General features: G+C 35.5%; 1 protein-coding gene across 4 annotated transcripts; it reads right to left on the reverse strand.

Annotated features, from left to right (window-relative positions):
- Positions 1-14,540: 14,540 nt before the first annotated feature.
- Positions 14,541-46,931, reverse strand: VSTM2A (V-set and transmembrane domain containing 2A). Of its 4 annotated transcripts, none has more exons than XM_021546884.3 (5): positions 46,390-46,931; positions 43,882-44,048; positions 42,584-42,634; positions 38,873-39,209; positions 14,541-22,974 (listed from the first exon to the last, which is right to left on the reverse strand). In XM_021546884.3, the coding sequence occupies exons 1-5, from the start codon at positions 46,466-46,468 to the stop codon at positions 22,886-22,888; spliced, it is 723 nt and encodes a 240-aa protein (XP_021402559.1). In that variant the 5' UTR covers positions 46,469-46,931; the 3' UTR covers positions 14,541-22,885. The 4 variants fall into 4 exon arrangements, with proteins under 4 accessions (XP_021402559.1, XP_021402561.1, XP_031359843.1 ...); XM_021546886.3 differs by having other exon boundaries at positions 14,541-23,096; XM_021546887.3 differs by lacking the exon at positions 14,541-22,974 and adding an exon at positions 23,133-23,234.
- Between the last annotated feature and the right edge of the window lie 25,158 nt (positions 46,932-72,089).

Consider the following 72,089-nt stretch of genomic DNA (forward strand, 5'->3'; position numbering starts at 1 on the left):
CTGTGTTGAACTCTCAAGAAAAATGCAGTTAATTAATTAAAATTAAATTAAATTAAATACACGAGGCAGTTGTTACTTTTACCAGTTTGAACATCAGCTTCTGGAATTAGACAACTACTATAAATTTATGGGCTCTTTCCACCTTGCATGTATGTAATGACCATTGGTTTTTGCAGAATTTCTGAATGGGAAAACACACTATCATGAGAGGCCCTGAGACATTGCAGGTGCTCAGTGATTTTTCCTGTATTTGTGCAGAAACACAAATCTTTAAAACCTGGTTCTCCTAAACATTACACAGTGTTTTTCATCTTGTTAGTGTTTGTGGTTCATATTCAGGAAGCTGTTACCAGCAAATTATGCTGGTATTCTAAAAGGGAGGTCTGTAAGAACAGTAATAAAAACCTGAAAAAAGTACTATGTTTTAGTAAAAATTTTCATCTCATACCACAGTTGTTAATAGTACATCAGCATGGAGTTTGCTGTCTAGAAAAACAGGCAAAATTTTCAACCACAAAAGACTTTTTCCTCCTGTTCTACAGACTTAAGTGTACCAGTTGAATATATTGATGATCACAAGGGAAAGGCAAGATCTAAGTAGATATTCATTTATCTACTTACCCATAATAGAATGCTGACGACAACCATGAATGCCGTTAGTGGACTCTGGGTATGATGGTGCTTCCTGCACACCAGTATATCCATTCAGACTGGGGGTGTCTTCTATAAAAGAGTAGAAATTCTTCCAAGAGAAGAGAATTGCCAGAATAAGAATCAGAGTTTGGGGAACGTAACTCTTGAGGGGTAGATTCTTTGAGAGTTCTTTCTCCAATTCAAAGAGTTAATTTTTCTTCACAGTAAAAATGTAGAAATATGTAAAAGAACCTCATATGAATAGATCATCAGAAGACTGCCAGAGCTTCTTGTGTCTAGAATTAAGAATGTTGTCACAGTGAATAGAATGTGTCAGAGCTGTAATTCATAGTCAAATCATTTACAACAAAGAAAGAGGAAATGTTGTCTATGGATGCAACTGATTAGCAGAAGAGCAGTTCTAGGCAAATATATAAATTACATGCAAAGCTTTTTGAAAAAAAAAAGTTATGACAACACTTTGTGCCTCTGTGTCTAAACTTTTTCTTTGTCTGAAGTGTTAAATGTAATTTAAGATCATGAAGAACTAGAGGAAGAGAAAAAGCAATCTAGTGAATTGTTCTATAGCCTATGTTTTGAATAAAGCTGGTTATACATTGGATATTCACTGTATTGCTCATACTAGGTACTGGCATACTGGTCAAATAGTGGGATAAATTGTTTTATGTCCACTCACGTATTCTTTTTTATTTTTTTAAAGGTTATCTGCTCAGCCTAGGGTCTCCTACAACCACTATTCAAGAGTGACTGCAATGGATTTACATGTGATGTCAACAGAAAATTCATCATGTCAGTTGACCAAGAAAAATTAAATTTAATTTTCTGTATTTCATATTTCTCATTGCTCTGCTAGAATGAGTAGAATAGATATAGTAAAATTATAAAATAGTGCAGAATTTTTAAAGATTGTGTACAAACTGATGTCTTTTTCCATTTGCAAATTTGGATAATTTACTATGCAAATTCCATGCCAATATCAAATAACTAAATTATCTCTTTCAAGAAATTTAATCCTTTTTTCACCATCCACTATCCATAAGTGAAAATATTTCACATAGACTCATATGAGATAGTCAATTATTGCAACTAGATTGAATTTCTTTAGCTAAGCTTACATCCAGGTTTCTGTAGGTCCAATAGCCTGGGTCTGTCTCCCAAGCCCTCCTCCAAAATAACACTGGCAGGTGCCATAACTTATGGAAGGTGCCTCTTTTTTTGACATATAATCTGGTCCAGCATTTATTTGGAGGGTGATTTCCATATCAAAGTATAGAAATCAATTGAATATTTTGCTTTCTCTATTGCAATAGAACAGAAACTGTTTTAAGTTAAATGTATCTATAATTAAGTCTTTATTACTAGTTAAAATAATAAATTTAGAGTTCAGCTAACAGCTAAGAAAATCTCTTACTTTTTCCATTTATGCTTCTGTTCAGGAAATATCACACTCACTTTCATAACCCATTCCCATTCAATTTCCATAGAAATTACAAGGCAATAAAAGAAGCTGTGATATCCTTCTACTATAGTATCCATAGGCAGTTGCTTAAAATAAATAATTATTTTATTTTACCTGTGGTTCCTGGTGCTTCCTTTTTTTCATAAAGCAGCACAGAAGAGGTCTTCACGGTATCAGAAGAAAGGCAGAAAGCTTTTGTGAAAATGAGGTGGACTTTTTTCTAAGAGTCTGTTAGTTGAGTGAAACTCCTGGAATGCTAGCACATTATTAAAAGGCAGCAAGAGAAGCATACAAGCTAATTGTTGCAGTAGGACTTGTTGAAGTTCAAGAACACCAGGAAAAAATGAATATTGTTCCTGATGTGTTTGGTTGTAATTGTACAGATTTAGCAGCAATGTACCAATTCAATGAATCAAGTTAAAATATGTAAATTCAAGGGAGTAAAACAACACCAAAACTTTGGGCACTATGTAAATGAGCGATAAAAATCAGATATAAAAAGGAATAATTAGAGAAATTATGTTATAGATCTGGTGGCAGTATATGCAAGATATATACTTCCAAGATTTGGGATGCATAGCCTATGATGAATAATATAACTTCAGTAGCATAAAATCAAATAGCTGTATTTGTACTGTGACAGAAGAGACATAAATTTAATTCTTATAAAATAAGGATCTGGTAGGTTATGTGGAAGGTTGTAAATGCCTGCAACTCAACAGAACCTTGCCCATGGTAACAGCTTCATTATGTACAGTCATAGGCTTAAAAACTGGCTCAGCATATGCAGTCAATGTAATTAAAACCTTAAGTGTCTGCAAAATCCAAACTATAAAATCAAATTAGAAGAGGCTTTGCTTACACTGATGTTATCAATTAAGCATCTAGGTAAACAAAAAAAAAAAAAAAACAAACAAAAAAACAGAGATGATAGAAGCAAATCAGAACTTGAAATCAACCTGGGCCTTTCAGGAGGCAGTCTCACTCTAAAGTCTAAATGATGAAGAGAGGATGACTCTTAACTACAACCCTAAGTTTGTAATTTGATATTGATCAAATGGATTCAGAGTTGCCCCTGCTTATAGCTGAGAACTAGGCTTGGAGCTCACATACCATAATATCAATTTAACAACCTGCTTTTTTGTAAACCATAGGAAAAGAAAAACCCTAAAAGTACTACAGCCATATTAGAGGATAAGATGTAGGATATTTTTATAGTTAAAAATAATTCCATCCATTGCTGCCACATATAGAAGCTACAAATCTATTATAAAAAAATCTCTTTTCTTTGAACAAGGGACTGTTGAAGTCCCTTTAATTACAGTTGGAGACTTAGGTGAGCAAATTTTGCATATTGGTAGAAGTCTGAGTTCTTTAAATGGAATTATAGTTTTAATATGAAACTTTCTTAAACATCAGAAGAACCATACCGGTCTATGAATGTTAGCCAAGGTAAAATAGACTGTTCTTTTCATTAATTAATATTCTTATTCAATGAATAGCACTGGTGGTGGAATTAGAGAGTTCACCATAAAAAACCATAACATCGAAACAGCAAGTGAATGATGGTCCTTCTATCCTTCTCCCTTTCTTGTCAGTATAATGCCTATGAAAGGCTAATGTGATTTCAGTATAGAATCTATCAATATTATTCAGTATAGAATCACAGGAGTGTTGGGAGTATACCTAAGACAGAAAAGAAATATTTGAAGAGAACAGGGATTCTCCCCTAAATTAAAATCTATTTCTCATGAGTACAGTCATCTGAATATGATATGACTTCTCAAATAGAATTCTCTGTATATTGTTTTTAGCTGTTTCATTTCCTGTAAGGTGATATACAGTAGAAATATGGGAAAAGTTAATGCTGGCTAATAAAATACATATTGTACTAGTATTTCAAATGTTACTAGGACTGCTCATAGTCAGTAAAAGTCAGTAAATAACTCATTTAGAGGGTAGGAAATAATGGCATGCCTCTAAGAAATGTTTTTATTAAAGATAATGTAAAAGCCCTGTAAAATTTTGCTGACATATGCTTTCAGGAATTAACTTTATTTTATTTAACTGCTGTCTTGGCAGAAGGAAGAAAATTTTTAAGTCTGTTGAGCCAAATGACCCATGTGCTTATTTGATGCTCCTTTCTTACCAACCTCTCTGAAGTTGCTCCACTTTTCTCTAAAAGCCCTAATTATTATAAATTGTTCCATTAAGTGTTGGAATTTATGGCCAACAGTATTCAAAGATGAGATGCAGCAGACAGATACACTGTGTGGACAGACAGGTTTTTCTGGGGGTCCTTGGCAGGATGGTACCAGCGTAAGGAGCAAGGGGGGGGCAGTCACACACAGAGAAATGTTCCTAGGCAAATAATGTAAGTTCATTTTGCCTGGGGAAGGAGGAGGGGAAAACCACACTTTCACTAGATGAGATTGTGTGAAGCAGACATCTGTAGAAGCTCTCTTTATTTGTGTGTTGAGTAGCAGAGGTCACACAGACTTCAAGAGTTCAATTATTGAATTTGGATGGAATTCCCAAAGTCAGACTTGCTACTTTACTTTCAGATCCTAAAGTGAATGATATGGCACTTCAAATGTCATCAAGTTTTTAAACATGAGAAAAAAAACCCACAGAATTAGAAAGAATGAAAAAATAATCCTTTTATTTTCACATGGAAAAGTAGTGGCGTGTAACTGAGCATCCAGTAAAATAAATTACAATTGGCTTTTGTACTTCAACAGCCTTTGTACTTCGGTGTTCAATAATATGGAATAAATTGGAAGGGATTTTGAAAAGGACTAATGAGTAAGTGATTGATTAGGTGGAACTTTATGAATACTACAGAGAAGATGAAATATACTCTATGTACGTCAGGTGATTAAAAGTTTGTTGCTTTTTTTCTGCCTTTTTTTTTGCCTTTTTAAAATAAAAATCCAGGAGGCAAGCATACACTGAAATGAGGCAGTAATTTTCTGAAGTCTCTGTAAGAAACAAAAAGGTCATTGTTTTCTGTATTTTTGCCCTGACATTATTGGAAGGTTCACAGAAAATTAAGCATATTTTCAACAGCTTTGTAACCTTGCTTGAAACAATGCCAAATAAGTAGTAATAAAATATTTTTGTATAACTACTTCCCTTAATATTTTAAGATTCTGTTTTTTTCCAAGTCCCTTTTTGTTGTCACTGGTTGTGACAGCAAGAGATCCATAGCATTGAATGAATATTACATAAGGTCCTTGCAAAACAGATGCCTCTAGAAATTATTTTCCATCCTCTCATTATCATGGAAAGCAGTCTTTCAACCATCTTTGAAACCCCTCCCAAAAATGTGCTCTAAGCTCATCTACTCATGTCTGTGAGCCACCTGCATGTACATCTGTACAGGAAATGCTGGTCATACTGGCCATCATTACCAATTGTTCTTCTGTTTTCCATTTCCAAGGACTGAATATTGCACTATTTTCTTTTTCTGTTTACATTGCATGCAAATATTTTGCTTGGTAATGCTAAAGTGAACAGTGAATACCATTCCATATGATTAGTGTTGTTCCACATGATAGCAGGAATCTATTCAATTCAATGACCTTAACTGGTTTTTCAAGTGGGATTTTTTTTAGTCAGGCTGCCTAATTAGATTTCTGGATTAACGTTAGAAATGCCCTTCAGGGTGATAGCTGAGGGATTTTTAGTACTGCATTTTGTCTCTGACCTTGGCCACTACCAAAGTGTTTGCATTTTAAACTACTGTGCCTGAATATGGGTGGGTTAACAGAAGGTCTTGAGCAGCTTTAAGCAGTACTGCAGTATATTGAGTTACCCTATATAATAGGTACACTGTGTAATATAGTATTACACTATATCACTCTATACACTGTTTTGTACCATGCTGTTCTGTACCATGGCTAGATTTGGCATTGCCTGTAAATATTTAGGCAGCTTGTGGGTCTAAGTCTGATAGCTGTTAAGATTCTCAGGATAGAAAGAGATTAAATGGATTTTGCTGCATCTAAATTAAAGAGAAGGAAGTGATGACATGGCTGTGAAAACACTGTTAGAAATCTGTTATCAGCAAGACTTTTGATTCCTTTGCTGCCTTTCAGGTTTTGAATGTCTTTTGTGGTGGTCTAGGACTTTTTTTCTGTTCTGTTTAAGGAATAGGTACTTGGGAGGAAAAATTCCTATTGTTACCTGAAGTATTTTACCTTTTACAGTGGATTCAGGTCTTTCTTCATTTTGTCTCACAGTCCTTTGTGTACAGAGCAATAGAGAGGGGAACCAAAATCAAACAATATGCTAAAGGTTGAAATATCCTTGATAGGATTATAGAATGTGTTGCACACTGTGTCTGAACAAAACAGGATCACAGAAAAAAAGACAGATCAACTTGTTGCTTGCTGCAGAAAATTTAGAGGCAATGGAAAAATCTCTATGCATGTAAGAGAAAGCAAGGGACTCAGATTAAGAAGCTGACAGAATCAGCAGTGAAAGAAGCCAAGAAAAACAGATGCCAGATCTAAATACCAATTCTGTAAGGACTGAATCACTTATTCAGCAGCCATACATTGACTGCCTACAATAATTGAGATAGGCACAATGCTGTTATCTGCTTGGGGAAGAGTTTTTGCATAGTCAGATTGAAATTATTCACAGAGGTCAAAAATGGCTGTGAAATCATCTCTCTATTTTTTGTTCATACAGATACTATAATGATCCAGATGTCTGCCCTTCTCCAAATCATTGAGCAACTCTCTGGGCTATAAACATAGTGTTCAAAACATATTTCACAATTTAGATTACACACTACTGTCTGATACTTTTAATGTATGTGTGTGTCCAAATACTTTCAAGTGTATTTTCAATATCTATTAAAATAATACTTTTGTCAGATTATGGTCTAATAATGAAAGATATTACAGACTGTAAAAACATGAATTAGAATGATTAATATTGTGTTTCTTAATCCTGTATTGTTTGGAAGTTATTGAAAAGCTATTGTTGATACGACAAGGCGATTGTTCATGCTCAAAAATATTTCAGTTTTGAGTTTGTAGCTAAATTTTGTAAAAGCCTATCACTTAATATGTAGGGACCTTGAGAATCACTAATTTAATTTCACTGTTCCCATACAGGACAAATTGTACAACAAAATTTCTGATCACTGTTTGTCTAATCTCTTTCTAAAAGTCTCTAATGAAAGAGAGTGTCTGGTCACATCCAATAAATCAGTGATATACAAAAGAACCCTGTGGGAAATGGGCTTTGAACTATCCAAGTTCTGCAGGTAAAAAATTACTTAGAGAAGACTTCACTGTATAGTGTACACTCTTTTCATTGAACAATTTCTACTTTGGCTATATATGTACACAGATACGGTAAAAATACAAAAAAAAATACATTTAGAGTAGTCAATGGCTACATGCTATTAAGCCATAGTATAGCACAAATTAGGAAGTAGAAATAAATTGTGATTGTAATATTTCTAGATTATGGTTTTTGAAACAAGTTTTTTTTTTCTTTTTTTTATGTCTATAAAGTTAAACATACTGAATATTTTAAATAAATACTCCAGTGGTTTAGGTTTATTTTATGTAAAAGCTTGTCTATTTTTTAAGATGGAAGAGCAAATTGTTATAGTTGGTTTTCCATGTGGTGAACTTCATTGATTTTTATCAACTGTATGCTGGTATAACAACTTGATTTGGATTTTTCAGCATTTAGACATAAGCAAGGAAGCAGGCAACTCTGAGTTTCCATGATATATATGGTTGGTTGCTGTCAGTGAAGAGGATGTTGTTTCATACTGAATAAAGCAAGCACTGTATAAAGCAAGGCTATAGGTTATTTACTAATTTAATATTAAAGAAATATCCTCTCCTTTTGATCTTAGAATCTGGGAGACACAAATGGAAACAAGTCTTGCCGGCCACTTCAATGCTTAATGCTGAAAGCTGTGTTTGTTTTGAAACTGGTGCAGTAGCACTGTTACAAGAATGAGTAAGTATTTTCAGAGTTACCATAAGGCAGCATCTTAATACCATCATAATTCTCTAACATTGAAGAAAGCAATAAGCATGACATCCTATAAATGAGTGGTAAATGTTTGCTTTTAAAAAATGGCTTGATTACTGAATGTTAAGTGATAAAAGTAAAATGTCAAATAATATTAAGACTTCTGCCTATTATAGATTAATAATTTTTTCTTGGTACTCTCCTTAAGTGTAAAGATAGTATACTGATCATTACACTAATTTAGCTACTTAATTTGTGTATATTTGAAAACTTATCCTTGCATTTTCACCTTAATTTGTTGATCTCTTTTGCTGTGAAGGTGTTTCAGAATGTTTCTAGACAGTTATGCTTCAGCTGAGATGTGAATAAAATTCAGTGTTGGATAAAGTGATTCTGATGTAGAATTTATAAAGTACATTAGGGCTGCACAAGAAAAAGAACTGGCAAGACAGCTTGATGTGTATGCCCAGCAAGAGATAAATGCTTAACCAAGGATGTATTGTCTGAACAAGCCAGGTATAGCAGACTGTTTCCTGTTGGGAGATAAAACTATGTAAATAAAACTTTTGTTTTAAAAGTGAGAAATTTGTTTTTAAAATTTTACCGGCAGAATTTTTCAGGGGCCATCAAATCTTTAAAATATTTATCTAATATTTGTAGATATGGACAAGAGTCTCCTTTTAGTTACCTATCTAAAATTTATTCTACATAATGAGGGGACAGGATTAAAGGAGAATTTAAATCCAAGAATAAGTGTTCACAAATTAAAGCTGATACCTGACAGGAAAAGTGCTGCCAATTTTCAGCTCACATGTAGAAGAAAAAAAAACAGAACAGAGTGTTATTTCAGCTCAATTGTAAAACTCAATGCTCTTAGAAACTGAGAGTGGTAGAAATAATAGGAAGGTAAAACTTTGTCAGAAGAAACGGGAGGAAATATGGTCACAATAGAGGTTGTGGAAAATACACACAAAATGCAATAAATAAATAAATAAATATCCAGTAGGAATATAAGTAAAGCTTGCAGGTTATTAAAAGTGTTTTAAGAATTCATAGATTAGTTACTTAGGCTATATTACATTCACGGACTCAAATAAATTTGAAGACACATTTATGGTTTCACTTGGAGACATCAATGAGAGGCAGCAGTTATAGAACCTATTGCACTTTAAAACAGCTGTAGTGGCTCAAGCCAAAGGCCGACTTGTGTTCTGTATCCCTCAACATCCACAAGTGAATGGCTTGAAAAAGGAAGAGCAGGACAAGGTTATAAAATGACACTTCTGTGTAATGCTAATTTCACGCTCCAGCTATTTTCACATTGAAAATCTCCTGAGTCTATGTGGTCCTATTAATTTGCAACCCACCACAAATTTCTTTTCCATAAACCTTTTCCGTCTCCCAATCAACCAACCTACATGAACTTTTTGGATCTGCATTAGTTTTACAAGGTCTTTTGCACATTTTTCTGTCCTGAAAAGTATTCCTACTGTCTCAATTTGACACCTCTTCTTTCCTGCACTGGAAAAGAAAATTAACAATTTCTGTCCATCTTACTTTATGCCACTTGTAGTTTTATTATCCTCTATAATTTCTCCTTTCATTTTTTTTTTTCTTTTCCATAAGGAAAAGTGACAAGTCACTTCATAGGTCGGTATACAGAAATCACAGAGATATTTTCTAATGAAATAAAAACATATCTATAAAGTGTCGAAGTTTTCTAACGTGTTGGAAAACTTAAAGTATAATCAATTGGTGTAATTACCAATTTAGCAGTCACCAAATAGAATAGAGAGATGTGACATATTCACAGAGATTTAGCTGGATCTACTTCTGTTGATTTTCTTGGTTGTATGTAGAGTTTTATGTGATAATTTCTGTTCCTTTATCATGCAGAATTGAGCAAGTGATGAAGAGTGCTTTCTCTTTATCTCTCTTTTCTTTTGGTGTTACATAGTAACCAGTGCCACAGAACAGAGGCAGTTGATTGTTGAGCTATTCAAATTTCTCATCAGATAAACTGGAATATTTTGTGTTTAATATTTGTGCTCTTCTAAATAATTTCTAATAGGTTTGTTGCTATCAGAGCTTTCCCTAGTTTCTTCTTTTTGTCTCTTCACTGCAGACCAGTCTTTTTTCCTGTTTTACACAGTCTCAACTCCTTCTTTTCATACATTTTCACCCTTGTTTGTCTGAGGCTGTTTTAGTGATTTCCCTCTATGCTATTTAAGACCATCATTATCACTGTTCAGAATGACTCTGAAGAAAAGTTGAACCTCTTGTTAAAGCAGTATGGGAGGCAATTTACAAAACCTGTCACGTACTACAAAATCAGCTTTAGAACAAATTATAAGAGAAGAATTTGACACTGAAAAACCTCCTACCAGCTAGAAACTTTTATCACTATTAAAGTCCCTTAGCTAGCTGAGGGAAAACTGTACCACAAATAGTCATTCAAAGACATGAGAATATGTGTTTCAAGACCAAATTTTAAAATAGACTCAGTTTCCTATTTCTTCTGAATGCCTTTTCTTGACTAGTGATATTTTTGGGTTTTAGAAACTATTAATTTAAAGACTAGAAACAAAATTCTTCTTTCTCATATCTTTCCTCTTCTCATGAAATCTAATTCAGGTATTTATTCAGCGTCTATCTGGCTTTGGTGGTCCCTGCTCACCAAATCTTAGTCCTTGAGAGGTTTCTTTGACACTGATACTCTCTTATTTTTAAAAGACAATGTTCTAAAGAAAAATAGTCTTAATTTGTCTCTCTGGCCTGGCGCTGACTGTTTGCTAACCCCAGCTGCCCATGAGAAGAACCTTACTCATTTCCATCTGGGGACAAAAATTGCTAGCCAAGAGACACATCAAATCTTCTTCTTCCCTTTTCTTTTTCTTCCTTCCTACAAGAGACATAAAGAACTGCAATGAAAAATAAATGCATGACTAAATAAGCATTCAGAGGATCCAGCAACAAATCACTCAAAAGAAAAGCAATGCAGAGAAGGAAGCTGAAAGAGTCATCATGTTTACCAGCAGGCAGTGATCAGGGAAAAAAAATAGAAGCTTGTTTGAGGTAGCCACCCATATCAAGTACATGGCAAGGACATCTGGATAGACATTGTTAGTTTGCTTCTGTGATGATTCCTTAAAAAAGAAGAGTTTCACAGATGATCAATTTGTTAACTAACTGTCATTCTACAACTTCTGATATTTAATCTTGTATATTTTGACACCAACAAGTCTCTTGAGAAATTACAGAGATTTTGTAACAAAATGAAGAAAGCTTTGCCCCCCCACCCCACCCCACCCCACCCCCAAGCTGCTGTAACTGAATGTAAGGAAGAACCCAGAACATGAGAGATTGTTTCTTTGTGTGGTTTAGAGCTGAGTGCTCTAAACCTCTGACCCTGACAAAGGAGGAGGTTGCCTCTTTTGTTGCTGACAGAATGAAAATTAGCTCAATCTGAGATTGCATTTGAATACAAATTCCAGAACTGCTTAAAAAATTCCAACATTTTCCTGGAATCAATCAGGCAGGGAGACATAGCTTATGAAGTGTCATATGTATCCCTTTGAGTCAGTTGCCTCTGAGATCTAACAATTCACTCCAGATTAGAAACAACCAGTAAGGATTTGTTGAAATTAAAGAAAAGTCAGAGATATTATCCCATAAAATCTGCAGCTAACAATATGTGAGAAGATTTTAATTTTTTTCTTTTTCCACTCTTCCTTTCCAGAAAAACGAAAGGTATGATATATTGGTCCCATCTGGTAGGCAATCTCACACTCAGCTACTCCCTCACTCCCCCTTCCTCAGCAGGACAGAGGAAGACAAGGAAAAAAAGGAATGAGAAACATTCTGAATTAGTATGGAGTCAGGAAGATCACTTACTAATTATCATTGTCAGCAAAACAGACTTTATTTGAGATGAATAAATTTGTCAATGAAAATAAATATGGAATTACTTATTTGCATATTGGAAGGAAAAGGACCAAACATTTACATACTTAGAGAAAACATCTCTCTTCCCCGTTTTTCCACACTTATCTTCACTCCAAATTCCTGTTTCCTCCTTATTATTGCTGTAGATTACACTCATTCCCTACAGTGAGGCAATGCACCATGCAAGGCTGAAGGAGTGAGTGTATGTATGTGAGAGTTACGGTCAGTACATAGCAGTTTCTTCTGGCCACTCCTTACTTTTCATTTTCTCTGCTTCTGTTACATTCTTTCTACTACTGCAGCAGAAAAAAGTACCTGAGTTTGGATTCAGTTAACTTGACTCATTCAATTTTTTTTCTTTTTTAAGCAAATATGTCTTACAGAATATGAATACTTAGAATTACAGCCTGGTACTTCTGCGATAAAAATCAACAGGATGTGGCTCATATAGGAACCAGCTATTTTTAGTAAGATTCCTGAAGTGGGATATAATTTTAAGTCTTCTCTGCATTTTTATTTCTGAAGCTGCTTGCGAGGCTTGAATGATACATGATTAATAATTGAGCACATCATATTTATACATTCCTTTACAATAGATGCATGAGAAGAAACCAGAAAATTAAGCGGGTAGGGGAGGAAAAGGCAAAACTTTGTTTCTATGATATATCCTGCCAGAAAGACATGAGTCAGTAGTGATCATAAATTTTATGCCAATCTACATGTGTTTAACTTTTATGTATTACTTTCTACACTACTTCATTTTTATTCATGTCCCATTCACTCTTGCTCAAATGAATCAGTAGAAAGACTGTTGTAACTGCATTAGGATTAAGGCTAGACTCTCCCAAAATGCACACTGTTTAATGGGGATAGAAGTCAGTTTAAAAATTAATACAAGGCATGTTTCTCCTAAATAGGATTCTATGTAGTCAGCAGAATGACCCAATATCTTAGGCTAAGTTGATACTTTTTCTTGGAATGTGACAATTATCTGCCTGTACCTCCAACCAGAGTAAAATAATATTGTCAATCAACTTCATTACAAAATCTTATGAATTTTAAAATAAAATTGTCAGTTACTCTGCCTTGTAAAGGTAAGGACTAATGCTCCACTTGTGATACATTGACGTAACTACCACATCTACCTCTCTTCCCACTAAGAATTGCTGGCAGTAAACTGATCATAAACCACTAGTGTCTTCCTTTTGAAGACTAAAAACTCTACAGAGAAAGATATGAAGAAGTGTATTGTTTTCACAGTTCTCCTCAAAAGAAAATAGGAGCTACAGTGTGAAAAAACCCTGAAAATTTAAAACAATACTTCATTGGTAATTTAAAAAGGCATAGTACAGCATTACAGTCTTAGTAATTACCATGGTCCTTCCTCTGTTCCCAGTCAGAAAAATTTCTGAAGTCTCTGCACTCTCCATTTTTGTAGAATGTAATGAGGCCACCTTATTCAGTATCTAGTGTTCAGTGGTAGCCATATCTATATGCTTCACAGAAATAAGCAGAACTATTCTCCTGGAATAATTTGTACATGGAATGTCTAAGGGTAATTTCATTCCTCGCCAGCAGTAGGTGTTTGTTATATTTAGTTTTTAAACATGAAGATTTATATACACAGAGTCATAAAATAATTTAGTTTGGAAAGGATCTGTAAGACCATTGAGTCCAACCATTAACCTAACAAGTCAAATCTCCTTCTAAATATATCCTTAAAAGATAAATCTAAATGTCTTTTAAATACCTCTAGGGATGGTGACTCAACCACTTCACTGTGCAGACTGTTCCAGTGTTTGACAACCCTTTTGGTGAGATATTTTTTCCTAATATCCAAACTAAACCTCCTCCAGCACAAATTGCGGTAACTTCCTCGTATCTTGTTGCTTGTTGCTTAATAGAAGAGACTGGCCACCCCTTTACTGCAGTCTCCTTTCATGATCTTGTAGAGAGCAATCAGGTCCTTCCTAGCCTCCTTTTCTCCAGGCTAAACAACCCCCACTTCTTCCAACCCCCACTTCTTCAGCTGCTCCTCATCAGACTTGTGCTATAGACCCTACACCAGCTTCATTGCACTTCCCTGGACATGTTCCAGCACCTCAGTATCTTTTTTGTCATGAGGGGCCCAAAACTGAAAAGAGAGATTTGAGGTGCAGCTTCACCAGTGCCAAGTACAGCAGGATGAATTATTCTCAGTCATGCAACGACACAAGCCCTTTATAAAACTCTTCTACTAGATCTGTAGGTTTTATTATTATCTTAAGTGTTCAGTTTCACTTAGAATTTTACTATTTGTCTTTAGTACTCATGTAGTTAGTTCTTGGGATACAGTTATTTCAGCCATCACAACTTCATTTTGAGTAAGCTCTTTATCTCACTGCCACATTCTGGTATCAGTGTTGTCAGGAATAATGAGCTTAAACCTGCAGGTAGTTTTCTTCAGCAGCATACAACACAAACATATGCCATGTCATTTTATTACTTTGAGAATTTATTACATAGCTTGTTTCATATATGTCATAATATATTTTCTGCTTGTTTGCCCATTAACCACTACAATGGTATTTTCATTGATTCTGACACATTGAGCACATTCATCTTTCTCTGGAAGATCTACAGTTAGTACAGAAACAAATTATTCCAATGTTAACATTTGTCAGCATTTGTTTGCTGATTCATTAGCAGATCTTGTGTCACCTTCCTGAATGATGTTCTTTTGAAATCCCCCCCTGACAGCTATGATTGTTTTATGACATTTCTGCCCCTCCACTTGCTTGTTACCATTTTATAGCTGGGCAGTCAGAGCCTTCAAAGATGACCTGGTGGAACAGATTGTACAAATGTTTCTCATCCACTTCAGCAAGGTCATACAACTTATTATCCTAAATTGTTGAAACATAATGCGGACTACAATAGAGCTAGCAACAAGAAAATAGAATATTTTAGAATTTTGCAACAGGTATTTTGCAAGTAGAGCCTCCTTTTTTTGACATATGTAAGGCCAAATCTTTCTGAACAGTGTCTCAAATATTAATTTTATATAGAAATTCATCTTACAGTATGTAAAATGGCTTACATCTTACAGTATGCATTATGTCTTTCTCTTCCTAAGGAAAATCTGATTGCATTTGTCTGGTGAATATACTTGAAGGCCCACATACTTCTATACAACTGCCCCATTTTTTTTTTTTTTCCATGTTACATATTTCCCAAACCTACCAAAAGCCTAGTCTGATGAAAAAAAATGAGGCTAATATGAAAAAAAAATCACTGCATACATATTTTCAGAACAGAATTGACATTATTGCTGACAACTACTGATCAGTAGGAAAAGTGTGAAGAAAACACAGGTCTTCCATCTGCTTCATCCATCTGCTGAGAAAAGGAACTGTGTTACCATTAGCAGGTCTGTCTCTACAATTCTGTGTGTTACATGTACATTGCCATGACAAATGCTTTAAACATCTATAGTGTTTACCTCTATAGATAACTGTACTAAGCATTTAATTTTGCCAACAGCTCTGTTTGCTATTTTTTGAAATAAAATGCATAATAAAGCATAATTCCCAGATTTGTCCTTAAATTTCCTGACCAAAAATCAGCTATTCTTGAAAGTGTCTAATAAAAGAGTTTAGTTTACTATTAGATATACTTGAGAAATCACATTTAATATTTTTTGACTGAGAATTTTGGCACAATGTATCATTTGGCTACTTTCTATTTGCCTATATTCTATTTCAATATTGACATATTTCTCAAAATTGAAAGAAATAAAGTTGGGATGTAAACTTCACATAAAATAGTATTCTCCAAGTCCATCTATGGAGGTTATTGTTGAGGAGATCAGTTTTGTTGGAATTCTACATTACAAGTGTCAATCACAAACAGAGAATAAGGGAGACTCCTGAGGAATTCTGTTCAATATTCATTATTTTTCAATATTCTATACTTTATTTGTCCTATGGGTTGGGAACTTTAAAAAGAAAACCGAATTTTTAGTTACACAAATCCTGCCCAAAGGTGGGAGTAGCCTGTATCTAGCAGCTCCAGGCATTAAGATTTCTAGAATCCACACAAGGCCAGGTATTTTGCCCTTCTGCCCAGTGCTCATGTGTAAACTCAGTAGGTCCTGTGGTTTACACAAGAATGACAGCAGCATTGCACTCATTATTTCTGCTGCTGCATGGGCATCTTAAGTTCTTTCAAAATTTACTCCCTTGCTAAGTCTAGGAATTACACTGGAAAGGTTAAAGGTAAATTTCAGGTCACTATCACCTGAATCACTTCAAGAGTTTTCTTCTCGTCATCTCCTTTCCTCAGCATCTCTATTCCTGATTAGAAAGAACTCCAGATGAGAAGGGGTTTTGTTTGTGATTTTGGTGGGTTTTTCTTTGTTTGTTTTTGTTGTTGTTGTGTTGTTTCCATTAATGCAAGTAGTTCTGACACATAAACAGCTTTAGAAAATGACGGGGAGACTTTTAAATTCTGTTCTGTTATCTTGAATGCTGGTAACTATTTAGAAATAAAACTCCAACAAATTATGTACAATGACAATTAATTATACAAACATTGCCTTACTTTTTAAAATAAAGTTAACTAAATTACACAAAAAGATGCTTACGTTAAAAATTGCAAAAAAAAAAAGGTGTAAGTATATAAAATTATTATTCTGTAACATACATTCATCTTCTGAGTGCCCTCATAATTAATAGTCATACATAGGACAGAGATGGTGAAAGGGAGACAGCTGAGTCTCTTTGGGATTGTCATTGTGCAGTTGAAAGAGGTCAACAAATACTTTCCTGTTCAAAGACCTAATTGCAAGACCTTCTTTCATATTTGTGGGGAGAGTAATAATTTTGGAAGAAAAAAACTTTGCATTTTGCTAAAGAAATTGCATTCAATTTCATTGTTTTTCACCTTGTTTCAAAGTTGAACTACCACTGTTATTTTTTATAGCAGTGATTTGTTTTGTTAAATCTGGTGAAGGTTCTTTGTTGGCTGTTGTAGGTAAACAGAAAGAGTCATACCTCTGCTTTCTCTCTTACACAGCATTTCAATTAGAAGATGGAACAACTAGGAACTACTTTCCTCTGTCTTTTTCAGTGCTTAGCCCCATTGAGCAGATTAAATATATGGACAAAGCATATCTTGTGCCTGAATCACCAAATAAAAAGACATTAAGGTGGTTTTGTAAACATGCTGACATTTATTTTTAATAAAGTATGGATTACTTATTTTCTATTATGATGAAAAAACATTTTTAAAACCCAAACCAGTGTGGGTTAATATGCAGAAACTAAAGTGCATTATAAATTATCAGAAAAATTGGATTTTTTTTTTCAAAGTATGGTTGCCAGTAATTTAAAAGGTCTTTTAAATCATTTTGCATTTAAGACAATCAGCAGCAAGGAACATAATCTTCTATCAGAAGTAGCAAAAGAAATTATTATCTCCTTTCTTCCCAATTTTATGTACAAGGATATATATAATATATATATTTTCTTAAAAATCTAAACCCTATATAGTTTAAAAGGTTATAGTTATACAAGTCATTTTAATAAGGAATTTGTTTCTTCAAAGATTTGAACGAAATGGTTTATTTTAAGCAGCTAGTTGTCAAATGCAATCTTGTCTCTTGTTTTTCAAGCTCATGGAATATAAAAACAAGAAAGGAATTAATAGTCTATTATGTATGTTTTGGCTTCCTTATGAGCTGTCACTCAATAAATAGTTTCATACACATATAAGAACTCTTTCTGTGCTGTAATATCAATGTAGAAGAGCATTTCAATAACTGAAAAATTAATTTGCTCCCATCTGAAGGTCATCTCCATTATCAGCATGATAGAGTTGGAAATTATATATATTTATATCTATATCTATCTTTCTTTCTTTCTCTCTATATATGTATTAATATATGTCAAGGTATTTTGAGATAAACAGTGAGAGCTTAAAATGCTGTTAAATGAATAAAACTTCTGCCCCCTAGATTTCTCATAACAAAGACATCATTATTTTGTCCTGTCATCTTGTAATGAGTAATAAGATATATAGCATTGTTTTAGAAGTTGATTGAAATGTTGGAAAAAAAAGAGTAACACAAAAAGGAGAATTTAAATAATGAATTGCAATTAAACTTGACTCTCAAAAAAGCACACATTTGTTTCTTTGCAAGTATCTTCACCAATTCATTTTAATTCATTGTTACAGACAAAATTAACTTTCTTCTTACATTTCTTTGGATGAATAACAGTAGAAAAACTATGTAAAATCTTTCAGCTATGTCAATGTATGTGCAAACTTTATGACTGTGAAATGAAATAAATCAGGACTTAGGAAGCTCAGAACAAAATACTGAAAGCATTTATAGTGAGTTGCATTAATCAATTTACTGTGTGCTAAGCATTGTTTAGCTGAACTAATCATGGAAGATTAACCTTTAAAAATTTATATTACAAAATATGATCCCAATCTTGGTTCCTAAGGCTTTTAGCTCTAAAAGCCACATTTGACATTTACCAATAGTAATGTCATAGAAAAATGTTCCCATACTCTGCAAATGACAAAGGTTTGAAATTTTTTTTAATTTAATTTTTTTTAAGGAAGGAATTTAAGATTGTCATCAGTGCCAGTTTTGGTTTTTTGGGGGGCAGGGTAATTTTGTTGTTTTCTTTAATAATTACTTAAATGATGACTTAAATTAGGATATCGCTTAAAATCTTTAGAAGTTAAGATAATTAGAAATTAAAGATAATTAGAAATTAAGTGTTTAACTCTGAAAAATATCAGGCAAGCATTCAGATTTTTTGCACTGGTCACAGTTTCCTCACTTTACTTGAATGAAGCAAAAGTACTTTAAAGAATGAATGTGAAAAAACCCCCTGGTTTTAGGTTATAATCTGGTTTTGAATCACAGTAGCACTGAATTAGATGAAAAAGTATGAACTTCCAAAGAGTCCTGTAATTTTTGCTGTGGTGTCTCATGTTTATACCTACTTCTGACCTTTGCCTTCAGGTAGTATTCAATATTGAGACTGAAAAATAAGTAAAAAGTAAACAACCATTTCTGATACATTCAGTGCTTACCATTCAAATTTTATAGTATTTTTCTTAATAGACTTGTAAAGTCTACCAAATACAATTAAGAAAGAGACGTTCAAGCATGTTATGCAGCAACTTCTATGAATGAAGTTCCAGAGCGTAAAGGAATATTCAATAAACATTGAAAAGGAGAATTTTTGAGACAGGCTCTGTTGCAGTACTAATCCCTGGTAGCAGTACCAAAATGCCATGGATCTTTTTTCCATGTAATAAAAAGGCTGTCATTGACACCTTATGGAGTTGGAACACATATCTTTTAGACTGATGATACATAAGATCTCAAAGAGTGGGAGTGTAGATAGCATATATCTTGAAATACAAAAGTGTTTAATACTTACCCAAATCTATTCTTCTATGAAAAACAAAACCTGTTGGAAAGACCTGAAGAAAGTGACCATATAGGCTCTGGGGACACAAATTGAGAAGCAGAAGTCATGTAAAAGACCACCTCAAAAATGGACTAATTTTATAAAGGAATAAGGATATTGAGTTGAGAGATGTTACAATGCTAGATGCAAATTACCCTTCTAGATACCCTACTGAACAGGGAGCTTTTCAAGATTTAATTAAGCCACTTTTAAAAAATGTATTTGTGTTAAATACAAACTAGAATTGCACATGGCAGAAAATAGTAGTATTTTAATTCCTATGCCAATTATTATTCATAACAAAAATCTTAGAAACAAGGGTGTCTACTGCACCTTAACTTCCATTTTGAGAAATTCTACGAGCTCCAGGCATGTTCTCAATTTGAAGAATAGCTGTTAAGACACAGTTTAAAAATTAGAAATGTAATACCTGCTCCTGTTGCTGCTGCATCCACATAGATTGGCAGAAACTAAAGCTGTGCTCTAGATCTGCAACCAGCTGGATCAGACTCATCTGAAGTATTTGGATGTGTTGTTTTGAGAGGGGAAGGAGGAAAATTTCTGTGTCCTCTTAGTATCTCATGGGAAATTTAAAGGCTTTTCAAAAGTTCTACAAATTTCTTTTGTCCTTTTTTTTTTTTTTGGGTTTTTTTTTGGTTTTTTGGTTTTTTTTTGTTTTTGCTGACACAGTTGTACAGTAGCAGATCACAACATGGGAATGTCTTCTGGCTTGCATCACACTAACCAAGGGGTCTAGAATTCTGCTTTTAATTTCAGCTCATTCTTTAATCTGAACTCCTAGTACATGGTGATTTATATCCAAGCAACTAAAAGCAAAACACAGCATCAGTTTAACATAGTAACAACTTAAGCAATGTGAGGCTAGACTGCACTGTCAAATGCCCTATATCACGATGGGCAGTCTGTATGTGCGTACATGGAATATTCATACAAGATATATGGATACAGTAAACAAATGAAGCACACGTGACATTAAGCATTTGGTTCCAGTTAAGACCAAGGGAAACTGAAGTTTCCAGGCTCCAAGCAGGATATTCTCACATTGTCCAGTCATAGATATCTGTTTCAGAAAGAAAATGGAGATTTTTCTCCAGAACTCTCAAAGTTTGGTTCCACAGGTGTGTTCAGAAAGCAAGACCTCAAAAAAGTTCTCACCCTTGATTTTTTCTTTCCTCTTTCTGTCCTTTTAATGGGAACAGTTTTTAATTTCTTTGTCAGTAGCCTGATAAACTGTTATAACTATGGAGAAAAACTTTCTCCATAGACAACATTCTAAGTGGGTCATAAATTTTATGTTGAAATAAAAGAAATTTTATTTCTCCTGATGGTTACACCTGATTTGCTTGCATTGTGCTAAACTTCTGCTCTCTTTATTACTGCTAAGACTAGTTTAAAACTGAAGAAAGATTGACTAGTCCCAGTCAAGCTTATACAACAGAATTAATAGGAAATTAAATCTGCACAAAGATATATTAGCCTTTTTCAAAGCATTAGGTTAATGAAATGTTGATTCCATGCTTTTATTTGTTCTTTATCCTTTGAAAGTAATGGGGGAAGACATCAGACATATGCACATTTTCAAATAAAATGTTAGGCCTGTAAGCCACAGACTGGTAAAATAATAAGAATACTTTTAGAATTTCTTCTGCAGTACTTACAAAGTGAGGAGAAATCACACAGCTGACCACATTGCAGCTACTTAATGCTGCTATAAATAGATCATAATAAGCATGTGGTGTATGTGATTGTCTGTGCTGATAAATGAAAGGGTGTGAAATTTTCAGCATCAGTGGAAAGACGGGAAAAAGAAAAAAACCTTCCTGATTGCAGCTGCAAATGGTAGCAATTTTTGCTTCCTGCATTAATGAATGTAATTCATGTAACACATATTACATCATTCAACAGCCAAATTCTCACATTCAGTTCACAGACAAAAAGTATTTTAATTAAGAATATCAATGAGTAATGACAATCCACTTTCAGAAAAAGCAAAGAAAGACACTTCTTTGGCCATGTAGGAGGAGCTGTGATGCAAATATATTTTATCAGTGTAATAAATTCACTTTCCTAAAATTCTTTACCAAAAGAACATCCTTAAAGACACATTCTGATTTATTTGTCTATTTTCTGTGTCTAACCTTCCTTTATGTGCAGTATTTGACTGCAAACCTGCATTTTCATTTTACAGTCTTTAGTGATTAAATCACTTCATCTTCTATAAACGTCACAAGTTCAAAGAGCTTTCAGCATCTGAACTCCAACACAACATACAAACTAAAATAATTCATTTTCTAGAGACCATAACAAATTTTAATGCGCATTTACAGAGTAAACAGAGGGCTGAAGGGGGCCAAACCAGACAAAGTGAAGATATGCATTACAAAATCCACACATTACTGAATTAAAAACTAAAAAGTGGAGTTTTGTCCAAAAAGGAAATAAAGATGTTTCTTGGTGGCACGACATACAGATAATATTAAAAACTGGCTTGCATGAGGACCAAAGTATGTCTACTCTGAAGTTATATCACACAGACTGTAAGCAATTTACAGAATTTAAGTTAGTTTTGCATATACAGGAGTTGCAAAATTAGAGAAAACACATTGAAATATAGAATGCACACACACAAAAAAAAGGATGTATATATATATAAACCTCCACATAGTCATCAGGGGCTGGCCTAAGTTGGTACTTGCCATCATTGAACAAGAAACAAACAGAAAGACAGGAAAAAAAAACCTCAAAGGGGGAAAATAATAGTATATTGGAAAGCAAAAAGAAAAAATCTCAAAAGAAAAATATCCTCATATGTTTTTCAGAAACAACATCCCATAGTCTGCTGAGCTGCTTAGTAGAATATTCCTATTCCTCATGCAAAAAAAAAAAAAAAAAAAAAAAGAAAATAAGAAAAAGACTTTTTGATAAAGCTTGTATGTATTCTATTTATATTAAATCACTATAGTTTGTTCCATTATTTGGCCTCTTTTTGCTTCCAGGCCGGAACGGTTCTTTCAGCGTAGGAAACCAAATGTCATCCATGGTTAATTCTGTAATACTGAGGACTCGCAGGCCAACCCTTGAGAAGTCAAGGATGAGGCTTCTCCTTGCCGAAAGAAAAGGAAACTAGGTCTTGCTGTTACAAAACATTTGATTACATCACACCAGTTCTCTTCAAATAAAATATCAGTGATACGCCGAAGAAAATAAGATATATCAAGAAAACATGTGGTATCCTCTTCTTTTTTTATAATATTTTATTTTATTTTATTTATTTAGTAATTTTGTTTGTACTTCCTGAAGAAGGTGCTCCTTGTGTAGAGATTTAGAGTACATTGGGTGCAGAGTGATGGTTGGAGGTTAGGGTCAACTTTGCTGTCCGCTCCGTGGATTTTACAGGCGATTTGCTCTTTGCTTTAAGAAGAGAAAGTGATATTGGAAAAAGTCAGCACTTTTAGATTAAAGCAAAGCACCCTTCACAAAGCCACAAACAAGAAGCAGGACAGAAAGTCCATGGCTTGTAGCTATCCTCGCACCTGCGGAAGAAGTTATAAGATATTCGCTCATCTTGCAGATTTCCAATGCTCCTTATAAGGCTGTTTTAAACATATACATTTATTTATTTAATTAGCTCGCCAGGTTGGCTCTGGTGCCCATGAATGTCTTGGCATGCACTGCAAACAACAACACATACAAAGTATTTCAGTCCCAGGGAGGTTTGTTTGTTTGTTTTGATTTGCTTTTTTTTTTCTTGTCTGTCTTTTTAAACAATATTACCCAATGAAACCATAAACCAAGAGGAACAAAACCAAACACCTTCCACCTCAGAGTGTTCTTTACAAAATCATTTCCAGCATCACATCATTGACTGCTAACAAAAAAGTCATCTAGTGGCTAAAGAGTGTTTCCTTGTAGACCGGAGGAGATGCAGGCAAATGATTGTGCTATTTACAAGGGGGAAACAGACTGCCAAAAGGTTTGGGTTATTTATTTGTGAGAAATTATATTATCCCAGACTTAGTTTTCTTTTAAAAACTTATGAAAACAATGGCAATATAATTATTTCTAAACCCACTATGTTATATTTAGTATGCTAGCAGAATAAAAACATTTGTAGCTAGACTGATATAGACTGAAGTGTTCACACACCAAGGGCACGAGTATTTAGTTGTCTTACATGCCAAGTCTCAGTGCTTGAAAACTTCCCATATCATCTGGAATTACATTCATATTTTGAAAATAATTACTTGAGGTTAAAACTGTAAATCTAATTTTGTAGTACTGTAAGTAGAGGTCCAGATTAGAACAGGCTGATGCATGATTAATAGATTTTATATCTGTGTTGTATATTTGAAAAGGATAAATATTATTGATGGTTAGAGGCATCAGTCCTATAACAGGGTAACAATGTTGTTATAAGTAATCCATGAGAATCATGGACTTGTAATAAATTGTTGTTTTGGTTTTTTTCAATCTATTAATCATGTATAAGGTATTTTTGTAAAGTACTTAATATTAAAATAAATTATGGATTTCATTGAAACCCCCAAAAGCACATTTATCTTATCATAAGGAATATACACAATGAAAGCAAAAAGAAATCCAGGCAAGCACTTGTTTTTTTAAAGTTTTCAGATGTATCACTGTTCTATGTGTCTGCTAACTATAAGTGAATCAAGAAGCATTTTTGTTCCTGTCTTTAGTAATTTTTTCATTCTTGAAATGGGGATGAAACTAAATCACATATTTTAGATAAACACTGCTTGCTTGGGTAAATATATGTGTAAGATGTTACATATATAGCAGTTTCCATAAAAGATCCCTACTCCTCTGTCACATACAGAAAAACTTCTAAGCAACAGTAGTATTTCAATTATACATATGTGAACTGAATTGTTAAATAAATATTAACATTTAAATGAAAACTTGTCTCAAAGACATTAATAACATTTTCCCAAGATAAGTCCAAAGGAACTTTGAGCTTAGTTTGTACTGAAAGAAGACGTGAATGGGAAGCCCTACCATTCTCTTGCCTGTCTGATGTTACTTGCAGTACTCTGCTGTGGTTTGGTGTGTCTCTCAGGACACTTGTTCTGTATTACAAACAAGCAAATGCATAAGCAAATTTGCTGCAACTTTTTCCTGTGTGTTTTTCTACACAGATAGTTTTTATGATCATGAATCCAAGAGTTTGATTTATGGTGTTGGTTTTACTGCAGCATGTCCTTGTTCTCTCTCTCTGCAAAAACTGTAAGTTGACAGATTTTTACATGAAGGCTTTTCTTTCCCTAACAAGGTTAGCAAAACTGAGTTAGAATCTTTATGAGTTAGATAATTTTCTGATGTATTGAATTATTTGTACTTGTTTTATTGCATTTCATATTGTTTCTTTTTGATTGAACTAAGGAAATATATCTCAATACAACTCTAAAGAGGTCCTTAGAGATACATTTTGCCTGCAAAATACATATAATGGAACTTTGAAGAATTTCATGAATGTATTTTAAGAGTTTTTATAACAATTAATTATGTTACAATTTGAGAATTTTAAAGCTGTGCAGAAGAGAAAAAGTATGATATGTAAGTTTAACATAAGATATGTGACAGTGGGAAAAACAACACCATATTTGCAGACAAAATATTCTCTGTTTTTTTTATCATTTTGCTTTTTTCAATAAGACAATGTGTAGATCCCCAAATTAGAGGGTAATTTATAATGCATGCACATAAACTTTCTATTTATAATGTTCAGTTTCTGCATAGATCATTTCACATGTTCTACATCCATGTTCTTCTTTAAACAGCAAGTTTATTTTGCAGGGGATTTAGGCTAGAGTGTATGCACTAAGTGCAAGCTAAAACAATTTTAAGCATATTGGAAAAAATTAAGGCAATTAACAATGAAAAAAAAATTTCAGTTTATATGTGGAAAAAGGGGCTGTTAGGATTACTGGGAAAAAACTGTAATAGACACCATCCTTTGCAAGGTTTTGGGAACTGATTATTAAATCTTAACCTGATTTGTTTCCAAACTACTGTTTAATCCAAACAGAGAAATTTTCCGTCCTATATCAGCCCACACAACTTGACTTGAAATATACAGTGACATATATGGCTATTAGGTGTGCTCTCACATTTCCAGTGATGTTTTATGAAATAAAATTGAAGTATAAGTACACTCAGATTTTTTTTTTCCAGAGAAGAATTGTATTTTTTCCTTCATGAACCTAAGTATTTGTTTCAATTTTGCAAGAATCAAAGCTGCAAAAGTAGAAAAAGAACATAGCAAAACTGAAAGCAGCTTTTTCATATTTTTTTCTTTCTTTTGCTCTGTCATTTTTGATCATATTTTATTATTTTGTTTTTAATCTTAAAGAAAAAAAGTGACAAAAAGTATTCACAAATTTTCATTTTGTCTTGGAATCTGGAAGTCATAGGGTGCTTAAATCAGAGGCTTAATTCCACTGTATCCAAATTCAGACTTCTATGCAAGTGTGTTTTCAGTCCACCATTCTGATTAGGACTTGAATAGTATCACCTGAACAGGCAGTAAAAAGCTGTCTATCTGGCTGTGGATTTGATAAACTGATTATTCATTATCCCACCATTTCAAACATTATTTTATAATTAACATAATAAGAGCTGAATGAAATTTTATTGGAGGTCAACAGCACTGGGTAAAGCTGGACTGCAATTATATAATTGTCAAAGACAGTCACTCAGAAGAAGAACTGTCATGTAATGTATGTGTGTATTATTTCTACATTATTAGTTAAACTCCACTTGATGTGTGGGTCAGACATTCTCACCACTCTCACAATTTCACCTGTCAGCCATGGGGCTCCAGTTAAATTCCTCTTGTGATATGTAAATTCCCATAACTTGTCTTTTATTTCCTGCTCCTAACAGATATCCAAAAGGGCAAATGTCCCTGAAATACTTAGCTTTCTCCTGTAAACAAATGCTATATTGCCAAAGGCATGTGATGATGCGTTTTTGTGCAACAGCATGAAAGATTAGTTCATGACATTAAAGTGTTTGAAACCATGACTTATTTGAATTTATGATTTGCTTAAATGTTAGGAACATAAATAAAAAAAATAGTGAAAAATAATTGTGACCTTAGTCTTTAAAATTAAAAAAAAGTCTCTGTCACAAATGCTTGTATTTTATAGCTCATGGTGTATGAACCCCACTAAACACCAACACAGCTTAACATCAGTTTTGCTGTGTTAATAAAATTAATTTTGGAGCATATAATTATAAAATAAAGCCACTAGAAGATATAAATTCTTGGTAAAATGCAACTGATAAAAAAGGTAGTTACTCATCCCATGCCTGAATGCAAAGAGGCATGATGCCTTGCCTTCACTAAGATATTGGTCAGTCAAAATTTGTGTATGATACATCAGATTTGCAAGCAGGGGTGGTTGAATAATTTTGCCCATTTATTTACACAACTGGATGAGACACTGAATTGTGAACAAAGCAGCTGCCTCAGGAACTAAAATTTTAGCATCTTCTGTTTGTAAAAGTACCCTACATGGTAAACCACCCTGGGTCAAAAACAGTTTGCATTTGCCAGAATTTAATTTTAGCAAGTTTGGCATTCCTTGTGCTTTCTAAGGTTTAAGATTTCTCTGGTATATAATAGCATCCAGCATTCTGAGCCTCAATAACTGTCAGAGCCTCTTAAAATTGTATCCTTACATTTGTGCGTACGATGCACAGAGTATTCTCACACAAATAACAGAAGGAATCAGAAAATTCAAAAGCATTTCTTTAGTACTTTACTAAACATATACATTTAGTTAAGGTATCTTTGAGTTTCCTTTAAGTAGTAACCCACTGGTCACAGGAAAGAGTAATGCCTTAGTAGAGACCTTGCTCTGTGCTGACCACTACAGGAGAAATACAACCAGTCACACAAAAATTCATCCCAGATTCTCTGTACAGATTATATTAGGCCAAAATATTAACACATGCATTTCAGAGACATATATTTGGGCTGTGCTGGGTATGAGATAATTTTGTTGTTCTACTGATTTCTGAAATGACAGAGCTCTTGAAACCTTGGAAGTTTCATTTTTAAGGAATTTGTGCTGAGGTTTTCCATCTTTAAATGCCTGGTTTTGCAACATTTAGTTTTGCTTTATACTGCTAGATTTGAAATACTCTTCTTGTCAGCCCCAGCTGAACCCAGACAAAGTCATAATTTTGCATTATTTCCAGGAAAAGTAAGTAAAAGTTCATGTGATATCTGTCTTAATTTTACTGGGGACATTAATGAACCATAAGATTACTTGGAGGATATTTGCAGTTTTATTTCCATAAAGACAGGTAAAACCAAGTATGACTGATTTTCTTTGAAGCTTTATTTGAATATGTCTCACACAGGTTTTCAATAAATAGATTCTTTCCCTCTGGCCTGCCAATTTCTATCATTCTTATTCCTCTGAATTGCAGAAATGCCTATTGTGTATATCTGTTCCATAGTGATGGGATAAATATACCCACACTAAGGAAGAATTTTTCTTATCCACAAATGTAAAATCCCCCTTTCTCTCTTTGGGGGAATGACTTCTCCACTGTGGTTTAGGGCTCAGTTGTCTGTGTTTAATTTTGGGGAACTGAATGACTGAATGAAGTTGAGCAGCAAGTATTCATATTCAATGGAGGGCCCTTTTTTTAGGCTTTTACTCCTTTTTTCTCAATTGGCTGTACAGTAATCAGCTTAAAATAATGTGATTTGTTCATCACATACTGCAGAGGGCAAATGAATTTGTCTCACACACCAGAAATTTAGAACAGGTTATGTATTGAATTTCCCTGAAGTCTACTTAGGTGCTGCATTCAGCATGAAGCTCTGTTTATCTGATGCCTATTCCTTTTCTGTTAATGATGCCCAGAAGAGAAAATGAGAAAGAGAAGTGGGATTTTAGATGTATGATTAATCCTTAGCTTTTACTAGATAAGGCACTCTGAGGTGTTCAGTCTTGTAATGGGGAAAAAAACCCAAAACTTTCCAACCCTAAACAGAGGAGAGAATTCTCCCAGAAATCTGAGCCATAATTTCTGGAGCCCTTTGTGGGCTAAGGCAGGTCACAGGCTTTACCTTGCTGCCAGCTACACCTCAGGTCATGTTCTAATGCAAACTTGAAATGGAAACACTTGGAAAAGAAAAAACTAGAGGAGACTTCAAATATTGGTAGCATGTAGGGAAAATTATACTTGGTTTCAGGCAGTGGTCCAGAACAAGACATAACAAAACTATAAAAGGACAACAGATAGCAGTATGAAAGGAGAAGCAAAGAGGAGTGGGACTTTGAATAACTTCTTCATTTTCACAATTCCTAGATGGACAGAAGTAGAATTAAGGGTATACTGGTGTGAAATAAACTTGAATTTTCCATGCTACATCACTTCTACACATCACTATATTCATTTTACACCACTTTCTACATTATTCCTGGCATTAACTCCTACCTAGAGAAATATTTAATTCTTGTTATTTTTGTATTTCTACTAGAACATATCTGAGAGTCGTCATTCCCTGTTTAATTCTTTAAAAAGTGCTCTTGTTCATATCTCATTTTTAAGCCTCATGAGTAGACCCAGGCTTCCTAATTGGGCCATCATGAACTATGAAGAAGCTAAGAGAATATCTAATGTCTTTCTCAAAGATGAAAATGAGATCACCAAAATGATTCAACCCTGTCATCCTTTTGCCTTGAACAGACAGGAGGGAGGTGTAAGATCATTAAACATATAATTAAAATGGGCAGTTCATCAGCATTTATAGATGTTTGTACTCTTCTGATGAAAATAGTCAAAAGTGATTGCTGAGTTTGAACACAGCTTTTCAGAAAGATTAAATGGATAGTGTACTTGATATAGCCAATTTCGCCACCTTCCCTGACTTTCTCAGGAGAATCACATTCTGCCTACAGTCACAAATGTCCAAACATCAGCTATTTGTAACAGACATACTATTTCTCTTCCTTCCCTTAGCAGGTGCAACTTTGGACTTCCAAAGTTTTAAAATCTTTTCGCATGTGTAAGTAAAGCATTGACTTCAGCTGTTTCTATTTCAGTGAGAGAATACTTTTTGGGAAAATGGCTGCTGAAAGAGGTGTTTGCATATAGTCTATGAAATATCAGTGTTAGCTATTTAAATAAAACTTGTGTGAGAAGCAGTCCAGGAAACAATGCCTATTGCACTAGTTCAAAGATGAGGGGGGAGGGTTGAAAGCTTATCCAAATGCAATTGATAATTGTTATTGCTTCAGAACAACTGGTAGTAGGTTTTTTGACTGCTCTTATCAGCACTGGGTACTTCTCCCTCTCACTCTTCTCTTTCATCCTATCTCTTAAAACCACAGATAAAAAATATCTTAGACCTTTTTTTAAGTGTGACAGAAAAAACATAAATTGTGTCATTTGTATTTATCTGTATGAAATGGCTGATTCTAAAGCAAATGCAGTTTTATTTGACTGTTCTGTGGTAACTCATCCTCATAGTTTATATCGTCATTCTACTTTCATATCATTATGCCCTCTACTGAATGAAGGTGGAATTTAGGCTGTTAACAAAAATGCTTGAACTGACTTTCTTTTAGTAGCCAGCTTGTGCTGCTGTAACTAAACATGCCTCCAACACAAACTGCTCAGTATTTTTGTAATGTGCATATAAATTTGTATGTATATTTGATATACACCACATTTAATTAAACAGTAAATAGAGCCATTCTTGAAAGATACCATAAAGTTACAACAGGACTTTTATTTGAAGGAAAAGAGAATTGCACTCGTCCTTTTACCCTTTCGCTTTTTGTATCTCATTAATTTATTCATCTCTTGGAAAGAAAATTTAAGTGGGTGATACTTAATATTACACTATTATCTTCAACAGCACTGTCATGAAAAACATATGCAAAGAAGGTATTATAACACAGACAGAGTTAAAAATCTGATTTTTTGATAATATTTCAATATATGATGTGCCGTTCCCCTTTTCTCATTTTTTACACCTGAACTCAGGCTTATGTTTGACATACAGTCAACACGGTCCCCTGTTTATGTCATTTATATAAGAACTATTTTCATGAAATTAATCTACATTTCCACTGCATGAGTGTGTTTTCTTCTGACTGATTCCTAGATAGCAAGTGTTTTGAGACAGAGACCATTCCTCTGATCCTTTGTTTGCCTGGTGAATAATGCAGCTGTTACAGAGATTAGAACAATGTCTCTGACTAACAGAAGGTGCCTCTGTCTAAGAGCTATGACTCACAAATTTTTAATGGGTTTAGCTGGAGCAGTTTAAGATGATAGTGCCTCCATCTCTCTGCCTCCCCCTCTTATGGAAATCAAATCCCCAATAGTAAAAGTGATACAAGCAAACCTCATGCCATCTCTTCACCTATCTCAATTTAAGAGCCGTCTTTTAGTTTAACATCTATCATTGATGCCTTTATGGCAATATAGAGGCTTGACACTGTGAACTAGGAAAGCTGAGCATGGGCACGTACTTCCTCCTGCCATCTAGATTTGGGACAATAACTTCTGATTGGAGAAAGACAAATACTTTCTCTGGCAATGTTTTAAACTGCTAGAGCTAAACCAGTGTTCACAATCCAAAGCCTTCACCCTTGGTATTTTTGTTTTGCAAATTTAAAAAAAAAAAAAAAAAAAGATGCAAATAAAAATAATTTTAAAAATCACTCCTACAACCACAGTACATTAGTTTGAAAATGGTGGACTGTAAGAATGAGGCTCCAAAATATTTGGCCAAATACATCTGAGATGTAGGATCAGTCATAACCATTAAATATCATTAATCAATATTCAAAGACTCTTCAGGTAAAAGATGGTCACTAAATGGTAAATATTAAAAGTATGGTAATAATTCACAAAAGTACAAAATAGGTAATTGACGTGTTATCTTGTCAGCATTTCAGACAGGCACTAACCTATGTAGTCATATTAATTATAATTCTACAAAAGGGCCTTGCACCCTTTGAATGTATGGCTCCCTGTGAGACCTACTGCTAGTTCTTGGTTTCATGATTGATTTATTGTTGCTCCTTGACAAAATATCTTGTCTTTTCAAATTTTTCTTTCAGTGGCACAGAATGGAGATGGATGCACTGTCTTCTGTAGCCTTGTTGAAGTAATTTTTATAATCCTTATAGTTCCGTGGCTGTGATTTGGTGGCCAAAATCCTCAGTCACTGTCACAGGAAAAACAGCAGCTAAGGTAATAACAGCAGTAAAAGCAGGCAGAATAAGTAGCATCCAGATTTTTTCTTTGCATTTTTGTTGGTTGATGAACACATAGATTGAATGTTTGAAGCTCTGTAAATGGGGCTGTGCAACTAGCTTTCACAATTTTATTCACAGAAAATTAGGCAGGTTTTTTCAAGATAGTAGCATTCGTGAGTAGGTGGGGGATCAAACTTCAGTGAGATGGATCTGATTAGAACACCCACACACAGACAGGCTAACAATTTGCACTGCCAAAAAGTACAGTGGCAACTTCCTCATGATAGGGTAAAATGGAGTTTGGAGCACTCTTCTCAAGGAATGCAGCAAGATCATTAGATTCTCTTCAAGTACCATCCAGCTTTATCATCAACAAAGAATTTATTATTACTCTAGCATAAATACAGTAACAGTCTTGGAATATCTTTAAAGTTTTAAATTATTTAATAAAATATAAAATCCTTCTCTATGGAATAAGAATATACTGATATTGTTGAGCTTTCTAGCTAGTCTAGACTAAGATTTCAAAGAGAAATACTAGAAAAAAGTTGATCAAAGGTGAAGAAAAAGCACACAGAAAAGAACTGAAGCAACAAAACCCACCATCAAGAATGCCCTCTCCCTCTGAATCTGTGAGCTGAAAAGAGCAGTTTTCAGATGTTTTCCTTCCCTTCATTCAGTTCCCAGAAACCTTCACTGTCCTAAACTTTATCAGCTGGTACAAGCAGAGCAAAGCTTCAATTCTTCCTGTAATTAACTCTCACATAATGAGTAGAGGAGAATTCATCTTCATCCTCATCCTTTAGCCAAATTTATTTGCTATTTTAGATGAATGGCATCCTTTAGACTTCAGCAGAGTTGTATCCATTCCAGCCAGCAGATAATTGCACCCATTCTTTTCCATTTTATGTGATGCAAAGGTTTTTCATAATGAAGTAGGACACCATAGAAGGTAAATTTCCTGCTTGTCATCTGAAAAAAGTTAAAATATCCTCTGCTTTGCTGTATATCTGTCATGTAACAAATGGGTTGTGTTCTGAAGCAAGGAAATCCCATCAGTTACTTCAAGAGCAGGCCCTGTCACATATGCTGTAATCTCTGGTGACCCAGTGCAATCTGTCTGATTGTGAAGCAATGAAAAGCAATTTGAGTGAGCTGACAAACAAATCATACACAACTTCACCCCCACCCTTTCTTTTTCTCTCTTCTTCCTTTATTTTCTTCTCTTTGTTTACTGAATGTGTGCCCACCTGCAATCATTCCAGTAGTATCTACTAAAGAAAGTTGTATCAGGCATGTAGAAGAGAACTAAAATTCTGCTACTCTGAGAGCTCTTGAGTGGTCTCTTAACAGAGCTTTGTATATGAATTTTGTTCTAAACATGAGGTTAGTCTGAAAAGTTTATTTTTAAGCAGCTAAATGAAAGGAAGATATATGATTATGTGCATATATAGCAATGACAGACAGTGAAACACACTGCTAATGTTACTAAAATAATAGGAAAGATCTCAGTATATGTGTGTTATATAAACTACAATGTAGATGGGTAAAGGGTAACATTATCTTCTTAGATTTTGTACATTTAGTTACAATTGTGTCTCTTCTCCCTGTTTCATGAAAAGCTTCATGAGAAAAAATAACAAATGCAGCATCCAAATACCATCATTTTTACAGATATATGAGTTCCAGTGATGCTGTAATATATTTAACAACAAATCCCAAATATTGTCTCAAGAAATTTCAAAAACCATTATTTTCTCTTGTGATTCATTATCAGTGTTTAAGCATGGGCATAACTAAGGCTGAAAATAGTATCTCTGATTTTAGAAAGAATGAAGTATTCAGTCTGGTTATGGGAATGTGGGATTGCACAACTGCTCAAACTTGTAGAACAAAAAAAAGGAAGAAGCAGTGGCTGGTGATTGCTTTCTCTTCTTAATTCCCAAACCTGTGTTTTTATAAGAGGAAAATGAATAGAAATTGCCAGTGGTATAGTATCAGTGACTGGCAAAGGCAATGAAGGATGGCTACAAAAAACAAGTAACATGCTTGTGACAGGAGCTAGAACTGCAGATACACCAGGAAGTTTGTTTCTGGGTCTAGGTGAACTAAGCACTAGGAACAGGATTTTAAGTACTTGTATGCATTTTGTTCTATCACTAAGTACACATATAAGAAATTAAGACGTGTTTTTTTTTAAAAGAAACATAAGGCATTATTGAGTGGATTTTACATATTTTACATTGGAAATCCTTGCCTAAAAAAAATAATGGGTGGAGGGTGGAGGGTTAGCTGCTGTAAAGGTGTTGCTTTTTCAATTACGTTACTCAGAGCACATTAGCACCTCTCAAAAGATGTTTACAGTTTCAAGGTCAAGAGCTAACTAGCTATTAGGGCTACATCAAATAACAAGGTTTGAATTGATTCCATTATTTTGAGAAGCTAAAAGAAGTAGAGCAGCATCTTTTCATGAAGAGGGAATTAAAGTGTATATTTCAAGTAAAAACAGAGGTTGCAGCATATAGGGGTGTAAATTGGAATAATGTTTTTGCAAGCATTTCTGAGAACAGTTGGATAAGGTCCAGAACAAGAAGAACAAAAATGTAATTGGGCTTTTGCTTTCATGAAGTCCAAAGGAAACAGAGACATGACTTTTTACTAAGCCACAATTACAGTAATTGTTGGTGTGTCCCAGATTTATGGGTACTCAGTTTCCAAAACAGTAACTATGAAAGCCAAAGATTCTTTTAGGGAAGAAAGCAGTAATGGTGGCTGTCACCTTGGTGCAGGGTAGAGCAGACATTTTGTTCCTTTGCTTTGAGAGGAGATGGAACATAAATTAAAAAGAATAAAAACACCCCAACATGGAAACTGGTTTATATTCTAAAAGATTCCAAACTGGACATAAAATTAGTGCTTAAAATAGGTTGATGACAAAAGTTTCCTAGATTCCCTAGATAAAAATGGAGACAGGAAGTAATGTCCTCAGATTATCAGCATTAATAGATTGAAGAAAAATATTTTATCCTCTTTTTTTTGCATTCATGCCTGATGATAAGCTTCTCATTGTGATTTATGATGCCAAGAATCCAGGTCATTCTGCCTAGGTAAGTATCACCTTCTCCTTTGAGTTACTTTTCAAGTCATTCGTTGGAACTCTGCCATCATCACAGGAAGTTTTGGCATGTAGATAGCTTGATAGATGAATTTGTAACTTCATGAAAGAACAAAAAGTTGCTAGAAATGTGCAGAGTCTGTATATAAGCAGGCAGAAAATTGACCTAATTGTCACTTCTTCATTTGTAATTCTCTGAGACTGATCATCTTGAGTCTGAAAAGCAACTAATGGCTTTGAGTGTTTTAACAGAGCATTGGCAGAACAGGAAGAGCTTGGGGGAATATACTCATTCTCTGCACAACAAATTCTTCAGCTGGTTTTGTTGCTATAAATGTTGAGTGATTTGAATGCAGACAGCAGAGTTAGTTTAGATTTGTATCCATGAAACAATGACATTTTCTGCAGCTTGGAGATTATTTAGCTTCCTTTCAGCTGAATTCATTTTAACTCTTGGACCCCATTTAATTCCTTAGAATTGCAGGTTTTGTCATAAGTCTGTACTTTTACCTTTGGACTAAGATAGATTGTTATGAATAATTCAGGAAAAAATATGTCTGTCATTCCACCTGCATAGGATGTTTTTTTGGATGTATGCAGATTACTCTGTCAAATTACTCTGATTCCTATTAAGCTGTGATGGGTTACTTCCTTTGCTGCAGCCCATAATTCTTAAATGAAAGGGTCAAGTTGTGTTGGTTTTGATTTCTGCTTGCCTGACTTTTTTGACTTTGTGTGCTTCTTAGTATATTATATGAAGACTCTGTGGGAGGTGTTCTCATTAGCTATTTCTTCCTGCATTGAATCTCCATTATGCTTACAGTAATAAATATATTTTTTTTACACTCAGATTTTTACACTCAGATAATATTTTTCAGAGCAGTGGAAAATACTGAATGGGCCTTGTAGCACTTTAATTTGTCAGCTGTGGCTATATAGCTCCCTGACAGTTATCATAGATATTCTTACTTTTGAATGAGTAAGAGAATAGCAGAAATATCTGTTCAGTTGGGAAGTGCTGATGTTTTAAAATGGTAGTGACTATAAAATGTTTTTTACAGAGCTACACAGTAAATATCCATTGTTAAGAAATAAATAAAATTCTGCAGTGTACTTTAGGATACAAGAAGTCATGTAGAGTGTTATCTACATTTTAAAAATATTTTTAGGGACAAAATAGTCATATAATCTGAGTCAGTTTTCCATCTATTAGTAGTTGAGTTCTTCAGCAGTAGCTGAATACAGAATTTCCAATAATTACACAGTGTCATGTTTCCCATTGTTGTAAATGTATTTCACAATAATCTGTGAGCATGGCAGTAAAATTTATTGTTTGCCAATAACTACATACCAGCTCTTTATACTGGAGAATATTTTATACAGTTACCTAGGGTTAATAGTACTTTTCTCTTCCAGCAGTATTGCTGAAGTCAATGTTTTACTCACCATGAACAAACATCACAACGTGTACATCTTTCAAGTACAAATATGTACTTATGTTACATTTGTATTCGAACATGCTTCAAAGTTCTAGGCTGGATTAATACATTGCTTACATATAATGTAATCACACACCAGTCTTGCACATGAATAAATATGGTTTGCATGATGTTAAAGAGGAGAAGACTCTCATTTGTTAAAGTGAGGAGGTTGTGTTGATTCTGTATCTTAAAAAGATAGACTATTAACATCTATGAAATCTCATTTCTGCCTTATTTGAGGTCCCACAACTTATATATCCCCTCCCTCAGCTGAAGTTGCTCCTCTAAGTTAGATAAAGCTAAAAGTCCCCATTTCCTTGTGCTTCTGTGGGTATTTCTATTACTGTAGAAAAACCATAAAATGGAACAGAAATCCAAATCTCACCACAACTGGAAAAGTCAGGCCAAGATATTCTCAAGTAAAGGAAAGCAAATCTTGGTTGTCAACAGTTTAAGTGATGTCTAAAATCTGATATCAAAAATATCACAAATCATTTGTGGAGCAAGTGACCATTAAATTAAAATTGAGTGATTCCTGATACACTTTTAGTTCTTCAGTAGATAAGCTACATGTCTGATAAATGTAGCATTTGTCTGTGCTTGATCATAAAAAATGAACTAATAAACTAAATTATATTTTATCTTTTCAATTTTAAAATTATTTTCATTAGGATTGTCTGTACATGATCTGCATTAATCTTTGCTCAAGTAAATAATTTTTTTTTTTTTTTTTTTTTTTTTTTTTGTAACAGGAACCTTCCATGTAATAACTTACAAGATCTCAAATAAGAAATGTCCAGTAATCAGTCAAGACATTGCTTGGACTAAGGATATAAATAATACTATATAATAAATTATATATCCAAAATGATTTAGTGGATTAGCTGTTTTGTGCACACTTTGGCTGCAATGCAGTATAGTCAGTTGCTACATATTTCATAAACCTCTGACTATTTTAATTAATTTCACATAAGATGGAATAGAAAGCAGAGTTTTCCCTTTATGGAAAAGTCTGGTGCTTTGAAGTGTATAAGTCCAATGGAAAATAAGAAGTGCATATGTTTATCTGAAAGGAAAGCCATGGTAGAATGGTAGTTTTAAATCAAGTGATATATTTATTTTCTTCTAAGAGCTTAGATATTTTTGGAAGAGCTTAAAAATGAAAGTGGCTTCATGTCAGGAAAAGAAAACTGAATGTAACTTACATAAATTTTAAAAAGTTTACACAGAGGTAAAATATTGATAGTATATGCATCACCTTTTTTAACAGCAATAAGAATTTTTATATGAATAATCATATTGTTCCAATCTGTAAGGAAATGCATTTACCTCATAAAAAAGTATTTCTAACTTTTCTTGCTGTAACTTTGAAGTGATTTCACAACAGGTGTGCTGTGAAATTTGTTGTATTCACAGTTTTTGATTTAACAACATACTAGCAGAAAAATGAGGCATCAGAGTTAATTAGCTTCCATTACGTTTTAAGGTATGCTGTGTTTTTGCACCTTACATTGGCTCTCAGTTTAAATAGAAGTAACACAGAAACCCTTAAACTTGCACAGTTTGTTTTACAGAGGATATTTGATAATTTACATCTCAATTTTTTATTTTGTCCATTTCTCTATTGCCATCATATAGAACTGAACCTCCTGTATATTCATGTACTTTTGCATAACTGTGAATTTTATGATAACAATGTAGAAAGTGAAGACTGATATTGATTATAGGTTATGTATGCAGTGGTGAACAAAATCTCCCCAACAAAATGTATAAAATGCTGATTTCTACATGACAGACAATGGAGGCACTTCCATTTTAACCCTTGATTCAAAGCCAATGATCAAGCACTTGAAGATGACAAACACACTCTCTGAGACACCCATGGTCCTTCTAAAGCCTACACAACAGAGAAACTATCTGGTGTCTCTAAGGTCTGGTTAGATTTAGAAGTCAAGTTTCTTATGAAAATAGGGTTGCCAGTGAAAGTAGATTAATTTTAACAAATCTTGTAGATATAAGTTAGGTGAAATATATAGAGATGTAAGTTAGTGTAAAATAACTTAGGAAGAAACACATCTGCATGAGTGTTTTATTTAATTTATCATGCACAGACATCTTAAAATGAGATGAGTTATTCACTGACATGCCCCTGTCTCTCCACACACACTACAGGGAAAAAACTAAGCCTTGATTTGATAGCTAGCCTTAGATAGGTAAAACTGGTAGAGATAAAATCCACATATAGAATTTTAAGGGTTTTTTCTTCTTCTGCTCAGAAATTTATTCTTCATATTTTAGGAAGTAAAGAGATAGCAGGAAGAATAGAACCAGAAGAAGGAGGAACAAATGAGAACCACACTCTCCTAGTCACAATTCCTGGTTACCTTGTTGATTTAGCCTCCTTTTACATGCTGGTATGCAATCAAATGAAAGCTCAAAATGCTTTACCATACCTGATTGTGGACTTTGTTTGGGGATTTTGGCTGCTGCTTCGGGGCTGGAGGTGGCACGTACACGCTGATTGGCAGAATTGTGGATGCTACCTGGGACAGCTGCTGAGATGTTTTTACGAGGTTTCATGTCTTGCAACCACATCGGGGATGCCTCAAAGGCTTGCATTCGCCGGGAGTGGCTGTTAGCATTGACTTTGAGAAATGCCTGGGCCTTGTATTCCTGAAGGTCTCCATAGTTGGCATCGGTCACCCTGCACTCATACAAGCCTTCATCCTTTTTCCTCACTTTTGAAATCTGCAGCTTGTGGGAGATGTCATTCCCTTGTACTTTCACTGTCTGCAAATTTTCCAGGAAAAAAAAAAAAAAAAAACCAAAAACAAAAACAAAAACAAAAACAACAAAAAAAAACAGAGAAAAAGCCACTATCATGAATTCCTTTTTCTTAGGAAAAACTCTATGGGCATAGCACCTATTTACTTGATGGTGTGATTGTGCTTACTGCAGGGAAGTTACATCATGGATGAGTATGGCTAATTTTATCTACGAGGATGCCTGAAATCGTCTTTCCAAATCTGATTAGATAGTTTGCTCTGAAATCTAATTAGCTTCAAAAAAAAAACCCCAAACTACCATGTTCATTCCAACTAATTGTTTAAGATCATGAACATTTTTAATGAGCTTTCTTATGTAAACCTAGTATCTGTGTACTTTATTGGTTAAACCTTTCCAGTTAGTTGGCTTTATTGAATAATTCTGTTTCTGAACTAGTGCATTAACAATTTTGTTGGAGATGAAGATTTAAACTATACAAATAACTATTTATTAGATTAGCTTGTACTCTTCACTATATTGAAACTATATTTTGCACTCAGTTTGTCCCCTTCAAGTGTGTCTAAACCTTTGGTATTTGTTTCTGTTAATGATAACAAGACATATTGTGTCAGGTTCTTTTCCCTTGTTTATCTGTATACTTATTAGAAGCACATGTTTAGAATTGTTTTAAAAGTTGTCAGCTAAAAAAAGACTCCTGATTTATTTTTAATTAGTTCTAATATCTGAGGGCAACATAACATATTTTTATTTTTGATAATTAAAACACACATGAGTAAATTATACATCCAGAAATAAGTGATAATTAAGATGCATTGGGAAAAGTTAACACAGATTCCTTTCTGTATGTTCATCACTTAAGAGAATTTATATTTAATTAATTTTCTATTACTCTCTATCTGAATTAATAAATGTTGTCCCACAGGCAGCCAGTTAAAAGGTATTCCATAGACTATAAATCTTCAGCTTTGAAGAACTTTGGAATGTTCGAAGGTGGTTTACTTCCATCGTTACATAAACATGGACGCAAAGTTTGCCTTGTGTCATATCAGTGACAGCCAATAAGGAGACATCAAGATGATCAATACATGCTAGATCACAAAAATAGAGAACCACTAGATCAAAGCTAGACAGATGTTATTGGGGATTGTACAATATATTGCTTCTGACAGCTTGGCCTAATGTGACCAGTGTTGGCAAGGCACCTATTATACCTTCTTGATAAATTGAAGAGCAATACTCATGAATATGTCATTGCTTTAGGGTATTGGATGGACTTTATAGCCTGTTGTGTTGTACCCAGCTCTGAATTTATACTTGGCAAACTGAGTTGAAAGTATAGATTACATACTCACAGGTATAATGTATGCAATATTAATTGCACAGAAAGTGCTGGATAGTTATTTAAATAATATTCAATAATAATATATGTCTACTGAACAATTCATGTTCAGCAAAAGGATTAAAGAAGATTCATAGGAATTGAAAGAGGATTGGTAGGTTATATTGTGACTTCATTTGTTCCGGTGCAAAAGCCACAAAATTAACAGTGCTGTATAGCCCTGGTGAAAAACAGAATTGTTTTTGATTTTGTATTTGAAATTTAAAAATTCTTGCAGGTAACATATATGCATGTTTTCACTTTGTGTTGCTTTATCATTTAGAACAGATAGAAATAGTGTCTTTCAGCCTATATCTAAGCATTTAAAAATATTTATTAAATGTACTTTAGTTTTCTCTTCATTATGATAATTTACATTACTACTAATGGAGCTGTGTATGCCTATAAAAAAAGGGCTACATTTGTAAAGAGTAGATAAAAAGTAGATTTAGACAGTAACATAACGTTGACTATTTTTATTACAAATATAAAATAAATGTTTTATGCAAGCTTATAGGAGCACTGTAAATACTTTCTCGTTAATCATTATTATACATAATGAAAGAGATTTGTAACTTCAAAGATGAGACAAGCTTTACAGTCTATATTGTGTCTCAGGTCTTGTGGACTACTTCAGGGATTTCAAATGAGCCAGTACTGATAAGGAATGAATTATCTGCTAGCCTTATGTCTAGTAGAGTAGTAGCCAAGGACCACATGTGAGCCTCATTTGTAAGACAGTCTACAAATGCAACTGAAGATATGGTCCATGACACAAAGCATTTCTAGTCGATGGTGAGAAGTATCACAGGAAATATAAGTATGGCTACCATATGTATTGTACTGAACACAGTATACCGGGGTCCTCATTTATAAATCCCCTTCAGCTATACTTAGGTGTACTTTGACCTGATGTAATTATCTAGTTTGTTATTTGTAGGCATCAAAAACAGCAGAGTAAAGGATTTGTCAGAAATTATTCCCTTTATTTGTTGCTGTTTTAAAGCTTTACTGGTACTCAAAGCCTTGTCTGCAGCTAAAAAACACTTCCAAAGTGATTATGCCAGAAAAAGGGAAAACCCCTGTGGGCTGAAAGGGAATATTCATGCTGCAGTATCTGCTAAGTATCTGTGTCTTTCCACTGCAGTGAGCACCACACCATCATCCCACCACCAAACATTTTTTTGGGATGCTGAGGGAAAAGGATCTGACTTATTCTGAGGTCAGAAGCAGCCTTCAGGCTGTGCCTGACACAGGACATGAGTTGGCTGTGGAAGGCATCCTTTCCCTGCAGGGAACAGGGGGAACTGAGCAACGCTGCTTTATAATTCTGTTGAGATAATATTCTGGTTTAATCTCTAAGCAGCAGATTGATAACTGGTGTCAAAATCTCACTTTCATAAAACTGAGTCTCTGTTGTCAAGAGTTGAGATTGCTCCCAATGGGGAGGTTTTGTCCAAAGCCTTTCCCAGCTTTCTTTCTGCCAGCAGGTATGGACCTGAGAAAACACCCGTTTAATAAGTTGCACACCCTGCTAAAGGCAAGTCCAGCTTTATGGACAAATTCCAGCCTTAAAACCAACTTTTGAGTGCTAAGGTAGACTCAGCAGTTGCCCAGGGTAAATGGGAACAAGAAATGCAAGGATAGGTGCAGGCTGAATTTTTCACAGGTACAAATAGGTGATGGACTTTGCCTCGACCATGCTGGTCTGTGCCTCCATGTCCAAGGGTGCAGGGAGAGGGGCTGCATGGGGAATGTCTGTCCTGGCACCCTCTGCCAGGACCGTCAAGGAAGTAGTCAAGGAATTATAGAATCAACTATTTAGATTGGAAAAGACCTCTAAGATCATCGAGTCCAACCGCTGAGCTGCCCAGCTACCCGCAATCTGCGGTGCGGATGGGGAGGAGATGCGGGGCAGGAGCAGACTGGGTGCTCGGAGGCGAGGTGGACCCTCACTGGGGAAGGGACCCCGGCCGGCGGGGACTGCGGCGACACTTACGCTGATCTTCGTGCCGTCGCTGTCCAGGTCCCGCTCGGGCAGGAATTCCACCTGCAGGGAAAGGAGCGCTGCCGTGGGTCTCCGGCCCTCGCCCCGCTCCCGCTCCCGCTCCCGCTCAGCCCCCGCTCCAGCCCCGCCGCGCTGCCCGTGGAGCGGCGCGCCGCGCCTGCCACCTGCGGGCCGCGCCGGGAACAGCCGGGGACGGCCGGACACAGCCGGGGACGGCCGGGAACAGCCGGGAACAGCCGGGAACGGCCGGACACGGCCGGGAACAGCCGGACACAGCCGGGGACAGCTGGGGCACAGCCGGGGACGGCCGGGCACAGCCGGGGACAGCCACGGAACAGCCGGGCACAGCTGGTGACAGCCGGTGACAGCCAGGGACAGCCGGGCACAGTCGGGTACAACCAGGGGACAGCCGGACACAGCCGGGGACAGCCGGGCACGGCCGGGGACAGCCAGGGAACAGCCGGGCACAGCCGGACGCAGCCGGGCACCGCCGGCACGGGCGGCCGAGCGACGCGGACCCTCCGCCCTCCCTCCTCTCATGGGCGTCTTTTGCCGCGCCCGGTGAGGAGATAGTAGCGGCCATAGGGACGAGCATCTCCTATTGGCAGTGTGGGTGGACAGGGCCCTTCTTGTGCCGCTCAGAAGGATGAAATCACGCCGTTGACTGATTTTGGGTTTTTACTTCTTCAGGCTTTACTTCTTTTTCTCCCTGCCTCCCCCGCCCCCTCCTGCGTGTGCCCTCCTCCTGTGGCAGCTGCTTACGGAGTTGGGGCTGCCACCTCGACTGCGCTAGCTGGAAATTGGAAGGCACGTGTAGGATCTTGCCACATGGGAAATACGAAATTCCCACGAGGAGCAATCTTTGAACAGCTGCTTTCCAAGGGAGAATGAAATAAGGAAAAGAAACAATAATAATAATAATAATAATAATAATAATAATAATAATAATAATAATAATAATAATAATAAAAACTAAAAAGGCAGGGAGGAGGTGTGGGGAAATAGACTTTGGAAACCTGTGTGGTTTTGTGAGCAGCCCTGGCTGCATCATGGAAGTGATAGGTACCAAAGGCACCGACCCCTGAGGTGAGCATTTTCCTCTGCAGTTTCCTGCTCTGTTATTTCATAGTCAAAATTAAGTCCCTAGGGAGATGCAGAACCTCTTTCTGCTCCTTCTTTCTGCTCTTCCCTACTTTCCTTCTCCCCTTTCCTCCCCATCCTTTCTGTAGCATTCTCCAGACAGTTTTATGCCTCCATATCTCCTCCAGTTTTATGCAGAGGATCAGTACCTGAGTGCCTGTCACCTCAGCACCAGCCTCTTGGTCCTCAGCTGCCCGCAGAAACCACCACTGGATTTCAAGGTACACCGAAGTAGAGCCACTTTGGAAAGCACAAGACATCTCCACATTCTGCCCTTCAGTGGCCGTGACATTTCGGGGAAACTCTGTGAATTTTGCTGTAAAACAAATGCATAACAGATTGCTACCTTCTAATAAGTTATGCTCTGCTTCTTGGTTTGTTTTTATTTTATTTTTATTTTTTTTATTGTTTCTCCCCTCCCCCCCCTTTTTTAAGTTCTCTGTTTTCTTTTATTTTCACACTTTTTTTTTTTTTTTTTTCCTCCTGAGTGTCCCACACATTATCTCCCCTGGTTTTTCTCACATACAGGTATGTGTTTCCTCCCTTATACACAAATCCATCCTCTTTACACTCTCAATTCTGCTCATGGGAAATGCTGTAGATCCCCCTGCTTGCTCCCATGAGCTGGTAAAGTTTCACATAATTAGCTCCAAATATCCTTGGGCAGAATGCAGTATTTCACCAGACTCACTGAGGAATTTTGTACAAGACCATTTTAGGAGAGGAAAAAAATCAGACTGATTTATTGTATTTTGTAGGGCTGAGCTGTAGACCTGTAAATTGTTAAACATTCCACAGCGAGCTGAAGAAGCTATTGGCACAGGCACCTCTGGGTACTCTTCTGAGTGAGTGTTACAATCACTCGTCAAATGTCCTTTTCATAGGTTTTACCTGACTTAGTTACTCAGATTCTGAGAACCTCTGCTTGCATAATCAGACCAAAAATCAATTTACCTTCTGTTTCTCAGTCCCAGCAGATACTTTCTAGAACTAACCTTCATATTTGTATCTCAGTCCTTCAACAGGATCTGCCCATTTCAGTTTACCACTGCTAGGTATAAAAGCTAATGCTGATAGACATTGTCAAAGACATCAGTAATTTTTCAAGTCTCTGTCTTTACTTCCTTCTTATCCTTCTTATCTCTCACTTTAAAATTGTGCAACATAATGAATCATGATAGTCAAGTGAGGGGGTCTGCAGAAAAACAATCTAATAAATAAATGCTGTGTTTCTAGAAGAGGAAAAACTGGAAAGACTCTGCAATGTCACTTTCTGTTATGAATAGCTACAGATTGACTAGAGCATATCTGAAGGAAATGTGATGCAAAAGAAATATTGCTCCCTGTCTCCTCCCCTCTTCCCCTCTCTTTATACAGTCTTCCTAGCCAGCCTGGAATTGGTGGGATAATTTGGTAACCAGTGTTACTTCTCTTTACCCTTACATCTGCACCTGGCAACATATACTTTCAAAGCTGCTAGCTTTATATTCCACGGTGCCCCTTTATCAGACCTCCGCCCCACCAGCCAGCCATTGCTAGTCACCGACTTAAACTGCCAAAAAAGGACCGTACATTTTGCGTGTTAGGTGCTAGTAAGTTTGTTTTGGGGTTTCTTTTCGGTTTGCTCCTTCTCTCCCCTCCTGGTCTGTAGGGTGAGCGGCGTGGGGACACGGAGGGGAATGCTGCCGGCATCCTCCGGGATGCCGCGGGGAGCTGCGGGCTGGGAGGGCGAGCAGGGGCGGCAGCCAGAGGGCGGCGGGAGCGGGCGGGGGCAGCGGGCAGCGGGGGCAGCGGGGGCAGCGGGCAGCGGGGGCAGCGGGGGCAGCGGGCAGCGGGCAGCGGGCAGCGGGCAGCGGGCAGCGGGCAGCGGGCAGCGGTCGGGATCTGTCCGTGGTGCTGACGGCGGCGCCGCAGCCCCGGGGTCCCGAACAGCCGGCTCCTGCAGCGCCGGGGCTGCTTGAAATGCAAGGCGCGCCTTTCGGCGGAGAGGGAGGGAGGAAGGCGACAAGGGTGGGGGAGGTATTCAAAGAAGTCGATTTTCTCTCTCTCTCTCTCTCTCTCTTTTTTTTTTTTTTTTTTTTTTTTTTTTTTTTTTTTAATGGAGGTAGAGTGGTAGAAATACACATAGTCACGGAATAGGAATGAAGGTCTGACTCTGAGGATTGCAGGATAACAAGAGAGGAAAGGGAAAGCAGCACAGAAGGAGACTGCAATATTTTAAGAGAAGCAGTAGGTTTAGCCAGCCGGTACATGGTCTGATTGCAATAATTATGCATGCACGGGTAGGTGTTTATTGTATGCAAACATGCCTCGATAACAACATGCACAACTCAAACACATGCATGTCCATTCCCCAGCACCCCTTCACTCTTCTGCAAGGTGCCTGCTATTTCCCTCTTTGCATTTGGGTAAAGGAAGCCTTTTATACTTCTACTTTGGGGAAACTTCTCACTTCTTTTCCTATTTACAGGCAATTTTTTCTGTACAAACTAAATGTAGACCTGATGCTTGGTGTCCTCACCTCTTACACATTTTCATTGTTTTCCTTATTTTCTCCTTTCTTCCTTCCCCCCCCCCCCCCCCCCCCCAGTTCTGTTCTCAGTCTGTTTTAGCATAGCAAACCAGACACACACATATTTGACAATAAGTGATCTTACCTTGGGTAGAAAGTCCTTGTTGAATATACATAACTGAAAAGAAAATGAATCCAATATAAGCTAAAAAGATCCCCATCATTCCAAGATGAAGAAGTCACATCAGGAAAAAAAGAACAAAAAAAACCACAGCCAAAGGTGTCCTCAGAAAAGAGAGAACTGATATATAAGTGTATGTATGTATTTCAAATATCTGAACAGAAAGAAATTTGCAATGTTACTAAAAGGCTCTGTATTGTAGACCTGGCTGCGACACTGGCAGCATTCTGCTGCTCAGTGGAGTCTTTTTCTTTGAGAAGAGCGAGTATTGCAATACAGTGTGGCTCAGACGAGCTGTCTCAGGCGCTGTGTTGCTTGAAGTCCAGATACAGACTAAAAAAACACAAACCGTAGAAAAGTGGGTATCAGCTGCCTTCTGTGCCTTTTTTCAGCTACCTGGCAGCTTCGTCCAACGTCAGCTCTTGCTGCTCAGGATGGCGTGATGACTGCCCTCCCTACACACTGATCCAGCTTGGGAAGAGAGGAGTAGGGGAAGGAAAGGGGGGGGCAGGGGTGGGGGGAAAGAAGTCTACTGTGCTTGTATTGCTACAACTTTTCCTTCTAATGGCTGCGATAATGCCTTTAACCCTTGCTTCTCCCTCCTCATATTCTACACCTCTACCTGCTCTAACTTCTACTGCCTCTGATGCTGGGCTAAATCTGTGGGGTTTTTTGGTGGGTTTGTTTTTTTCGTTTGTTTCTTTGGGGTTTCGGGGTTTTTCTTTTTGAATAGTGTACTGCTTATGACAGAGGGAGCTTTTATGGTACTGATATAATCTTTGGTCTTTCAACCCAAACCACTCAGTGGCTAAAAGGGCAATGCAGTGGTTTGATTTTTGGTGAGTTAAGCTGTTTCTGTTTTCTCCTTTTTCTTTCCCTGTTACAGGATCTGAGGAGAAAACAGTTCCTCAGTAATTCTATCGCACTTGCTACTGCCTGCTCCAAGTAACTATGCTTCTAGCATCTTATATTAAAATTACTTCATTTTGTCTTCAAAGGCAAATAAAGAAGATGATACTTAGAGTGTGCTTAGGTTGAATTATACACATTCCTACAGAAAAATAACCAGATAAAAATGTATTTTCATATCTTACAGATTACTCACATTAATGTATATATTTATGTACACTAGAGAAGATGTTTACAGTATATTAAAGAATGCTTCCTCCTGCAGTGAATCTTTTCTTCCTTGTTCCCTGTTTTCTGTCTATGTATATTAATAATGTTCAGATAAGAGAGTAACCTTGACTGTGTTATGGGTATTCAAAACACCCTGAAACACATCTGCACTGAGAGAAGTTCTCTCAGGCTGAAATCACCCTGCTGCTTGCAGTAAGAAGCCATCTAGAAAGTGCTTGTTGCACTAAGCAATCACCAAATACCTTCTGAAGGCAGAGACAAAGATTAAATAGAAACTGAAAAGAGTACCAGATAATCACTCAGACTGCCAAATAGTTGAACTTAACTGCTAATCACAAACTAAAAAAAGCTACAACATGGTACCAAATTAGGAGAATTTTATCTGCACAAGCAGTATGTTTTTCTGGAACAGGACAGGTTCTGTCATTCCTGGCAATGGGAGTGCAGTAGTTGCACAATGGCACAAAATGCAACTTTCACCTTACTGCACTAGCCAAATTATTGCATGCATACAAAACACCTGACATAGCTGCAGAGATCTCTTTCACAGAACTAATGATATCTGATTGAAGAACAATCTTTTTGTTACAATTTTAGCTCTTCCTTTTTTTCTTTTTCATAATTGTGTGAGTTCCCATTTTTATTTATGATGATAAGGGAGCCATTTCTTGATGGCAATAGCCTATTGCACTCATGTCATAACTTAAGCTTAGAAAAAATTCTGAGTAAAAAATTAATACAATAAATCAAATATAATTTAAATTATTAAAATGATCCCCCTAATGAGAAAACAATTGTGTTACTTGAAAGATTTCCTATTAGCACAGAGATTTAATTATTTTAAAGGAGGTCATGATGGGTATATTCAAAACCAATGAAAGCCTGTTAAACAAAAGAGAAGCACCAGTCTTGAAAGGTGGTAGACCTAAATTATCTGAAATAGTCAAGGTTTATCAGTTATTCAGTGATTAAATACACACTATAGCGTTTTTTACAGGTTCAGATGGTGAAAGTTTCAATAATTTCCATAAAAGGACTCAGTTCCTTTTCAGATGGGTTGCCAAAATCCTAACTCACTCCTGAAAATGAAGGCTGATTATAGGATTCACTTCAAACCCATGTACGTCATCAGTAATCAGTTGAAATTAAAAATTAGAGACATATTATCAGCAGCCAAGTTAAATGTAAATTAGACAGGAGGAAAAAGAATCTAAGCAGTATCACCTGGTTTAGAAGAAAAGCAGAAAACAAAAACAGATTATTTTTTCTCTTTTATTTGCTTTTTCCAATTCAAGGCACTTGATAAGTAAATTTAATTTTATCAAATTTTAATTTAGAAGGAAGAATAATTCTGCCAAATAACTTGTAGTCAATGGAACTAATGAAATCTTAAATTAATGCCCCAGGGACATAAAAAAAAAAAAATTATATATATATATATATGTATATATATGTATATATATATATATATATATGGTTATTAAAATATCAGAACAGAGGATGTATCAGGAAATGGATTTCATGGAAATAATCCTTTAACTTGGTTACATTTTTATTATTTTTATTTTATTGATGTGCTGCAACAAGCCATATTATTTGATGAAATACTTTAAACAGAAAGCAGGAATAATCCACCTCATGTTATCAATGTTAAAATTCATCCTGATGGGTGTGGCTTCTCCACAATCAACCATGCTGTATGAATCTGGGCAGTGAATGTCTAGTTGCCTTGTGTGAAATTGCTGCCATTTGTGCTGTAGAAAGACTTTTAATGTAGTCTAACTTAAGAGAAGTACCAGTTGTGCTTTATAACATGAATGATATGGTGCATGTGAGATTCCTGATGCCTTTTTTCCTCCCTCTCAATGATTCTAACAGATGAGACATCACAGGACATCCTCCCAGGTCAGAAAAAAGTGTTCATGCACAGTGGAATTACATTTCAAACATGCCAATGAAATGTAAAAATGGAAGACCTGTTTATGATGCCTTGGAGCTGAATTATGTAGATCTCTTCTGTATCTTATTATAACTGCAATACATGTTCCAGATCAAATGCTCCTTCAAAATCATTAATGGCTCTGCATGTTTGTAACTCTGCCCAGCTTACAGATCCTAGATCTGTGTATCTGTTCTAACTCTTAAGGAGAAAAGTGATTATGGAGATTTCAAGATCAGTAAAGGTTAGAAATGAAAGTTATTGTTTGGCTTATCAGCAACAAGGTTGGAGTGCTTTGGTCCCATAAAGACATGGACTGATATGGGCTGCTTTGCCCTGCAGGAAACTGATCAGCTGATGTTTGAGACCATGATTGTATTGCTATACAACAAGCTAAATTAAAAACAGAACCAAAAAAAAGTTATCTTTTATATTATTTTTTGTGTTGACTGATATTTTCAGCTCTTTCATCATTATTTCAATGACTTCTTTACAGTTTCAAGGAAAATTTTTTATTGTCTGATAAAATGTGTGACTTAATAAAGTTGAAATGGAAGGTGGTTTTCCTCACTGGAGATTGCTCTTTGGTTTTGTTAACCCAAGTGCTCAGATGAGGCTCTCCCAGCACGTCACTGTTGTCTCTTTTCAACAGTATGTAATTATATATTGGAAGTAGCACCATAACTCAGTAGTAATTATTTTGGTAATAATTTTGAAAAGAGCTTGTGAAGGGTTGACTATCAAACTTGAGAGTATCAGGGACTTCTTACATAATTGAATATTTATTCAGTTAAAGGAGATAATACACACGTAGAATTATTAGTACCCAAATTGATGAGAGCCTTGAGTATGCTCAGAGAATTTGTGATCTTTACAGAGAGAAAATCTAAACAATTTTTCATGTCTTAAGTTCTTTGGGGACAAGAATTTCTCACATTTGTATATTTTGTCACTGTAGACTCCCCGAAATTTGATACAATTTACTGCTATTTCATGATGAAAGCAACATCATAACCTTACTCATGATCAAGAATAAATATAGAATCCTTCAAAACTAGTAGCATTTGAGACAATTACCTGTTTGAAGAACACTTGCAAAGTGATGCTTTTTCTTACTTCTGTGAGACTTCTTGTTCTGATTACTGTTCTGCATAAACACAAGCCATACTCACACTTTATAGATCTGTACTTTGCAAAACTATACATTTGGGTTGTAATGTTTCTATGCTAGCTTTGCCTTTCAGGGTTCCAAATGGTGGTTGCTACCTTTGGGTTTTCTCCACTTGTTCAAATGTATATCAACAATCTGTGAAACCAGCAGTGGAAGAGAAGAGGATCATGAAAATATTATAAATTAGTTCTATTTTACTTTAAATATCTTTTCTTTTAAATACTCTTACACTCTACCCCCTCAAATCAGAAACATGATATTTGAGGTATCATTTGTATTTGGCTACTATTAAAAATATGAATAAAAATGGATTGTATATGCTCAATAGCAGCTCACATCCCTTAGAAGTCTGCATTCATTCACAGTGCCTAAATTTCTCAGACCCCTGAATGCTGACTTAGCGCATATATGACATTTTCACAGAGCGAACAGACATGCAAAGGGACTAGCTGTGCAACCCCCCAACCCTCCTGCAATTAGTATCTGGAGAAACAGGAAAAAGGTAAGAGAAAAGAAAGATTCTACAACAAAATGAAGCATCAATGAAAGGGTTGAAAATTAGGAAATAAATATCATAATGAAGTTTGTTTATTATCTTAATCCATTTCTTTCATTCCAGGAAATTATGATCTACTTCAGGTGAACCCCTCCTGTTTTTAACCTGGATTCATACTTCACTCATTAGACAAAGTTCTGCTAGTCTAAGAATAGATTCTTGCTTAGGCCTGGAAAGTAAAGAATGCTGTCTGTCATATGTGGTACTTATACTTTACATGCATTGGAAGAGAATGAATGCCTTCCTCTCAGGGCAGTTAAGTTCTGCCTAGAAGCAGAGTCTGTCTCTGACCATCTGAGTTCCTGAGGGACTCACATCAGACATTTCACATAGGGTCAATAACAGTGAGCTTCTCATTTCTGAATGCCCACCTCAGGACCCAGATGGCTCATATGAAGAAGCACTGAGCAGTCACATTTGCAATTAAAGTGAATGAATGCCATGATTGAAGATGCAGATTATTATGTGACAAAATCCCACAACTTGGGCCCTGGGTAGCTCAGCAGTGGCTGCTGTCTATGTGTCTCTGCTACCTGTCTGTAAAGTGGAATATATTACCTTGTCACTTCGGAGAGGTTTTCTTAAGATAAATTAACCTTCAGGAAGCTCTCAGAGCTTTGCATGATGAGCACCATAGGGAAGCCCAGAAGGGAATGAATAATTCTGTCTTCAGCTCAGTGTTTGAGTGGTGTGCTTGGGTGAAGCCTAGGGACACACACTGAAAAATAAAAATAAGCCAAATGTTGAAGACCTGCTGATTAATTTAATTCCATTTTTCACAAACCCATATGTGATGGGTACGTGAAAAATGGGGGGATGATTAGAAAAAATCCCTGTATCATGGTATATTTAAAGACTACATTGCTTTTGGATATGAAGGGAGGGAGTTAATTCTTGCTTTGCTGACTTTTGACTACTTGATTTGAAACTTTAAAAATGGTCTTTCAATACAGCTTTTTATGTATAGTATAACATTTTGTAGCTCTTCTTCTACCATTGTCTCTCTCTACCATTAGGCAGCTGGGAGAAAAGCTCACAGAACCTTAAAATGAGACTTTAGGCATCAATCCAAATGCTTTTCCCTGTTTTTTCTTAGCTTTTATAAGAGAAAAGCAAAAAAAAAAAAAATCCTGCTGTTTTAAGCATAGTCTGTACCCTGATTTTATATAAAACATGTGAAACTAAGCTTTTTATACAGAAAACCTTGATGCTTGATGCTGTATTACTCTTCTTATGAACCTCTTCCTTTTTTTCAATTTTTTTTTTTTTTGCCAGGTTGGTTCATACCCAGAATAATATTGAAGTATCTTTGCAGTATGATATATGCACTTTGACTTAAGAAAGTTTTTGAAATCTGGAGCTCCTAAGCTGTTTAGAATCATATGATGAGAACTCTTTAGGAAACCAAACAAACAAACAAACAAAAAAAAAAATGCAGAAATGTTAGGGTAGGATTTTATACTGTGTGAATTATGCATATGAACTGCAATTTTTCTGAATTCAGCCTTCACTGAAAATTCAGTTGTATTTCCTCCTTTTTTAGCTCTTGGTATCCCTGAGAGTGTATCCCAAATAAAATAGAAGTTGGGAGTGTTTCTTGGAAGGATGATACATTGGGGCACAGGACATTAACTAGGCTGTTTTGTCCATGCTATTTAGAGCTCTGTTGGTGAGGAGTGTGTTCACCATGTCCAAAAAAATGGGAAGGGCTGGAGACAACTGTCATGCTGGCCAGATAGAAAAATTCATTCCCTTCCTTCAACAGTGCTAAAGCAAACAACATTCCGTCCATGAAATAATTATATTTTCTTTTGTGTACAGAGTTGGCTCAAAAATTTGCTTGATTCCTTAAGACCTGTGTCCTGGTTTAGAGGAAATTTAGGAGGAAATTTACAGATTTACAAATTTTTGAATTTGTAGAAAAATTACAAATTTACAACTATCATAAAGTCACCCTAGGACAACCTGCCAGTTTGATGAAGGAAAAAGTATTGTAATAGGGCTCCAATAGCATATTTAGTTTCCTTAAAGGAGTAACAAATGCATAAATCCTGGTGAATTTATATTTTTCACATTGTTAATTTCCCTTTCTTCCCTTGTCCTCACTAGAATGGGCATCTTGATTATAAGTACATACTGAAAAAGCTGCAAAGAAAGCAAAATAGATGTTACATTGGAGTTATTGTTTTTTTGGTAGCTTTGTTTTTTGGGTTGGTTGGGTTGTTTTTTTTTTTTTTTTTCTTGTGGTTTTGCTTTAGTTTGGGGTTTTGTTTGTTTGTTTGTTTGTTTGCTCTTGTTGTTGCTTTCTTCCAATTTTGAAGGTTTACAATAAATCATGAAGGTAGAGAGTAGCCTTAGGGAAAAATTGTTTTCTTGCAAGACAGGTTCTTTATTTAACACTTGAAAATACTTACGTTGTTTCATGATATCTGATTAACTGATTGTTAACTGATTGTTTGGTTTTGAAACAAAATCTTAGTCAAGTAAGTCTTTATGAACAATGCTGCTCTGTAGTCATTTTTGCTATGTTGTAATTTTCTATTGTCAGTTAAGCTGTATGATTATCCACAAGTTACACAGATTTAATCATATTGTAGTCTTATGAATTTCTATCTACTATAATTGTTGCATTTCAGAAAAATCCCAGTCCATATCAAGATTAAATTATGACATTGCTGTCCTCACTACATTTTTAAGGAATTTTGGTTCGTGTTTTCAGTCTATGCTATGCCTAGCCCTCTTGTGGACAGTTCTTTAAGGAAGGAGAAAGCTGAGGATAGGAACAGATTAATGCAACTTTTCCCAGCAAGCTGGGAAACTGGAAACTGAGACAGTCAGTGCAACTCCTAAACAAGACACTAAATAAGAAAAGTACCATTTGATCATTATCTGTCTGTGATCAGCTAGGACAAGATTGCTATTCCTGATTATTTATCCAGGAAAACATGCGGCATGTACAAATCTTTCAGCTAAAGAATTAAATTCCTTTTAGTTATTCCCCAAATACCTTTATGCATTTTTTTAAATTCTAAAAACAACAAACAAAAGCATGCTTCATAAATCAATGTAATGAAGTAACTTTATCATGAAAAGGGAGAGAGCTCTGATTTAATAAACTGTAATCTTTCATTATGCTGCTGATGAGAGCAAATATAAGAATTTCTAAATAATATAGGCTGTTTTGTCAACAATGGATATTGCATATGCCTTTGAGGTAAGCAAATGACAATGCAAAATGTCTACTATAATGCCTTTTCAACACATTGGAAAAGTTCAGAGAGGAGAGGATGAAAAACACTGGCAAAGCTTCAGATATTTGCATAAAAAATTATTCAGTTTTTATCAGGAAATAAATTCACTTTCATCATTTTAACTACAGGTATTTCCTTTACTTTAATTTTTATATAGATCAATGAAACAGCTACCATAGCAGTTTCAGCCTGTGAAAGGAATTTTCTGAAGAGGCAAAAAGCAAGTGTCAGCATTTGTCTTTGGGCATTATTTTACTGCATTTGTCTTCTGCCTATGAGACAATAATTTTCAAGTAAATTTGATTACTGGGAGGTCCTTCACAATGCAGGACTGAGAAGCCAAGAGGAATCTGGAAATTCCAGAGATGATTGTAAAATGGGAAAGTTTTTCTTTCAATGGTAGCTGGTAAGCAGAAACCCATCCAAGACTAATTTTCATCTGAGCTTTAGCAGAAAGAAATTGTCCAGTATTAGACATACTCACCCTAGAAACAATCTAGTTTTTATCTCTCTCCCCCTCTCTCTCTCTCTCTCTCTTCATTATTCAGTGAATAAGTAAGAATTTGTTCCAGTGCTTTTTCATGCATCTCATCTACAGTGTAAAGAAAATTACATCCTTGATATGTAGTATCATTATGGGTGACATAATTTGCCCCATAGTATCCATCCTGGTACAATAAATCCATTGTACTAAGTAAGATCCATGGAATAGTAGTACACAGCCTAGAGAGAAGTGACTTTTTCAATAATCATTAATTAGATATTCACTTTCATTAACATTCAAATTTATATTTTAAATGGCAAAAAAGCCATTAATGTTTTGAATGTTTGAACCTACTTGGGGGCATGGTTTAGTAGCCTTGGCAAGACTGGATTAATGGTTAGACTTGATGATCTAAAAGACTTTTTCCAACAATAATGATTTTATAATTAAATGATTCTACTTTAAAGACAAATATTCTTTAACAATTAAATGAACTTTTGATTGGCTAAACACAAGTATTCATCATCTTCTGTACAGGAAAACCTTAAGGACTATTCACGATTCTGCATTTTGACAACACAATTATTAATTAGAAGCTTAAAGACAGAAGTGGATCCATATTGAAGAGTGAATATGCTTGTGATTAAATGTTAGGATTTGTTGATTGGAAATGATTGACAGGCTACTTTGTTTTTCAGGATGATTTATCAATAAGATTTAATTTCAGCTTTTGTTTTTTGGTTGGTTGGTTTTCTTTTTTTGTTTGTTTTTTGAGAGGTTATGTTTTAGAATTATGACTTGGAATATTGTGAAAGAAAATAAGCCACAAACTAAAGCAAAATTAACTGTATTTGGGCTAATCTATTAAAATAGCTTTCTGTCTTTGTGACATTCCTAATATCTCCTCATTTTCAGTTTGACAAAAAAGCTGACTTAGAAATGGGAGACATTTTTTTTTTTTACTTCAGTGGCCAAAGGATCACGGTTTCTCTGGGTGATATGGAAGAGTGTTGACTATATAACAATTTCATTTGTCTCATTTACCTGGACATTGTCAATATATTTCTTAAAATCAAACTCTTTAAAATTATTCTCAGGAAAAACTACACTCATATTTAAAAATGGCATTTCTGGGTTGGTTAGTCAAACTGTCAATGTTTAACCCTTGTATGATCAGAAGGTTTTGTGTTTTTCGACTATAATGAAAAAACTTTGGGGATGTAAAAGTATTGATTAGAACTCTCATCCAACATTAGATGGACTGGAGGTGTTTAAGGAAAGACTGGACATATCACCATGGTTTAGTTGACTTCAAAGTTTTAGGTCTTAGATTTAACTTGATCATAGAGTTCCAACCTAATTGATTCTGTGATTCTATGATTCAATTTAACTGGATCAAGAACTATGGTATCTTTTTAATCACTGTCTGGGTCGTTTATTTTTTTTTTTAATTTATTCTTAAGTATTTCCATTCTTTAAGGTAAACAAAATGTTACATATCTAAGAAAGACCATTTGCAGATAAGTAGTTTTTCTAATGCCTTATTTTTCACCTTGATTTCTAGCTTGTCATTTTGAGAGTGTAAGACAAAAATGACCTGAAATAGAACTTCTGAATCACTGTATATTCTTTCTTTATTTTTTTCATTCTTTTTTTTTTTTTTTTTAATTTCTAAATTTGTTTCTGAAAAACTGGGGTATATCTGGGATACGGGAATACAAAAAAAACCACACAGAGATCTTAACATTTTAAGCAAGTATGACTGTAAGTGCCCTTATTTGAAACCTTGTAAAGGATATAATTCAGAAGATGGGAAGGGAGATCTATGGGAGGAGAGAAAAATTCAGACACAGCATGCTGTGTAACCAAATAAAAGAGTGTTGCCTTTCATTGTTTAATATTCGTAGCGGTAAGGTGGTACCACTTAGGATGTTGAAATGTAACACATGGTGGGGCATATAATTAAGTGAAGCCTGAAGAATAATTATGCTAGTAAAGCTCAGCATAATGAGAAACCAGGGTTGGGGCTTTTAATATCATATTATGACATTAAGTACAAAATAGAAATGTGAAGCTAATGCATCTGTTGAAAATTGAAGAAAACTGCAGATACAGGCATTTTAACAAAAAAGACTACTTTTACCTTCTGTAGAATACTACCATTCTATATTCCATTTAAATAAAATAAAATTTTATTTATTAAGAGCTTGATAAAATTTCAGAATAACCTGAGAACATTAGTTGATCTAAATGGAAACTGGCTCCTTCCCTCTATTGAAATATTTATATTTTTCTCTTTAGTCATACAAATAAAATGTCACAATTACTCTGAAAACTGCAATACCAGTTAAAGCCAAGTATCTGAGCTATTAGAAGAAGCTATTGTAAACTGAATTTTTCAGCATGAGCCTGTTCATGAGGGACAGCTCCAGGGTTGCCACAACAGCAGCTTTTTGCTGCCACTCCAGAAGATTACAAGAGAATTTAATTAATACAGCATTTGGAAGAGTGAAAAGATGTCTGTCCAAGATAATTCTCTAGTTCTGGGACCTAGCTTGTGTTGCAGTGGGCTTTCCTCTGACTACGTGAGATGGATTTTAAAAGGACAACAGGAGTTGTGTTGAGCTTCATCCTTCTTTCTGCCATTGCACTCTAGGTACAAGGGTTATGAAAGTAACAACTCTGAAGTCATGTTTTACTGGCATTGCATGGATCTTTAACACTTTTCTGAAACAGGAGAGCAATGCAGCTGCATATCCTAAAGGTGCCTACTGGTATTACTAGGTTTCCTAGACTATTCCAGGTGTTGGCATAAGGTTGGCAGTTTCATGAAAGAGCAGGTGATTCTAAATCTGTTTGAGAGTGCTAGACACGAGTTAGGCTATTCTAAGGTGCCATTTAGGCACAGGGCACATATGCTCGGGCAACCAATGCACTCATAAGACTTCTGTGGTTCTGTCCATTCTTCCATAAAATAAATGCCCAAGAGAAAGACATCAACATTTATCTATAGTAATATAATCACTTAAAGGGATGAAAAAAACATAATACAGAATACAAACACAGAAATCTATGAAAAATAGGAAAAAATCATTATGGAAATAATATTTTCTGAGAATGATATTAGTTCTCTCCATAAAGGCATGATATTAAACTTTGGTAACAGAGAAAAGCTTTGGGAAAATGATTCTTCTGTTACTGAGATCCAGTGAGACTACCTGACATCTGTCGTAGATTACAAAAATAACAATTCTTTTCCTCAGGAAGATTTTTGTAGGGTTTTGAATGAAAAAGTTATATCTTTAAAAGGTTTTGCCTCCTGGTGCCAGGAGAGATGTCATATCATTGGTGTTTCACCATGAATTCTAGGGGTGTCTTGCACTCCTAATAGCCTGATTCTATAATTTTAGAATAAAATTATAAAACTGAATAAAAAAAATTCTAGTTGGAGGAAAAAAATGAACTGTGATTTCACACCTCTATACAAACTCCTCAGAAACTCCCATCCACTGAATTATTTTAATTGTTTTAATTGTTTTCAATTACACGCACAAGAGATAAATATATTTGTTGGTGGCTGGTTTGTGTTATTACAAAGTAATGCTAAGAAAGTATGAATTACTGGCACAGTACCCGAAGCAGAAAAAGTTAAAATAAAATGTCTTTTGCATCTAGATACCGATCTGATTAAAGGTAATTTAAAATATAATTTAAAAGTTCATTTAAAATTTTGCTTGGTAAACTAAAACAGAGAAAAGGTGGCCAGAGCACAAAATCACTTAGATCTCTACAAGTAAAAATGTGTGTCACTTATTGTAGGAAAGAAGTTGGCTGACCCTGCTGTTCATGTCTGACAACCTGACCCATAAACATTAGGAAGAAGCTACCTGCCAAGAATGCTCAATTTACATTGCCTGTCACATCCTTACAGCTGGAACAGGAGATGCTTAAAAGCTTTTTTTTTTCCTCTTTCCTTAATAGCAAGGCAAAAGTCTGCTTTCTCTTGAATCTGAAGTAGGACAGTGAGTCATTCCAGCTCTTTGTACTGTAAAGTTGGAGGCATTGCAGAGGGCATTGCTCTGTACTATAAAACCAAAGGGAGCGTTTCAGGTGTCATTCTCTCCAGTGCTGGTGTAAGTACTGCCACGGCAGTTACCACATAATGCACAGCACTGCTACACAAGTTGACCCCTGGGGAGCATTTAGTAAATTGTATAGGACTGTGAAAGCACAAAATAAAGAAAGATGGACTTTTCTTCTGGGCACACTGGTCTCATTTCTGCAGGTACTGTGAAGAGCAATAAGTTAAAAGTTGCCCAGCAGCAGCAAGTCCCTTTGCTTTAGGAAAAAAAGAGATGGCTCCATCCTTGTTCTGGAAAACCACAAAGTGATACTTGCAGAGAAATGCCTTCCACCAGCTCACAGGAAGGATGTAGGGCAGAGAGCAGAGTGACTTTAACACTGTGACTAGTGAAGGCTTTTGTGATATCGTACAGATCTTTTGATCTATCACTGACCAACGAAGAACATAAAGGGCCAGCCTACACCCTAGTGTTATCCTTTCCTAAATTGATCTGAAATGCCCAGCAAGTATGAGGAAACACCATCCAAGAGTGTGAATTTCTTCCCCTCAGTGAACTATCTACATGTCAAAATGAAGTTTTATAATGTTTTGACAAAATCCTACAGTCCAGCCAGCTGGTTAAATCCTGACAGGCATAAATTCAGAGGAGCTCAGTTCTGATCCTTGTTCTGACATTGACTCTCCCTGCATTGGGAATGCTGAATATAATTAGAAGTCCTTTATCCAGATAAATCTGTCCAAAGAACTCTGGAATTCACAGATGAAAGCTAGTGTATTGGTCCTAAATCTAACTTGTCAGTGGTCACTCACTAAAATGGCCTGCTGGCTGTAGCACTGTGTCACTACGTTTTGTGCCCAGTTCCTCTGAGAGCGATTTTCTTATGTCAGGGTCTAACTGAGGTTTTCTGGCATGGTACTGTCCTTCCTGGGAATGCCATATGTCAGAGGAACAGCATGAAAAAACCTTAAGTCATATCCTCAGGCCTGTCAGCTTCAGTCAGTTGCTTTAGTTTGTATCCTGTAGGGTCTTACTATTTAAAATGCACTGGGACAGACAATTACCTGCAGGATTTAAACAAATATCAGGGATTTTTTTTCTTCAAAAGTTTTTTCTTTCCAAAGTTTTGAAGAAAAAAAAATCCCTGATATTTGTTTAAATCCTGCAGGTAACTTTGGAAGCATAATGAACAGGAAAATGGATGCCCAAAAAAAAAGCAGAACTGACCTTTTCAGCTATTAACTATAATTTGGTTTGGATTCTCTTTGAATCTGGGGTGCAGGTGTGAATTTTTTCCTGCTGCTTTTCCATAGCTAGTTCTAAAAATCTGTCAAGGCCTTTCACAAAACAAATTCTTTGAAAATGTGGCATTTTAAAACTGATTTTTATTTATTTATTCTTAGAGCAACAGCCATGTAAGACCACTTTAAAGGCAAACAGTGAGAGCAAGTCCAGACAGCAAATGTAGCACACCAAGCTTTTTCTTATAAATTCTTTCCACCCACCTCTCTCTGCCCCACTCCCCACTGCAAATAAAGGACTGAAGAAAGGAATAAAAGGCTTACACAGCATAATTTGTATCCCTGCCTTTAGCTAGTCACATTTTCCTAGCTTGAGGTGATATGCATTATTGAAGAATGTCCAGCACTCTCAAGTAAATATGTTTCACTCAAATAAATAACTACTCACTATACTCTTCTTTACTTTTGGGCAGCATTTATAACAACCCACATACATCCCAGGTTTCATTTTTCATCCTTTCTTTCATTTTTCAGGGAACAAATTTTTTGGCAAGTATGTAAGATATATAGGGGCCAATCAGAATGAAGTAACAGATTGTATTAATTGTTGAATCAGTACAGCAGTGGCAGTGTTGTGACAAAGCAGTGTTCAAATGTGGCTGTCTGATTTCAGCCATTTAAGTCCACGCATAAGCTAAAGGTCTGTACAACAGCTGGTACTATAAGACTTTGGGTGTCTAACCTCAGGTATCTAGCTTAAAATATTGGATTTACCTTGCATAAAAGTATAGTTAGTTATTATCTATGAGTTAACAAACTAGTATAAATTAATTTAGTAACATCTTCCTCTTATTGAGGCTTGACACAAGGAATCTACAACAATATTTAATAAATTATCACTTGAGCAATTCTCCATTAACTACATAATTTCTTGCATAGATTCTGCTTCCCTAAGTTGTCCTACTAATAATTTTACTGCTTATAAGTTATAATTATAGTGGACTGAACAGTGTCTGAAATTTTAAAACAGAACTTTTGGGGGTGATGTATAATTGTGCTTCCTTTTTATGGCTACCTGACAAAGGTCTGTCAGTTATAATTTCCTTGATTTGTGGTTCATTACACTGATATCTGTATGGTTTTGGTGTGTGGCTACTACTGTGATCTACCAGCAAGTTATAATTGTTTCAAGGTTACATTGAAGAACCTTTCTAATCATTTGAGTTGAATATTCCTAAGCTATTTGGAGTTCTGTGTTTTAGCAACCTCCATGGACTCCATAAAATAAATGTAAGGTGAAGCTCTCAACATTTCCTCATATGGTGAAATAGTATCTAGTGTATCTGCAAAGGAGACTGAAAAAATACATATCATTTTTAAAGAATTTTTAACATCTTCCAGTTTCGTTTCAGAGACAAAATCACTAATTTTTTAGTATTAAAATGCCCATTAAATGTCTGTGTATATTTATACAAGGGGAGAAAGTAGGCAGGACTACGTACTGGGCATTCAGGTGTATTAAACACCAGCAAAGCTTTCTTGATAAAAACCGCTTTCAAGTCTATAATGCCCCTTGAATATTTGGGAACACCTTGTGTTTGTATTAGCTGGGAGCTGTAAAAGACATTAATCAGGAGTTATTCCTGTAGACAGTGTATATCAAGAGAAACTCTCCCCTGTAACAGCAGTTGGGGTGCCAGAACATTCTATACCTTCAAACAGCTTACCTGAAACATTCACTGTCTTAGGTTACACATGGCAATCACTATCTTGATTTGTACATTTGGGTTAAAACACTCATTCTTTAATGTGCAGGGTTCAGGATAATTTCTCTTCTGGATCCAGGGGTTTCAAATGTTCAGTTCTGCTCCACAAGGACAATGTGCTAAACAGGTCTGTAGGCTTCTTTGGATAAATATATTTTATAGCTATGAAGGTTTGTGTTGTAGGATAGCAGGAAACAAAACTGTTTAGAAATTAATTAGGCAGCTTTATTTAATGAATGTTCACTGGTAGAACATTAAATACATTAGTGTGAATGCAACTCCTGCCTTGAAAAAAATAAAAAAATACAGAATAATATATGAGTGAGAGAAACCTTAAGCTTCTTATTTTTGCAAGGTAGAAAGTTATGTGAGTCCGGATTGCAATGTTTTCATACAGTTTTCCTCTAAGTAACCTCTATTAACCATTGTTAGGCATGATTCTTAGTGACCTTTGGTCTGTTCCAGCTTAGGTCCCGTTATGCACTTAATGACACATCTCTGCACTCTTTGATACCACAGGACCTAACTTCAATCTCAGAGAAGGCAGACTGGAAATTGGGAATGAAATGCCTTGGAGCATGAGGGAGGCTACTACCTCAGGGCCCCCTGCTTCTGTCTTACAGAAGCTGGAACTTGTACCATGCATGAGGCAAGGCTAAAAAGGTTACCTCCCGATGAGGTCATTGAAAAGCTGATTTCTATTTCTGTCCCTGATACTGCTGCAGAATTTTTGCTTGATGCTAGGCAAGCTGCTTAAAATACATTTTTAACAGTGCTGACTAATGACCTTTCCCATTTCTCTAAGACATGCTTTTGAAACTTGGTGATAGGAGCTCCCCAAATGGCAAAGCAGGTGGTGTTGATGGACTGATGTGGGGGCTGCAACCTTTGGGAGATGAGATCCAAGAAGGGTAAGCAGGCAGAACAATCAAGTCAGAGTCATCCTGATAGTGAGTTCCCCAAATCTGTCGTTCTCAATCTTGGTGCTTTAGCTATCCAGTGTAAAATGAGGATAATATTGCAGTCATACTTTATAGGCAGTTGTAAAACTAAAGGCATTGCTGTTCATGAAATATAGTCATGGGCACCACAGAGAAGTCTAAACAAATGGCTCCAAAGGAGAGTTTGAATAATGCAGTGCAAACAAGACCTAAGGCCATACTTTACAGAAAAAGAAGAGAAAAAAAATATGAGCACCTCATTACTTTCCTGAATGTAATCCATTCTTGTACAGAGGAAAACTAGGGTCATGTGTAAGGATTGGCCAAGTAATAAAAACACACCACTGAATTAGCACTGCAGAGGTGACTTTTTCTGCATGTTTGTAATTTGCTTTTATTTTCTGGCACTGGGGGTGTTTTTAACATGGCATAGGTGGGGAATATGCTAATATGAAAATGAAATTAACTGTGCTCTAAATTATTATTATCCTCAAAAACTTAAGAAAAATTGTGACTTTACTTTTTTTTCTTGTTAATTCTATCAAAAGACAAGATATTTTTTTAAAATTCAGGGCCAAGCTTCTAACAGTCGATTTTAGCAATGACAGATTATATGGTGGTGGCAGGAGTTGGTAAAATCCTAAAGTAACCTGGTATCACCAGCCATCTGTCAAAAATTTTTGATAGGTGCACTCCATTAGTTTCAGAGCCACTAACAAAGGAGAATCTTCTCCTTATATTTTCTACAGATTGTCTTATGTTTTCTACATAAGCCCATCTGTAGCCTCAAAATGTACTTCAAAAGAGAAATTAAGAACCCATAGCAAAACAATCATAACTTTTCATCCAAGGGATGGTGCCATACAAAAATGAATGCTTTGGGCAAGTGAATCAGAAACAGGGAAAAGAACTTCAGAGACAAAGGTGTGATGTAGCTTGTACATGGGATTTAGGATAAACTTCTCAGTTATGTCATCTTGCTGGAAACATTTTTAATCTTTTTTTTTCAAACTGAATTGTGTGAACACTCATTTTTTTTTCATGTGTCTAGCACATATTCAGATCCACAAAATTCAGTATTGTCCTGAAATAGCCAATTAGCAGAGTAAATAATAGGCTTTGCATTTTGGAATTTATTTTATTTTTGTTGTTGGTTTGTTTTGGTTTGTTTTGGTTTGTTTTGGTTTGGGTTTTTTTTGGGATTTTTTGTTTGTTTTTAATTTTACTGAATTTTAGTCAAGTGTGAACTAACAGGTTTCCAGACATAAACCACTGAATTTCCCTTGTGTATTACATTGTGTATTGTCTATCTATAAAATGGGAGTAAAAAAGTCAGATGCCTGCCGAAAAAAATAAAAAGGAAGAAGAAAAATCACTGAATAGTCATCAGCCATGTATTTTTCATTATGAAAACATATAATTCCATCTAAATTTTGTTGATGATTCTAGCCTTTGCTTCAGTTTGCTTTTAATCTTCATGCTTTTTGAGTCTTGTAAAACCTTCCTAACATTTTAAAACAGAAATGAACAATCCTTTTTATTTTATATCCTTTGGGAGAGAAAGATTGATTCTTTTTGGAGCTAAGGGGTAGGGGTTATTAGATTTACATGAGTGAAGAATTGATGGAAGAAAGCTCAGCTGAAAGAAATGAATTTTGTATTTAGTGTCAGCTGAAAGAAATGAATTTTGTATTTAGTGCTGAAAGCAATAAAAGGTTGTTTCTCAGCCAAGCACCTGTGCAAATTCTGTGATCCATATTCACAAACCTCTTCCTGCAGCACAGCAAATTTATTGGTCCTAGTGAGAAAATATTATTGCTGGGATCTTGCGGTCACTGTGAGAACTGATGTCTGAGAAATAGATCTAATCTCACAAAGCCCTCCAAAGACCAGCAGATTTTCCTTAAACTGGGAACAGATTGAATTCCATATGCTGGAATTATGTCTTCATGGAAGTAGTAGAAGATAAAGCAACTGATGCTGATTAAGGATACACATTTGTTTCTTCCTAATGTTTGTTGTCTACAGGGTTTTTTTTTTTTGTGTGTTTTCTTTCTTTTGAGCTTGAAATTTGATATGTAAGTTCTTAAGAAAAAAATTGTATCTTTTTTTTGACTATAAAGAGAAAAGGAAGAGTCATTGCCTTATGTAGCTTTCTTATCTAATCTCATTCATATCAGAACTAGTGGTACTGGTTAGAAATGAAGTAGCTGGAAGAAAAAAATCCTTGGGTCTCAGCTGTGGATTGCAGCAGTCCAAGAAAAACTTGGACTGAACCTTATCACATTAAGGAGGGTTGAAAAGTGGTCTGCATACATATAACTTAAGGTTTTTGGCTACAGTGAGCTACTGATTTGCCATGGTTCTTGACAATGAAATATATCAAGGTTCTTTTAAGCTACAGAGGAATAGTTCAAAATGATAAAAAGCTTGTGTACAGTGCACCGAGGTCCCATACTTGAGGAACCTATACAAACTTGTATTAAGACGTGCATTGCACAGCATTGCCCAGAGTTTCAGAATAGTTGCATATGGACATGCACTGCATCCATATCCTTCGTCTCTCTTTAGCTGACCATGGTGTTAAACACGCAGGAACAAATAGGCAAGAGTGATAAATAGTCTTAACTCCAGTAAAACTATTATGGCGGAGTGCTTTTGCTTTATACAAGTATACAAGTTCTAATAAGGAATTGTAAATTACAGATAGGTAGGTAAGTAGGTAGGTAGGGGGGTAGTTATTGAAATAATGTATTCTACTGCCTAAAAAAAAAAAAAGCTTCAGAAACTAATATTATTAAGTACACACAAAAAGTGTCAGTTTTCTTCGTAAAGAAAGTTATGCTTAAGAAATTTCCCCTGTGTATATTCATAACAGTGTTGAAACTATACAATAAGTCTGTTGAAGTGGTGGAGAGTAATGCTGGTATAAATTCACATCCCACTTAGAACCCATTTTAGGTTCTTATAAATATCTAATTTGAAATTCACATTTACAATAAATACATATTCCTTATTTCTCAGAGACAGGCAATTACCTTTTGTCCAGTTCTGAGCCCCTCAGTTTGAGAAGGACGTTGAAGTGCTTGAGCACGTCCAGAGGAGACAACAAGACTGGTGAAGGGCTTGGAACACATGCCCTGTGAGGAGCAACTGAGGGAGCTGGGGGTGTTTAGCCTGGAGAAAAGGAGACTCAGGGGTGACCTCATCACTCTCTACAACTTCCTGAAAGGTGGTTGTAGTCAGGTGGGATTTGGTCTCTTACTCCAGGAAGCAACTGACCGAAAAAGAGTCTTAAGCCATGTCAATGGAAATATAGGTTGGGGAAATATAGGAAAAAGATTTGTATGGAAAGAGTGATAAAGTACTAGAATGGTTTTCCCAGGGAGGTGGTGGAGTCACCATCCCTGGATGTGTTTAAAAAAAGACTGGATGTGGCACTCAGTGCTATGGTTTAGTTGAGGTGTTAGGGCATGGGTTGAACTCGATGATCTTGAGGTCTCTTCCAGCCCAGCGATTCTGTGTGATTCTGTGAATCTGTCATTGACTGACAGAGAGCCTGAGCTCCCCACTTTTATTCTTCTAAATAAATATGATATTCAAGAGCAAAAGTAGTGGAATAAATACTCTCCATTGTCTCATAATGATTCCCTGACTGCTTTTTTTGGTTTTTGGGGGGTTTTATTTACTTTTATTTGTTTAAGGTTTGTGTGTGTGAGAGAGAGGGTCTAAAGATTAATTTTTATAACTGCCTATAGAATCCTAATTTAACTAGGATTCTGCTCCTCCTCTCTTCTACATCATCACCAGTAATAAATATTCTTCAGCTGGAATTCATCTATCAAGTTTGGTGGCAATATATGAACCAGAGTGAAATCCCATGCCATCTTTGAGAACTGTCTTGGTTTCACAGTGCTAATATTACAAAACTTTTGCTTTATTAAGTAAAACAAGCTCATATATGTCATGTCCATATGGGGAATTGATCTACTGGGTATGAATATGGGGGTTTCATAAACATTTTTCAAGCTGTAACTGTGCTTTAAAGCTTTGAAAGTGGTGACACAGCAAGTTTGACAGCATCACCACTTTAAACCTTTTAACATCACTGCAGGGTATATTAACACACCTAGCTTTGCCATAAAGGAGAGGATCACACTCAAACCTGAAGTAATATAGCAAGTGCTTCAACAAACATCTTCAGCAGCTAACCACCAACCCACCCTCTGACTGGGGTAAGCATTTCTTGCCAGTGAACTTCACTTATCTTCTTCTTAAGAAAGCAATTTATTATGAGAATTTTATGGTGCACTTGAAATTATATTTAAAGTACAAATTTGATTTTTTTAATGAAGTAACATACATAATCCCTCCCAATTACTCTTACTGTTCAGAAGCATACTATGATTCAGCATATTTTGTCATAACACTAATATGTAACATGACATGCATATAGTTTAATATTTTTAGCCTTAGATTTTCTAGATTGATTCTTCAGAGTGAAGAGTCGACATTCTCTCCTGCTTATCATAAGCAGATGTTCATGGATGTACTTATGTATGGTACATACATTTCAATTTGTTTTGAAATAAATGAGCCTTGCATGCATTTGTGACTTAATTATGTTTTGAATGCAATAATTCTCTGGAAAATGCTGTTCCACTCACCATATTTTTAAGAATTCATCTAAAGACACAAACCATTCAAATTTCTGTTCAGTAAATGTCTGCTTCATACTTGTATATGGATGAGACTCTAGGATTCACCTTAATAAGCTTTGCAACAATGTGTTTCCCTAATAATACAATTTTAAAAATTCCTGGCAAAATAGTGTGGATTTTATTTCACTGAATCTCCATGTATACTTAAAATCACAGGATCTGCTTACAGAGTGCCAAAAAGATATACTTTGGAATCAGTCCTATTACTAGAACTAAAGCATTGCTGGTGAAATAAGAACTGGGCATATGGTGATTATGCAGAGCCGTAGTGAAAAACCACAATGAGTACAACATTTTTGTGCTGTTACTACTTAAACTCTTCATGATCCTAAAACCAGCAAGAACCACCACTACTTTAGGTCAATATATCAGGGGAAATAAACAATACTAACCAAAGTCTTAGTAGTTTCTTACAGTGGAACATTGAATGTTGGTAGGCACCAAAAATTTAATTATTTTCTTTACTGAATCTTAGAGAAAAACTAGAAGGATTTCTAAAGACTGCTAGCTCCAGCAATTATGTCCAGGGAGTATAATGATGTGTTGTATCTAATTATGTTTTTTGAGCATATGCTGGACTGGTTCTCTATTCAGAAATGGCACTGAACAACATTCTCAGGAAATTTACTCTGTTTCCAATTCTCTATTGTGAAAATTGTATGTGATTACATATATATATATTTGTATAAATATATATATATTTAAACTTAACTTCCTTTATTTGAATGAGCCATGCTCTGTTTTGTTCTGTGTCTGTTGGCATGAAGAAAGAGTTTGCCCCATCCCCTTCATCATCAGAAATTACCAGTGTTCTATGTCTACAACTTCATGTTGTTCCACTCTGTCTCATACAAGCCTGAAATTTTTATCAGTGAGACTGCTTAGAATATTGATCTTTGCTTTTTCATGAATAGTTCTTCTTTTTGTTACTGGAAATCTGTGTTTTATAATTCTATAAATAGTCTTTCTTTCTAGCATAGCCTCAATACTGTCTAAGAAAATTCTTTGAAATTATATCCCCATAAGTAATCTTTAGTTTTGTTATAGAATACTTTATAACCTTGAAGTGCAGTATATATGATGTTGCCACTGAAAATAACAGACCACATTAAGCACACAGCACATGCTTCACTGTTTGTTGGACAAGATTTGGACTTCTCTGGGCCTTTCTGGAGCCATGTTTTAGTTTGAGTATCTAAAAACAATTCTCTAATGACTGGGGGACTCTTACATCTAAAACTCTTGTACAACTCTATGGTGCATACATGTTACTAAGACACAAAAATATATGTATCTTTAATACACATTTATGGACATATAATAATAAGCACTTATTCTGTGCAAAGGAGTACCTATGATCCTGGGTAAAAATACTGTATAGAGAAATATGGGCATGACTTGGTAAGAGGGGCAGAGAAGGGTAGGTGAGTAGGACAGTAATAATAATTCTGTGGTTATTGTGTTAAGATTTAATCAGATTAATCATTAATCACAAATCAAAGATTTAATCATTAATTAATATTAACAATATAATTCTTGGATATGTTCTTTTTGCCTGTAGATTTTGAGTCTAATTAACCAGTAAAAATAAAACACCCTCTGTAACTTGGTGCAATAAATTGATTATAAAATACATATAAAGCTAGGTATTTCCAACTTGTAAGTGGTTTCAAAATAAACTTCTCACCAATATTTTTATATTCACCTTTCATTTGTTAATGAAAAGCAAGGAACACTTATTGGTTACTTAAAACAAGCTAGTGAAAGTAAGTAAAAAAGTCTTTGCCTGTGAAAGATCTGAGCTACTTTTTTCTGAAGCACAAAATTGAAATTTAAAGATCAAATCACGGCAAGAATGCAAAGTGTTTTGTGTTCATGTATATAAAGGATTTTATTTCATGGTTCATTATAAATCAAGGCTGTGCCCACACTTACTAATTGCACTGTTCTCTTGTTGGCCCTGTTTGGAAAGGATGCTGATTGCTTTAGCACATACAGGATCCAGATTAATTTATTTCTAGAAGGGAGAGCTGAGTAGAATTACCAATTATCTTTTTGTAAATATTTGGTATATTACCTTTACTTTTAACTTCAAAATTGCTGTTTGTTATTTATCTTTGAGGTTTGGAAGCCTCCCTTACTGAAGTAAAAATATGATAGATGAGCAGTCTCACACTCAATTGTATGATATTTTTTTGTGTGTTTTGTGAATGGGGAAACTATAAGATTGCTTCTTAGCTCTGCTGCTAAGAAGGCTGGCAAAGGGGAAATATAATGTCAGACTGGGTGACTGTTTTCCTTTCCTGTTGCATTATGTTATACATTAGAGCAGACATTTTTCTAGTAGCATTACAGTAAACAATCATACTCTGATTACAACATCTGACTTAACTTTTTGAGACATGCTCTTGTAAGAATTAAACAATTGCAGGAAAGTTTGAAAAAAAAAAAAGGTGTCAGGACTATGGGAAAGAGCAACCTTCTCAGGTTTACTTATATGGGTACATGGTCTCCAAAAACTGTGGTGGTGTATATGGCAGATAAAGGCTCATTGTGCTTATTTTTCGTTGCCACAGATCAAAATACTGAAGCAGTGTGATTACTTCAATCCCTGCAACGTGGTATTAGCTACTTCAAAGCTATACTCTTTTTGTTATGTTGAATGTGCACTGAAGTAAAAGCTTTTGACACAATATAAAAACAAAAGCTATGCTAACTTTCATGTACTAAACACAATGAAGTTCATCTCTAACTTCAGAAGACCTCAGTGCAAATGTTCTGTCAAAGCTACAAATTGAAAATTCTTTTATAATCACTACAAACAGAATATACTTTAAATATTTGCTTTAAGGTGAATTACATCTTTGACTCCGTTGATCATGGACTGATTTTTATTGCTTCCAAAATAAGTTTAAGGTGAGTAGTTCAGATATATATTTCTGTTTGATTATTTCTATATTAATCAGAGAGCCCATTACACTCAAAATATTGGATTGGCAAAACAGAAACATACCTTACATGCAAAGCTACAAATTTATCTCTAGTGTCAATGAAATCTTAAAAGCCTAAAGAAATAAATGTTAGTACAGATCTAATTAGTTTATGAAAAATGAAAGAGAAAAAATAAACTATTAAAGAAAAAGGCTTAACAAAAATAAATAAGTACAATACAATTCAAAAAATTATATGCACTTTTTCTAGTACCTATTTAATTTCTCTGTTCTTACACTTATCCAGCTAGAACCCTCTGAATCCTAAGGTAAGCAACTTCAGTCTGACTGGAGGTGGAAGGGGGATTTATTTAAAAGGATCTGACAGTGTCCCAGATTGTTCACCAGGAAGACAGTGATGATGTTCATGGGTTTTTTCTCCCCCAGAAAACAAAAGTGAAATCAATGACAATAGTGTTCTTTTCCTCACTATAGGGTCTACATGGGGCTAATTGGTAACGTGCTTTACACCCTTGCCTTCCTTGGTTTGCAAGTCCATGTCACACTGAAATTTCCTTTATACAGTGTGGGTTCGATATGTTCAGTACTTATTTGCTGTTCTTTTTTTTACCCTTAGATTTGTTTTACTTAATTCCCATGGTTGCATTTCTTTGCCTGCCCTTTGGTGAGCTGTTTCTAATTCTAGAGTCTTCAATGACAACCTCTCTCTTACCATCCCATGTCTCCTCTCTCCTGCATTCTATCCCTTGTCCTCTATTTCAACAGCTCTGCTGTCATACTAGGTCTGTGTTTCTCCACATTGCATTATTATGCTGCAATTTTGAATAATCTAGTTTACCCAGAATAGCTGTTTGTTACTACTGTATATATTTAAAAAATATGTTTATACCATGGAAAAGTATGAAATAAAATTAGACATTTCTACCTGTCTAATTGGAGGAATTTCTGTTGCAGCCAAATATGTCAAAACAATCCCAGGAAACAAAATCTAAGTTTCAACAAATCATGCCTGAGGGATCTCAGCCCTGCAAACTTTGAGCATCAGTGACCAGCTCAAAGATATGGTAGGAATACTTTCCTTAGCTATAGCATGCAAGACTTCCCAGAAATGCTTGTGGTGGCAATAGCAGGAATACCACAATCATTAGAAGGACAGCCTTTTTCTATGTAAGTCACTGGGATTTGTGACATTTAGTGTAATGAGGATGTCAAGTTTCTATCTGGGATTTTCAGAAATGGATTTTCCTACTGTATAAAGAGTATGACTAGTTTGCAATGAGATGTTACACTATGAAAAACTGATGGTGATTTCTATTTTCTTCTCTGGTTGCTGGGATTCTCATTGCACAGATTGATCAGTTTAGCTCCATTAAGCCAGGCTACCCTGCAAAAAAGACACCATGACTATTGCCAATAGCTTG

This window comes from Lonchura striata, chromosome 1 (genome assembly GCF_046129695.1).
Source record: "Lonchura striata isolate bLonStr1 chromosome 1, bLonStr1.mat, whole genome shotgun sequence".
NCBI lineage: Eukaryota > Metazoa > Chordata > Aves > Passeriformes > Estrildidae > Lonchura > Lonchura striata.

Bases quoted from the DNA above. Each gene is read 5' to 3' on its own strand.
- VSTM2A (XM_021546884.3), bottom strand. From the start codon at position 46,468: ATGATGGGGATCTTTTTAGCTTATATTGGATTCATTTTCTTTTCAGTT. The intron at 39,210-42,583 runs GTAAGTGTCGCC...GAAAATTTGCAG, and splicing joins GCGACGGCACGAAGATCAGC to ACAGTGAAAGTACAAGGGAA. The intron at 22,975-38,872 runs GTATGGTAAAGC...CTCTTCTTAAAG, and splicing joins CAAACAAAGTCCACAATCAG to CAAAGAGCAAATCGCCTGTA.